Raw genomic sequence first — 54,530 nt, 5'->3', positions numbered from 1 at the left:
CTCAGGGAGGGGCAACCATCTGAACAACCGGTTGGGCTTTAAGACAAGCAGAGACAGGACAAAAACACACTTTGGGAGAAAGAGCCAGCGATGATTAATTATTATTTATGATTAATAATTAAATGCAGTAATGGTGTGGAAAGAGCTGAGTGTCTGTGAAAACCAGGGGTGTCTGTGCTGCTCTTTTATTTTTGTAAGTCATTGATGTTTACATCAGAAAAATCAAACATGACAAAAACAAGAGACCCACAAGAAAATGTAGAATAAAAAAAATTCTCTTTCTAAATATTTAAAATGCTGTTTTATTTATTTGTGTGTGTGTGTGTGTGTGTGTGTGTGTGTGTGTGTGTGTGTACAAAAACACTGAGTGGAGTAAGATAAATGAGTCCACATTGTTTAAAAAAAAAAATAATTGCTTTATGAAAAAAAACAAAATGATTGCTGCAGCTTTTTTCAAGGCGACTTCAGGCTAAAATGAGTTGTTGGCATGTGTGAGTTTTCTTTTGAGTCCATGCTTGAATGCCACTGACTGCATAACCCTCATTTCTTTTCTTAAAAATGGGAGGAGCTTTTTTTCCTTAAAACATTTTTATAAAAGTTCTAAAAGTTTAGCGGGACTTTTAAAAATAAAAATAAGATAAAAGTGTTGGAAATATATATAGAAAACACATTTAAAACTCAAAATGTAAACTTTGAATTCAAATAATTAAACTTTTAATTTTTAGTAGTCCTGGCTGCACCAGTTCTCTTTTGGAGAGATTTGAGCTTCACTTTCACATCCCTTATCTTTTGTATGTAATGAACATGAACTTCTGCATTCTTAACATGTCACAAAAATAATGATTTCAGATAAAAGTTGATTCTAAATGAAAGCCACAAGTCAAATCTTGGAAAACTGAAAACATTTCTTAACTTCAAAGCAAGAACAACTAAGATAAATAAACAGTAGCATAAGAACAATGTTTATGTATCAGAAAAGCTGTGGCATTTTTCGGGTTTTCACTGATCTTAAAGGAACAAGTCAGAACTCCTTACAGAGCTGTAAGGCACTTTGGACACAAACCTCAAACTCACGTTAAAATTCAAGAAAAACAAAACTAACAGGACTCCTGGAACTTCCACGCAAAGCCAGCAATAAAGGAACAGTGCATCTTTCTGTGTCTAATATGGTGGAGGGTTGTACAGCTCCTCGTATTTTGGTGGCGATGTGGAGAGGACAGTGGGAACTGTGAGCAGGATGGGGGGTCTGTTGGGATAACGCATCTGGTGGATCATTGCCGAGGACAGAATTGTGCCGAGCAGCTGCAGGGGACACAGAAAGGAGAGTTAAAAATCAGCTGCTCTGCAGGCTTAAAAATCTTAAATTGATAACATGGAAATTCAACTCAGTTTTCTTTATATAGCACCAAATCACAACAACAGTCTCCTCAGGGTGTTTCATGTTGTCAGCTAAAGGCCCAACAATAATACAAAAAAATCAGATCATTCTGTACGAGCAAGAACTTCGAGACTGTAGAAAGGAAAAGGTCTCGAATTTAAAGAGAAATGAGAACTGAACTCAGAGTCAAGATTTTCAGCTAAAATAGATTCTGGCTCTGAGAAATATCAGATTTAGATTTATGGCGCTGGCACGGCTGGCAGCCTTAACCCAATTTCCCTCGGGATGAATAAAGTATTATCAATCAATCAATCAACACGTGCGCGCGCACACACAATGAAACAATTCTATTTTTATATCAAAATAATCATATTTATCTTTTTCTGGGACTTGGTGAAAGTTCATTCTCCAACTAACACAAACATTTCCTTCTGGTTTCTCGTTGCTTTTATTTGATTGGCTCCCCACCCACTCGTTCTTCAAACAGAAGCTTTGATGAACAACTTGGTTTGGCTTCTCTGCCTGAGATAATGATACAATATTTTATGTTATTATTTTATTGTTTCCTGCAAAGACCTGGATTGGTACACATGATTATAGGCTACTTGTGGCTTAGTCATGGGTCCTACAGTGTTTTATTGTTTCGCGTATCTTTCAGGTGACTCCATAATATGACTCGCATTCCAGAAAGTACAGAGTACTTACTGTGTACTTGCCTCATTGTTTCCTGCAAAACCTGACTTGTTGCCTGCAAATTGCATGCAAGTACAGGGTACTTGAGCCGTATTTGCAGGTTGTGTTATAAAGTGCTACCAAAAACTGAACAACTAGATGTATTATACACGCAATGACCTCATTATTTGAAACTTTTCCATGTTTACTATGAGCGGCCACCTCAGGAACAGGAATTCCAGGTGTATTTGGTTAGAATGAAACCGAACTGAGAACATTTTACTGAACTCACTTAAACTAAAAAATAGTTTTGACTGAAATTTCATCACAGAAATGTTTCTTTTTATTGTCACAGATCAAATGCTGATCTTCTGGAGCATGTGGCATTTTCAAGTATTTGAAACATGATTTTAGGACTTCATGATCATTTTTAAAGAGAAACAGTTTCGGTTATTATTTTGTAAATCAAAAATAACAGTGACTGATGTAAACGTGACACTCCCCATCAAGACAAAAGCTAAATGACTGGCCATTTGTTTTTTCAGTTTTAAAGGATCATTACAGATCACATGGTAAATAATAATGGATTGGATTTATATAGCGCTTTTCAAGGCACCCAAAGCACTTTACAATACCACTATTCATTCACTCTAACATTCACACACTGGTGGAGGCAGCTACAGTTGTAGCCACAGCTGCCCTCAGGCAGACTGACAGAAGCGAGGCTGCCATATTGCGCCATCGGCCCCTCTGGCCAACACCAGTAGGCAAGTAGGGTAAAGTGTCTTGCCCAAGGACACAACGACCAGGACAGAGAGCCCAGGGATCGAACCGGCAACCTTCCGGTTACAGATGCGATTCCCAACCCCCTGAGACACGGTCGCCCTATATAATGCATCATAAGTCTTACCTAAAGATCAAACCACTTTAGACAAACCACATCCTGCAATTTCACCATATTTAAAATCTAAAAAAATCCCCATCCACTACTCTGAATACTTTACTGCTATATTAAACTACTTTCTTAAAAAATGATATTGAATCAGATTTTTTTTTTGAGTGCTGCCATTAGTAACTGAAACAGGACATTTACTCTGTGGAAACCTTGTCTTTAAATAGCTAACAATACTCACTGCCAGAATAGCCAGAGTGAAGAAGACTCCGAGTACGATGTCAAAACCCAGCAGGAAGTAGTGCATTATTATGGGGAAGCAGGTCTAAACACAGACAAAAAATAAAGTTAGGGTTATAGTTTCTGTAAATCAGCTGATGAAATCAAGAAACATTTTTCAAAATAAAGCCGAGTCACTCACTTGGGTGTAGATGGATGTTGATCTCTCCATTAAAGACTGGAAAGATAGAAAAATTAAAAGATATGACTAACCGAGTTACATTTAATAGAAGTGAAGCTGTGTGTGTTGATACTCACTCTGTAGCCAACAGTCTGACACTTGCCCTCTTCCTCCTCCTCCAGGTTGCATTTACAGGATTCAGGAATGTTGTTCCAGTCTTTGTAGCTGAACAGACCACAGCAGTGAAACTAAAATAAACCAGAAGAAACAGGAGGGTTATAGTTGACTGGCACAGATGAGATGGAGAACGATTCTTTTAAAAGTGTGAGAGAGTGTTAAAAGACACTGTCCAGGACATTTCCATCTCCTGCTGTTATGATTAACTGTAATCTATACAACCCATATAATCCAGTCTATGTAATCTGGTCTGTTGGACAGCTCTGGAAAAAGTGAAGGGGGCAGAAATTCTGGACTTTTAATTGTCTCCTCCGTGGTCGTTCATATTTTTCAGCATCTACAGAAATCTCAGTTAAAACAGAAAATATATAAATCTATAACCAGTCGAGATGCGTTCATGAAACCGCACATCTTACAGTGAGACAGAGATGAAATGTGTCATTAAACTTCTTTACACTGACAGAAAGGATAGTTTCTTCAGACCAAAGCTTGCTGTATGTTGACCTCAATGCAAAAATATGTTTGGCACCTCTGATTTACATTGTGCCGCAAGAGAGGAAGTTGAAACTTCTGCTTTTTACCGAGATTCAAAGTAGAGCTATGGTTTTGATTCTAAAGGGAAGTCAGATACACATATCATTGTCACGGTCCTGGGTCTGTGACCCAGTGTTTTCTGTTTTGTATGGTTAATCTTTGATTTCATGATGTACAGTGGGGCAAAAAAGTATTTAGTCAGCCACCAATTTGTGCAAGTTCCCCCACTTAAAATGATGACAGAGGTCAGTAATTTGCACCAGAGGTACACTTCAACTGTGAGAGACAGAATGTGGGAAAAAAAAAAAAAAAAAAAAAAAAAAAAAAAAAAAAATCCATGAATCCACATGGTAGGATTTGTAAAGAATTTATTCGTAAATCAGGGTGGAAAATAAGTATTTGGTCAATAACAAAAATACAACTCAATACTTTGTAACATAACCTTTGTTGGCAATAACAGAGGTCAAACGTTTACTATAGGTCTTTACCAGGTTTGCACACACAGTAGCTGGTATTTTGGCCCATTCCTCCATGCAGATCTTCTCGAGAGCAGTGATGTTTTGGGGCTGTCGCCGAGCAACACGGACTTTCAACTCCCGCCACAGATTTTCTGTGGGGTTGAGGTCTGGAGACTGGCTAGGCCACTCCAGGACTTTCAAATGCTTCTTACGGAGCCACTCCTTTGTTGCCCGGGCGGTGTGTTTTGGATCATTGTCATGTTGGAAGACCCAGCCTCGTTTCATCTTCAAAGTTCTCACTGATGGAAGGAGGTTTTGGCTCAAAATCTCACGATACATGGCCCCATTCATTCTGTCCTTAACACGGATCAGTCGTCCTGTCCCCTTGGCAGAAAAACAGCCCCATAGCATGATGTTCCCACCCCCATGCTTCACAGTAGGTATGGTGTTCTTGGGATGCAACTCAGTATTCTTCTTCCTCCAAACACGACGAGTTGAGTTTATACCAAAAAGTTCTACTTTGGTTTCATCTGACCACATGACATTCTCCCAATCCTCTGCTGTATCATCCATGTGCTCTCTGGCAAACTTCAGACGGACCTGGACATGCACTGGCTTCGCAGCGGAACACGTCTGGCACTGCGGGATTTGATTCCCTGCCGTTGTAGTGTGTTACTGATGGTGACCTTTGTTACTTTGGTCCCAGCTCTCTGCAGGTCATTCACCAGGTCCACCCGTGTGGTTCTGGGATCTTTGCTCACCGTTCTCATGATCATTTTGACCCCACGGGATGAGATCTTGCGTGGAGCCCCAGATCGAGGGAGATTATCAGTGGTCTTGTATGTCTTCCATTTTCTGATGATTGCTCCCACAGTTGATTTTTTCACACCAAGCTGCTTGCCTATTGTAGATTCACTCTTCCCAGTCTGGTGCAGGTCTACAATACTTTTCCTGTTGTCCTTCGAAAGCTCTTTGGTCTTGGCCATGGCGGAGTTTGGAGTCTGACTGTTTGAGGCTGTGGACAGGTGTCTTTTATACAGATGATGAGTTCAAACAGGTGCCATTCATACAGGTAATGGGTGGGGGACAGAAAAGCTTCTTACAGAAGACGTTACAGGTCTGTGAGAGCCAGAGATTTTCCTTGTTTGAGGTGACCAAATACTTATTTTCCACCCTGATTTACGAATAAATTCTTTACAAATCCTACCATGTGAATTCATGGATTTTTTTTTTTTTTCCACATTCTGTCTCTCACAGTTGAAGTGTACCTCTGGTGCAAATTACTGACCTCTGTCATCATTTTAAGTGGGGGAACTTGCACAATCGGTGGCTGACTAAATACTTTTTTGCCCCACTGTATCTTTGTTTATTCCTACGTTTTGGTTCTGTGTTATATTATACCTCTAAGTTCAGTCTATGTATTTCCTGTTTTGTTGTGAAGGTCCGTGTCTCATGTCAGTGTGTTTAGTTTTGTTTCCTCTGTCTAGTCATGTCCGATTACTCCCAGCTGTGTCCTCCTTCTGTGTCTCATTCTCTTGTTATCCTTGTGTCTGCCTCTGTTAGTTGCTGGTTCGTCTGTGTAAAAGCCATCCGTCATTCTGTGTATTTCCCTGCGTTGCTGTTTCTGTTAGTTTTTACCAGTTTAGGTTATTCTTAGGTTTTGTTTCATGCCTGTTACATTCCTGTCTGTTTTACCTACCATGTCAATAAAGCTCGCTCACATCAGAAGCTGCCTGCATCTGGGGTCCTACTTTCAACCTCACCTCACTGCAGACGTGACAATCATAGTCCTACTAGTGTAAAAAGTTTAAAGATTCAGTTACACCATTTCGTGTGTTGCTTGCTTTTTTTTTTTTTTTTTAAATATAAAAACAGGACAGTAAAATAAAGGAACACAGTTTACTGTCTTGGTAAAAGCATTTCCTGGCTCTTCACTTTGCATATCTTGATTTGCACTTCTCTTTGAGAATGCATCTGACAGCCAATAAGCAGCCTAAACTCAACCGGATGCCCTGTGTGGAATTACGGGAATGGAAAAACAGGTCTGACAACAAATGTTTGTGAGCTGGAAAGTCAACGGCTGCAATCTGAATGTAGCGAGCAAGAGGAAGCTCTTTTGTCAAAGCAACCAACCATGACTTTTCATACTTGGCAGTTAGTGCGTGGCTGCACGGTGTCTTCATGAGTAACACTGTCACGTAAAAAGAATTTCAGGCTCCATACTGATACTCAAGAAAATACACAACATGAGGACAAAATGACAGAATGAAAGGACACAGTTCTTATTTTATGTTTTAAATAAATGTTCAAACACTTCTGACTCTTTGACTCCTTATCAAACAGAGCTGGTATGTTAGGCTGTCACAGTTTCTGGTTGCTGGTACTTACTTTACTTCCTTTTGCTTCAATATAGGAAAAAAACTTTATAATTATGCTTTGCTATTAAATTAACACTATTTATCTATCAAAACTGAACAGACCACAGGAGTGAAACTAAAAAACCCCAGAAGAAACAGGGTTATTGTTGACTGGCACAGATGAGATGGAGAACAGGATTGGCAGTCCTGACTGATGACAATGCCCCACAGTCAAACGATAACCTTTTATTATTTGCCATCACTTCTACACACTACCTTAACGATAACCTAATAGATAGCTAATGCGGCTAACTGCTAATAGCTAAAGTAGTTAAAGCTAATGCTAATGTTTAATAGCCGCTACAACGAGTCTTCAACCTCAGTCTGCGACTGGGGAGAGTGCCCGCCCTATGGAAGACATCCTGCATCGTCCCGGTCCCCAAAAGGAACCGGCCCAATGAGCTGAATGACTTCCGACCGGTGGCACTGACGTCACATCTTATGAAGACTCTAGAGCGGCTCTTCCTCAACCTCCTCCGACCACAGGTACAACATGCCCAGGACCCACTACAGTTTGCATACAAGGCGGGTGTCGGAGTGGAGGATGCCATCCTGTACCTCCTACACAGAGCCCACTCACACCTGGATGGGGGAAAAGGCACGGTCAGGATCCTGTTTCTTGACTTTTCCAGTGCCTTTAATACCATCCGGCCCTGTATGCTTCAAGAAAAACTGAACAGGATGGAGGTGGACCCCTGCCTGGTGGCTTGGATCTCCGACTACCTCACCGACAGACCACAGTACGTCAGGCTGAAGGACATCACGTCTGACACAGTGGTCAGCAGCACAGGAGCACCACAGGGAACTGTGCTGTCCCCTCTTCTCTTCACCCTGTACACCTCTGACTTCTGCTACAACTCTGAATTATGCCACATTCAGAAGTTTGCAGACGACACGGCCATCATGGGGTGTATCTGGGATGATCAGGAAGAGGAGTACAGAAGTCTGGTGAGGAACTTTGTCGCATGGAGTCACACAAACCACCTGCAACTCAACACCTCAAAGACTAAGGAACTGGTTGTGGACTTCGGGAGGTCCAGAGAAGGTCCACTGCCGGTTCAGATAGAGGGGGAGGAGGTGGAGGTGGTCAACAAGTACAAGTACCTCGGGCTGTGGGTGGACAATAAACTGGACTGGTCATGCAACACAGAGCACCTGTATAAAAAAGCCCAAAGCCGACTGTACTTCCTCAGGAGGCTGAGGTCTTTTAACATCTGCAGGAAGCTCCTGAGGATGTTTTACCAGTCGGTGGTTGCTGGAGTACTTTTCTATGCTGTGGTGTGCTGGGGGAGCAGCACAGCAAAGAAGGACTCATCCAGGCTGGAGAAACTGATCAGGAGGGCTAGCTCTGTGGTCGGCATGAAGCTGGACACTCTGGTGACAGTGGCAGAGAAAAGGACATTAAAGAAACTGATGGACATTATGGACAATGCTGGGCATCCTCTGCACACGGCCATTAACAACCAGAAGAGTCTGTTCAGTGACAGGTTGCTTCTCCCAAAGACAAGAACTAACAGACTTAAAAACTCCTTTGTCCCACACGCCATCAGACTGTTTAACTCCTCTCTGGAGGGGAGAGGGAGGGGAAACAGGAGGACAAAGGAGGGGGGAACAACTAAGCTGTAGTGCCTCTTCACCTCACTGTGCAATACCTTTGTAAATAGTCAACGGTGCAATAGACTCAATACTTGAAATGTGCAATTCACTTGTATTTTTATTTTTATTCCTATTTATTCTATTTATCCCCTTCGTATATTTTATTTATATTGTCTCTGTATTTATATATATGTGTGTGTGTATAACTCTGTAACTTCTGTCGGTGCTGTGCTTTTTTGGAAATCGAATTTCCCAGAGGAACCCACCCGAGGGATTAATAAAGTTCTATCTAATCTAATCTAATCTAATACTTCAGCTTAAAAATGCTGACCTGACAAAATTCCTCAGAAACACCGGGTTGTCAGCTTCACCAAGTTGGTTGTGTTGCTGTTATTTTTTTAATTTTAGTACCATTTAGTATTCACGATTTGGATTGTTTTCCCTTCTCAACAACCCTACTAGCATTTTCACAATTTTGGCATTGAAGGGTACCATTAAGTTTTAGTTTCATGGAAATCCCAACCCAGCCTTTAATGGCACTCAGCTGGTTTGGATGTAAGAATAAAACATTAAATTGAACAAAAGAGAAATCCACAAAGTACATGAAGTATAAAACACAAGGCAGAGCTGAATATCTCACAATTTTCTGCATGTTGTCAGCCATGTTCTTCATATCCCTTGAGTTTTCATCCAAAGGCAGAAACATCCGAAACTTGTTCTCCATTATACCTTCAATCTGCAAACAAAATCGTCATCCATATTAGATATCACTTTTTGAAAATAACGTTGTTCTACCATTTTTTTTAGCCAGTGATTATTTATCTTGGTGATTATTTTGATACATAAAGTGACTAAAAGGGTTTCCAGCAGAGATATTTGTGCAAAAAGAATTGAAGTAATAACTGAAATATTTTAATATTACAGTTTAGACCTTATTAAATTATTTAAGGAACAGTTTAAATAAGATGAAAACCCTCCAAAGCTTGAGAGGATTAAACTGATGAAACTCAGCTTTACGTCACTTTTAGGCCTCATTTATAGTAATTTCACTAAAAACTATGTTGACATTTGGATTATTAAACGATGTTATTTGTCACTGCTGTTGTAACGCTGTAGTTTGCAAGTACTTTTCCTTGAAAAACAAAGCTAAACACTCTGTAGAGCTGATGTGGCAACCAGACACTCATGCGGTTGCAGGCTGTGAAAATGTGGTTATTTCAACTTTTTCAGAGGAAGCTGAAATTCCACTATGTCTTTAGCCACAGTGAACTCTTACACTTTCAACTGATGAAGTTGTTAGTTAGGTTATCATCTACAGTATTTTACTGAAGTTAAACACTGTCATTAAATATATGTTTATTTTAACAACCTTCCACCTTAGCTACATATACCAGGTACAATAAAACCATGTACAATAAAAATGAAAACCGAATACCTGATTAAACTTCTCTGCTGCTGTCAGCTCATGTAAACCTCTTTACATGTACCAGACACTGGTGAATCTCTTTAGGGCTGGGGGCAAGCTTAGTGTTCAGTTCTATCAACCCCTTTGCATCAAATTTTTATCTATTTGGCACAACATATGGGGAATTTTTGCATGGAAAGCACTCTGAAAATGCTCTACTTTCTGAAACTACGCAACACAACAACTGCCAATAAATGAATTATTGGAAATTTGATGGCTTTTAATTGTGTTTACTGGTGAATTTAGCTTCATCATGTTCACAGCATAAATAAAGGAGTGCCTGTATTTACATTTCCTATCATTAGACTCCAAAGCAGTGACAGGTGGGCCTTTACCTGTGGACGCATGATGGCAACCGGGACTGCATATTTGAACATCACCAGACATCCAAGGACCATACACACCAGGAACTGTGGGGAAGAACATGAAAACACTTAATCTGATGTATTTGGGGATTACTGACATTTCTCAACCCTGACCAGTTTCACTGTGAGGAAGAAGAAAAAAGATCATTTGACTCTCCAGGTTAAATCATAGAATATTTCTAAGATGGTTAATTTTGTAACATGTAAAAAGGAAGTAATTTTTATTCTTTCACAACTGTGCATGTGATCTACTTCAAGCTTTTCAACTGTTCTCATTTTACCTAAAAGCAGTTTTGCACTTTAACAGCAGTGCCTCCAGAACATGCTTTCAGCTCCAGTGTGCTCTGCACAGCAAGTCTATACTCACAGGGGGACACTTTCTGAAACAGTGATCTGTGTGTGTGTTAGTTACTCCTTGGGGTCATATTGGGTACAAACAGCAGTCTTTGGGGCTTAAAAATTAAGGGCTGAAGTATCAAAAGTTACAGTACTTCCGATGCCCACCTAAGGCTCCAGCAGTAAGTCGACATTTGGAGTTTTTATTTTGAAGTTAGAGTATCCCAGAAGATCAGGTAATCTTTGTACTCACCACAATCAGGGCAACTCTGCTCTCTTTGTGGGCTCCATAGGCTCCCAGGATAGCCAGCACCATGATGATGGCGCCCATGATATAGAGGCTGAACAGACCACTGTCCCGACCCTCCAGCTACGGCCAAAAGCAGTAAATAAAAGTCAGATATGGCTTCAGAGTCACACCCATGAGTTAAACCTGTGTTTCAACAGCTTTGTTCTCACATTTCCTCCTTCTTGAATGCTGGTGGAGAACTGAGCCAGCACAGCGAGGCTGATGATGACGCCGCCAACAATCTAAATACAAAATAAAACTGATTGGTTAGAACTTTATGGACCACGACAACCGAAACAGCTGTGAACCAAAACTTTAGACAATAAAACTGCAGTTAGAACAGCAGTTCAGCAGTTTAGCTTTTCAAAAGTCTAAGTACAGCATTAAATTATTGATTATTTGATGAATAAAAAGACACCGATTCATTAATTTTTGATTTATTTATGAATCACTGTTGTGCTGAGGTTCAGGTTCAGCCTCAGGCTTGGGTTCATTCTTTGTGCAGGTATGAACAGGTATGTACAATCTGTTTGGATCAAGTCATCCAGTGCATTCCACAGATGTGTTGTAATACAGCGACATGAACAAAAAGATAAAAACCAAAGAATTCACAAAGCTTAAAAACCGCCCAGAAAAACGGGAAACTAGGTCATAGCTTAGAATTACTCGAATATGAGCAGCTATTTTGAAATACAGGTAACCACAGCCTAGCTAACGATCAGCTGGCCTACTTCCAAACAAATAAAGACTAAAGTAACAGAACTAAACAGAACTGAAACCAGTAAAACAAAGTCCACCAACCACCAACCCCAAGTGAAACAGTGACGCCTTCGAAGCTTATGTTGTGAGATGTGACGGTGTTGTGCCAAAAAGTGATTGTCTGCCAAAAACTGATTTCTGGCATTTGCCAAAAACTGATTGGTTGTATTTAAACTGCTATAAATAACTTGTTGATCTACAATATGTGAAACATATGTCAAATATATCCCTCATGAATTATATCAAGTCATCTTGACCAACAAACAACATTCCTGTAACAAGGTAGAAGCACAATCACTTTTTGGCAGTGACTTTTATGTATCCTTTATTTATGCAGTTTAAAAAAAATCTTGTTTGCTTTAAAAATGTCTCTTTTAAGAGTATTCTGGCCAAGAGGACAGCTGAAATCGCAACAAATACAAAAATAGTTCTGTAAACATATTTTACGTGGACAAAAGGAAGCTGATTGATTATAATTAAGTACAATAACACAGCTACAAAGATAATTGAGAAACAGGTAATTTTTTTAAATTGTGTATTTAACCCCTTTGCAATACCTGTTCACCGAAGTCTATTTAGCAACATACGTAACGATATTACACATAAAAAACACACGGAAACGTTTTTGGCACAACAACCCGGCACTGCGCACTTTAAATTACTGCTGGGACCAAACACGTTTTAGCTGCTGTTTGAAAATGAAGCTCAACTCACCGCGAAGAAGATGTTGAAGATGATGAAGGTGCGTTTAAGGCAGGTGTTGATCTGAGCCATATTTGCAGCTTGAGAGGGAAGAACACTTTTGAAGAAAACAGTTCTGTTTGTGGAGTCCACAGGAGCACCGACTGCTGCGGAGGAAGTGAGAGGAGATGGGCGGGTTGAGTTGCTTTTAAACTACCCCAGACGACAGCGGGCGGGAGTTCCAGTAAACCACGGAGCAGCAAGATGATACTTAACAGGAAGAGTCCGGGGCATTCCGGTGTTTGCCAAGACGGATCGGATTTAAACTGCTGTAAAGATTTGATAAGAATCGAAGAACAAATATATCCCTCATAAATGATAGCAAGTTATATTGGGCCACAGAGCCAGCAGAGCTGTGTTGATCTGGGACTGTAGACATTAAAAAAGTCCCCATAGGAGAGATGGTAGCTCATGAGATGATACTAAAATGCAAAGATTGGTGACAGCGCTTGGAACCGTAAGGCAACAGGTTAAAAAGAACTGCGAGAAATAAACTAGGCTCTGCCTGGGAATCACATTTTGCCTCTCTTCCTTCTTCCATCTCCTCTATCACTCTCCACTTGCTGTTCACCTGAGAGCAAGGCACAATTTGCTATTGCATTAATCTATTATTTAATTATCCACACTTAACAACTCTTGCACCTAATCCTTAATAAAGTAATGATAGAAAATGGGGGACACTAGCATAGGGCTCCAAATCTGGGACTCTCCACCATTTGCTCTTGGAACTGAAGAAGCTTCTCGGATGAGAGTCGAAACGTCTTCAAGAAAACTAACGAAGTCCAGATGCTTTCTAAGCTCATTAGACGATAGAAAATGTTAGAATGAAAAGATTGCATTTCTTAAATAAAAATTTGCCTCAAGAAAAGGGCACTTGGGGCACCCATCAGGAAAGGGGCAGGCGCTCAAGCCCCTTCCGCCCCCCACCAGCACGTGCCTGATGTGGAACACAGGTTATGTACGACCGCAACCATCCCCTCGTGATTATAACTTGCGCACCTACAAGGTTTTTTACGGTTCAATATGCGTTCGCAGTTCGTCATGGTGCCTTTAGGTGAACCTCTTAAATTCTGTAATCCAAACTGCAAGATCGCTTACAAGGCTTTTCTGGGGGGTTTATTTCCCTTTGCTGGGATAAACATATCTATAACCATTTTGGTGTTCCTGTTGATAAAGTTTATTATAATTTAATGCTAAAATCAATAAGGTAGCTTCTAAATATTTCATTTTTACCACCAAATTTCATTTTTTTTATTTAACACATCAACAGGACTGTTTGTAATAACCTTCATTTTTTACAAAAAATAAAATGAAAATGCAAAGTACACACTAATATACAGACATAGTTACACACTTCAAAGGATCTAACAACCAAGCGGTTATCAGCCGCCATTAATTATTAACCTCATATTCTTGTTCAGTTTGTCACAGCAGGCAAGCTGACAGTGATCATTTACGGATTTTTACAACTGCAACATTTTGAAATGATTACATCCTAGAAATCACTGCAGCATGAGCACAAATTCAAAGAAAAAATTTAAAACTTGTTTTCTGCAAACACCACCACACTGTTATTAAAAATGTTTTTGGATACACGTGTGGTTGTTTTCAAGTTATATGGCTGCAGTATTCCTGAATTTACGAGGTGCCCTTAAAGGCACCATGATGAATTGCGCTGGTATATTGAACCGTATAGGTGCGCAAATTATTCTGGTGTGACTGCGTGACCGGTTAATAAGAGAGAGTCATAAAGATATTTAATATTTCTATTTCTTTATGTTATACTCTTATCTTAAATCCTGTTCACTACAAACTATTTATCAATACAAGCAAATATATTAGGCATAACACACACACACACACACACACACACACACACACACACACACACACACACACACACACACACACACACACACACACAAACGCAATGTTTTGGCACCAGGAGCAGCAGTGGAAAATTTCTGCTGCTGAGCCGGAGAGAAAAGCTGTATGGACGTTGTTGGGCTCACGTGCACGCAGTTTAAACATCCAGCTGTGACTCGTTTTGCTTCCAGGAGTTTTACTTTCGTTGGAAGAGAGAGAGAATTTATAAAAGCTTTCCCAGACCTTAAACATCAACAGCCGTATAGGCTGGTTTTTTTTTTTTTTTTGAGTGTGTAAAAACAGTGCAGAAAAAAATCCACTGAGTCTGTGGTCATTGTTACACAATATGCAGCTTTGAGGAAAACAGACCAGTAATGAGAAAAGGAAATGATAAGTATTCTTGTCATTTTTATATTCTTTTGCTCTCCTTTTTCAAAATAACTGTTTTACTAATTGGCTACTTTTTCATGTACAGTAGCCTAAACACTTTTATTAATACACCATACTTGGGAATAACACGAGTTGACACAAAGTGCTTTTGTGGTTGCTGGCAGTTCATCAGACTATGTCTCGCTGTAGCAAATGAACTGTTAATAGTAAGAAAATATGGGAAAGAGAGGGGAAACCTGGAACTAAATACCAGAGCTGTCCTGTGAAATGGAATGTGTGGGAGGACTCAACAGAGAAACTGACAAACACACACACTGAAACTAAGTCATGTGAACCTGACGCTGGGACTGGGGATAAAGAGATAACTAACACAACAAAACAAAAAATCAAGAACTATAAATAACAAACTAAGAAACTAGAACATTAATTATTTTAACCTTTCAAAGAAATAAATACCAAGTCCAGAACAAAACTCAAAATGCTGAGTCAAAGACTCAGAACCATGACAGCTCTCCCTTAACTCCAGCTCGCCCTCAAAGCGGTGAGGGGGCGGGAGATACGAAGCTCAGCACAGAGGAAAGATTACAAACAGATTGAATCTGCTTATCTGATATTTAATCATATATATATATTTTCTGTCACCAAACAACATCTGAAGGTTCCTTTTTTATTTATTTTTTTATTCCACAGATATGATATTACTGATATATGATATATTACCCTTCTATCCCCAGTGTATATGTAGCCTGTGTCCATTCCCTCTGTCTTTATCAGGTCATGTCCCATTAGATTAATTGATTGATTTAGTATAGGTGGTTTAGACTAACACCAGCTCTATAACTGAAAGTTGTGAGGAGGGTTTGAGGCTGAAGGCGTCTTCTCTGGCGTGTCGTCCAGCAGCTCGTAGGCAGGTGGCTGGTCCATCCACTGGCAGTTCAACCTGATGCTCGTGTTATACATCTGATAGATCAGCAGTGATGACAGCACCATGCCGAAGAGCTACACACAAACAACAGTTAATAAAGACTGACACGATGATGTTTGTCACTCATGCACTCTGTGTCACGATCCTGGGTCTTAGGACCCAGTGTTTTGAGTTCTAGTTCATTTTGATGTTTATAGTATGTTTAGCTCATTAGGCCTCCTATGTTCATTTGCTTATTAGTTCCCCCTTGTGTTTCAACCCATGTTAAGTCTCCCCTGCCCTTCATGTCTCTCTGTGCCCCCTCTGTTCTGTTTATTGTGTGTCTTTGCATGTTTGAGTTTCTTGTTTTGTCACCCTGCATTGTGCATTATGTTCTCATGGTTGGTCTTTTGTTACTCCCTCTAGTCTAGTCTCTTGTGTTCAAAGCTGAGTATTTCCCTCTGTGTATTTTGGTTCTTAGACCTCTGCCTTATGGTTTGTCTCTGTTTCTTAGTTGCTGTCTCCACTGTGTCTAGTTCGCGTCTCTGTGTGATACTTCCTGTTTTACTTTGAAGGTCCATGCCTCATGTGAGTGTTTCTAGTTTTGCGTCTCTGTCTCGTCCAGTCCTGATTACTCCCAGCTGTGCTCCCCTTCTGTGTCTCATTCCCTCCTTATCCCTCTGTGTATTTAAGCTCTGTGTTTCTCTTTGTCAGTGTCGTAGTCTCCCTCATAGCTGTGTGATTTTTCCCTGTGGCTCCTCGTGCTTTAGTCTCCCCAGTTTAAGTTTAGTACTGTTTTTTGTGTTTCACTTTATGCCAGCATTAAAGCTGTGTTTTTGAGTTTACGTTTCGTCTCCGTGAGTTTGCGTTTGGGTCCTTCTCCTGCCTGCCACACAGCTGAACCATGACACTCTGTGGTGAAGATGAGTTTACCCAAGCTAAAGGATCATAGCAGGAAAAAGTTTACTATTCCAGTGCTGAAAAGTTGGTGTATTTCCAAAGTTCTGAATCAGCTCTTTCTTTAAAAAAAAACATTCTCTGTAAATATTTCTAAGTATTTGTTAAGAGCACACATCATTCAGCATTACCTGGGCTGTCAGAGATGTGGACATAAATCATTTCAAAATGCTTTTTTACGTTTTTGGAGGAGATTTAAATACAAGGCAAGAAAACATTAAAAAAGCAGAGCTATGGTGACATAACACATTTTACTTTAATGAATAACTCACTGTTAGAACAAAGAGACCAAAGATCACGCCCAGGGTGATGTTGGCATTTCTTACAACCCTGCTGCTGATGATGGGAAAGCAGGGCTGAAGACAGAGAGACAAACACATATAAACTCTGACTGCAGTGACAGGAAAAGGAATTTTTTTCAGGGGATCAGGAAACAGATAACACTTACCTCCATTATTTCATAATCACATATCTGTTAAAACTTCTTTAAAATTGTCAGAGAGAGCATTGGCCTTGATGTGAACGTTGAAGGTATACACTTTTTATATGTTCACACCTGTGTATCAAGTGATAACTTTAATTTTAGCATTTAGCAGCTCTCACCTGTGTGAAGACAGACTTCTTCTGCCAGAAAAGGTTCAACAGGAAGTTCTAAAAACACAGGAAACAAACTCAGGAGTCATTTTGTTTGTCTTTCAGTTGGAACCATTTCAGAAAGCGTCAACACCTCACATGAAACTGAGTTAATACAATAACTCTGCAAGTTATTAGTGTCTCAGCTTCTTTTACTCACTGTGTAGCTGACTGTCTGACATTCCTCTACATCCTGTTTGCACAGGCAGGAATCAGGGATGCTGTTCTCCCAGTCTTTGTAGCCAAACAGACCACAGCAGTGCAACTAAACACGGACGGGAAGAAGAGCTACAAGCTGCAGTGTTATTTACACCACACAGTGCAGAACAAACCACACAGAACTCGGTGCTGGTGACTGCTGCCACATCAAAAATAATACTGAATAATACAGAGCATATCTTGTGGAAGTCAGAAATCTTAAAGCTCTGGCTTTCCTTTTGCTCCTGGACTCAAAGTATTGTGCTATACTGCCTGACAGTGTGATAGGTGCTTACTGATGTCTGTAGTCTTTCAACCTGATCCCTGATGTCACCTGAAGCCTGATCCAGTGGCAAAAGCAAACGAAACCTTTCCTCCATCACATGCCCCAACTGAAAAATCACACAGGAGTGTGTTTATTAGTTCATAATAATCTATAAAACATCAAACAACCTGCATTTGATGACATTTTACTCAAATTAAAATTGTGCATGTCTGCTCAAAACTAGTGGAAACAAAAGCAATCAATACTAGGGTAGACAAAGAAAAGAAATCAATGCTAAAATTACTATTGGTCTGGATACTCATTTGGATCAGTATCAGTGCCGCAGACAGACAGTTCATCCTGACCTCACCACCAGCTGAAGCTGACTTTCATAACAGCGAATAACTCTTTATGATGAATTTTAAGAGGTCAGTAAAGCTCCCATCTCAACAGCACTCAACAGTTATCAGTAACCAATGTTCCCTCTAAGCTGCGCGCATGCGCAATTGCGCACTGCTGGCACGGTCTCTGTGCACAGAAAATCTGCGTTGCGCACAAAAAAAAAACTATCCTGAACTGAAATTAAAATAAATACGTTAACAATTCATTCTGTTCTGCAGTGTTAGTCAGTAAGTGACTGGCTGCTCCAGTATGGGATTAGAATGATGCCACCTTATCCCATAGTCTAGCCAATGCATTCACATACGCAGCTAATCAACGTTGACAGGCTATGACAGCGTCCTTATGTTCCCACACCGGTGTTTTAGCGAGCAAAGCGGCGTGGCTGATGTGGAGTGAAGCCACGTTAATGACAACGTGTACAACCATTTTAGATGTGAGCAGGACAGACGGAACAATTGACGGAAAAAGTGTGGACTTTATACCAGTTTTTAAATTGTGTTGATAGGCCACGTAAAACCATAGTTATGATAAAAATATATGCAATGTTTGTTTTTTTTCTTGAATACTTTCGTTGTTTATATTTACTGCGGGAAGAAACGGTAAAAACAGTGTTTTATAAGGAAAGCGATCGAAAGCCCTCTCCGCCTGTGAGCAAAAACAAAACCACCCCCTTGCGCCCCTCGCTTTTCCTATTGGTAGAAAAATGTACCATGTCGACTAATCAAAAAATGATATGGCAACATGGCATTTAGATGTTTAGGAAGGGGGAAGTTTTAGGAGTGACGGCGGTGTTTTGAGATGTGAGAGATTTGTGATGTTTAGCGCAAATCTTGTGTAGTTAGTGTGTAGTGTAGTCAATAGTTCTGTTGTGTGTGTCAGAACAATGAGGCGACTGCTGAATGTTACAGGTGTTACAGGAGTGATACATGGCCTGCCTGCATTTGGTAAATGGCCTGCATTTGTATAGCGCTTTTCTAGTCCATAGGACCCCAAAGCGCTTTACACTACATTCAGTCATCCACCCATTCACACACACATTCACACACTGGCGATGGCAAGCTACATTGTAGCCACAGCTGCCCTGGGGCGCACTGACAGAGGTGAGGCTGCCGGACACAGGCGCCACCGGGCCCTCTGACCACCACCAGTAGGCAAACATGGGGTTAGTATCTTGCCCAAGGATATTTGGCATGCAGCCAGGATGCAGCCTGGGATCGAACCACCAACCTTCTGATTACATCTCCTGTTGTCAGGCCTGCAGGTATCAGGCTGCAGAGCATCCTGACCAACTGTATAACAGTCTGGTATGGGAACTGCTCTGCCTCGGACCGAAAGGCGTTGCAGAGGGTCGTGAAAACTGCCCAGCGCATCGCCAGAGCACCACTTCCTGCCATAAAAGACATCTACAGGAAGCGGTGTCTGAAAAGGGCTGGGAAAATCATCAAAGACCCCAGTCACCCATCACATGGACTCTTCACCCTCCTGCCCTCTGGGAGGCGCCACAGGAGCCTCTGGACTAAGACCACCAGGTACCGGAACAGCTTCTTCCCCACAGCTGTCAGACTCCTGAACTCTGCCTCCTGACATCTGACCCACGTTAAACTCATGGACTGAACATACACACACCCACAATGGACAACTGTACCCTCAAACACACAATAATAACATGGACTGAACCACCACTCACAACCACCAGCACTTTAGCCTCTGTAGAAACTATCCACATATCTCACTTATCTTAACTGCACTACTGTATAGCTCTGTGTAAATAATCATTCTGTACATTCGATAATCTTTAATCCTACAACTGTTTACAACTTGCACAGTTCCCATTTCTGTATAACTGTATATCCCAGATTCTGTAAAGTTATTTATTTCATATTCTGTATAGTTTTTCATATTTATATCCTGTTCATAGCCTGTACATAGCTTGTACTCACTACAGCCTGTACATACTTATAGTTATAGAATATTCACAACATACTTCATACCGTGTACATTATAACATACCATAATAGACCCATTTCTGTAATATACTCACATATCTATATTATTGCTAATATATGTTGTAATATATCTATATCACTAAAGCACTTCTGGATGGATGCAAACTGCATTTTGTTGCCCTGTACCTGTGCATGTGCAATGACAATAAAGTTGAATTCTATTCTATTCTATTCTATTCTATTCTATTCTATTCTATTCTATTCTATTCTGTTGTTCTCCTTTATCTTATAGTGGAGAGAAATTATGTTTTGGAGTGGCACAAATAATTTGTGTGGCATCAAATTTGATACAGAACACCTGATTGTTCTGTAAATAGTTTGACATTAAATAAATAGCTGCAAAACACTTTGTTTTTTGCAAAACTCACTGTTTTGAAGAAGTAATTATATAATTAATTGCCCAACATTGGTCTTTAAATAATGTATTTTGCAGACAGAGAGTTACAGGACTCTCTCCCAGACCACAGACTCATAATACAAGTCAGAGCTTCATAAAAACAAAACAAAACAAAGTTGTGTTTTTCTGGACTCTTCAGCTATCGTGTGCTTTGCTGCAAACTCTAGCCATCATTGTTTTTAAGATTTTGATGGAGCTTACCTCTCAGCCCCTTTGCATTTTCATTTGCAGAGGAAACGATAAAATCATTCAAATGTTTTGATCAGTAGAACACCAGGCTGTCTGAAGTAGAACAGAATATCTGAAACTCCCCTTTAAAACAAATAGCAGCTTAATGTGACTGTAGAACGTGAAATTATATCCCTGTGCCTCTGAACAGATCATGTTCTAGCTTCAGACTGTCATAAAATTTACATGTTCAGATTGTTTGTATTGATTTATTTACTAGCTCTGTAGAGATGTGAATGTCAATAACTCAAAAATCCCGACTCATTGTGTGTCTTTACTGTTCTCTCTCTCATACCTTTCATCTTCTTAGAAAGAAAACAGAACCATTTCCCCCTTTTAAAATCCAGTTACTCACCAAAAAGAAGACGTTGAAGCCGAAGAAGAAATGTCTGAGAGAAGGGCTGACCTGACTCATGCTGCTGTATGATGAAGCATAAATGCATCAACACGTACTGTGATTCTGCATCCAGCGGTGGTTGGAAAAAGTGATAGTGCAAATGAATCTTGGAAAGCAAGAGAGAAGGGCAGGGCTTCCTGTAGAAGCTTCCTGTAGATTAGAAAGCTAATGAATTATTTGTCATGATGTGCTGTGCAGGCAGACAGGATTGGACCCAAACGCAGGACTAATAGAGGCAAAATGTGAACTCAAAAGTAGCTTTATTGCTGACCATGGCAAACCAAACAGAAACCCAATCTGGGAAGCTAGAACGAAAACACACAAGTAAACACCAGGAGAGACACAGCGGGGGACTAATGTTAACAACATGACAAAGGGAATTGGAGACAGGAGGAAGAAATTAGAGCTGACGAAACAAGGACAAGTAAAACTAGACTCACTGCACATAGGACTGGGACTATCAAAATAAAACAGGAAACAAGAGATAATTTACAAAGACGCAGACTTGATACTATTTTTTTTTTTTTTTGCCTGTCCCGTTTGGCTCTTTTGCCATCAGAATTGTTGTCTAAAGGCAAAGAAAGATGCCCAACGGATTTACTTTACCAGATTGACCATCCCAGCCTTGCCGTAATGGTCCATTTGATTCACCTTTTATTGTTTATTTTATTTTCACTTACTGAATACGGGACAGACTTGACTGGGGGAAAGAAGGGGAGAAAGAAAGAGGGAAAGAGAAACAGCTGAGAAGAGGGACGGGGGAGAAGGGCAAAAAACAAAAACCAACAGAATGAGCAGGGGAAAAAAAAAGAAATAAAAAATGCATATATCAATCACCTGGATCACCTGCTGAGAAAGAAAAAAGAAAACAAGCAGAAGAGAACAAGAGTAATAGAATAAACAGCATCACAATGATATATGGGAATATGACAGTGAATACTAAATATTAAACATTATTGTGCAGCACATAAGATCAACAGAACACAGTGTGCTTTGAGGTAGGAGCCAAAAAGGGTGTAGTTTGTGGGTGTGATCACCCGTGTGTACACCTGTGAGCATGGACGCGCTTGTTTTTTTAAAAGGTTCCTTCATGTAATGATCTGCTAGAGGGTGTGGGGGGGCCACAGCCCCGTCCTCCAGGGCATGAAGCAGGTATGGAGGAGATCAAAACTCCAGACATCCAGAGGCCCCCAGAACACAAGAGACCAAGGAAGACCAACAGAGGGGCAGCCGCGCCACTGTCCCAGAAAGAGCTGAGGAGAGTCCCAGATGAGGGCTCACTCAGCAGCCGCGGAGCAGAAGCCAGGGTGAGTTGCAGTGATGCGCCCGTGAGCTCCGCCCGCAGCCAGCCGTGCCTGAGTGACCGAGCCCCAGGCCGAGAGGCCGGGGGCACCCCACCTCCGAAGTGGCCCGAGCGAGCCCCAGGCTCCAGGCCCCGATAAGCGGCCGCCAAGGAGTGAGCCGGTGTGTACCTGGACGCCCATCCCCGGACACAAAGAACCACCAACGCACCGACACCTGAGGGAGTCCGCCACTGGCAGGGGAAGTGGTGGTAGGGGGAGATAGGCCTCCAAACCTTGGAGGGCCTGAGATGTCCCCAGAGAGGTGGCGCCTGACACCCAACCTGACATATAGACACAGAAATACAGGCACACACATATACAAACATCCATTCCCACCCTCATGCTCTCATATGCACTTACTCCACACTCAACCAACGTGGAGACAGACATAAAGAGACGCTGTACACACGATCACACTCCCCAAGCGTACTCTACAAACCGGGTCTAGGTACCCTTACCCCTGGAGCAGACTTGATACTAAACTAAAAGGGACACATGGACAAAACCTACGAACTAGAAATCACCAAACAAAGAACTAGAGTGCTAGAATGACAGAGAAAGAAACCTAAACACTAATAGTGATAACAATGATAAAAATCAAAACATCAAATCAGAACACAAGTCATTTACAGCAAAGAAACCATAGAACAACAATAATAACAAACAAAACACTGGGTCACCGACCCAGGACCGTGACACTATTAAATATTAATAAAGAGACATCAGCACGGTCGAACAAAAACAAGAACAAAATTCATTGTGTTTTCTTAACATTCGTTTTTTTGAACAGGGTTTTTGTGATTGTGGTTTCTGAAATACTGAGTTTTCTTAAAATTTGGTGCATGAGCATAAATTTGATTTTCGAAAATGTTTTTTTTAAATGTACTTTACTTTTTTTTTTTTTTTTGCCTGTCCCGTTTGGCTCTTTTGCCATCAGAATTGTTGTCTAAAGGCAAAGAGAGATGCCCAACGGATTTACTTTACCAAATTGACCATCCCAGCCTTGCCGTAATGGTCCATTTGATTCACCTTTTATTGTTTATTTTATTTTCACTTACTGAATATGGGACAGACTTGACTGGGGAAAAGAAGGGGAGAAAGAAAGAGGGAAAGAGAAACAGCTGAGAAGAGGGACGGGGGAGAAGGGCAAAAGACAAAAACCAACAGAATGAGCAGAAAAAAAAAAGAAATAAAAAATGCATATATCAATCACCTGGATCACCTGCTGAGAAAGAAAAAAGAAAACAAGCAGAAGAGAACAAGAGTAATAGAATAAACAACATCACAATGATATATGGGAATATGACAGTAAATACTAAATATTAAACATTATTGTGCAGCACATAAGATCAACAGAACACAGTGTGCTTTGAGGTAGGAGCCAAAAAGGGTGTAGTTTGTGGGTGTGATCACCCGTGTGTACACCTGTGAGCATGGACGCGTTTGTTTTTTGTTTTTTAAAAGGTTCCTTCATGTAATGATCTGCTAGAGGGTGTGGGGGGGCCACAGCCCCGTCCTCCAGGGCGTGAAGCAGGTATGGAGGAGATCAAAACTCCAGACATCCAGAGGCCCCCAGAACACAAGAGACCAAGGAAGACCAACAGAGGGGCAGCCGCGCCACTGTCCCAGAAAGAGCTGAGGAGAGTCCCAGATGGGGGCTCACTCAGCAGCCGCGGAGCAGAAGCCAGGGGGAGTTGCAGTGACGCGCCCGTGAGCTCCGTCGGCAGCCAGCCGTGCCTGAGTGACCGAGCCCCAGGCCGAGAGGCCGGGGGCACCCCACCTCCGAAGTGGCCCGAGCAAGCCCCAGGCTCCAGGCCCCGATAAGCGGCCGCCAAGGAGTGAGCCGGTGTGTACCCGGACGCCCATCCCCGGACACAAAGAACCACCAACGCACCGATGTCTGAGGGAGTCCGCCACTGGCAAGGGAAGTGGTGGGAGGGGGAGATAGGCCTCCATACCTTGGAGGGCCTAAGATGTCCCCAGAGAGGTGGCGCCTGACACCCAACCTGACATATAGACACAGAAATACAGGCACACACATATACAAACATCCATTCCCACCCTCATGCTCTCATATACACTTACTCCACACTCAACCAACGTGGAGACAGACATAAAGAGACGCTGTACACACGATCACACTCCCCAAGCGTACTCTAAGCCCCGGGTCTAGGTACCCTTGCCCCTGGAGTGGCCTCCTCTGCACCCTGGTGACATACCCCTACTCCAAGGTCCTGCATGTGTGGGTGGTTGTGGTGGAGCGGGAAGAGGGAGGCAGCTGGAGATGGGGAGGGAAGGAAGGGAGGGGCAAGTGACCCCTCCCTGGGGCCAGCTCCCCCGCTGACCCCAGTAGGCACCCCCATACTCCGCGACCCACCAGGGAAAGGGGGCCCAGGCCCATCCAGACCGGGGCCCAGAAAGGCAGCGCCTCCCGGCCCCACAGAGCCCAGGACAGTCCACCCAACCCCACCACAGAGAAAACTGCACCCACCCCACCATCCACTCTTCTTCCAGACTACATAAGACAATAAACACCCAGGCTGAGATCTTCCTCCACCTCTCTTGTATCTCCCCCTCCTGTAGAGAGAGCCCCTGAGGAGAGGAAAGCTCCTGCAAGATGTGACAATCTTCCCCACCAGTTGAAGAGCCCCCCAGGTGGCTCGATGCACCGGCGGCACCCCGCTCCAGGGCTGGGCCCCCATGCACCCACCCGCCCACAACCCCGGCAACACACCAACCAGGACCCAAGCCCCCGAGGCCCGGCCTGGGCCCCAGCCCAGAGACGGAGCGCCCCCAGAACCTCACGCCCATCCCGGACCCACCCAGGGGCAGCCAGGCTACCAGGTCAGTAACCCACGTCCGTCAGCACAGACCATCCCCTAGTCCCGCTGCACGCAGCCGCGAGGAAACAGTCACCTGAGAGCCAACAGAGCCCCTAACCGGACATGACCGCTACCCCGGGTTGAGACCCCCAAGGAAAATGCCTCCGGGGAACCCCCCGACGCCCTAAGCCTGTCCCTACCCCCACACCAATCACAACAGTGAAGGCGGGACCAAACTATGACCCCCCACCCCCACTAGGTGATGGAGCTGATCAAAGGAGCCCAGAGCAATTGATCTGATGTGGTGGCAGAGACTGTATCAAGACTAATGTAATCTAATAGATAATTTCTATATTGGTTAGAATTAAGATTATTTTTATTTTTCCAGTTCATGAGGACTGTTTTCTTGGCTATGCATAGGGCAGTGAAAACCATATGGGCGATATTCTTTTCTGAAGTGACATTATCTAAGCTGCCCAACAAACACACTAAGGGGGAAGTTGGAATGTTACATTTCAGACACTTTGATAAGTCTTCACATATCTCGCGCCAAAACTTCTGAACTGGTGGACAGAACCAAAGAGCGTGGATATAATTGTCCGGTGAATTGGTTTGGCAGTGTGAGCAGTTGTTGGTAGACGTAAAGCCCATCTTGAACATCCGATGACCTGTATAGTGCACTCTATGTAATATTTTGTATTGAATTAATTGAAAACTGGGATTTCTAATTAGATGAAAGGTTTTTAAGCAAATCTGAGACCAGAAGTTTAGGGCTAAGTTAACTGATAAATCCGCTTCCCATTTTGCAATAGGAAGTGATATTGATTCATCTCTTTTATTGATTCATCTGTTTACTTTTTTTTATTGTTTTATGTCCAGAAATGTGGTTTTCTAATAATACATGTAAAATTAGAATTCCTGCTTCGTCTGCTGTCAGTTATCGTTTTGTAAATGATGACCACAGAAAGTAAAAAAATCTAGTTTTATCTTGCCTGTGCTGATGATGGAGTGGACAAAAGGATCTGCACAAATACATAGAAAATCAACATGAGGACTTTGGAATCATTTGTCTTTCACTCTGGCTGCTTTAGTTCTCTGTAGAGAAGTTTACAGCATCCAGATGGCTGTTATGGCTGTCTGACTGATCCATGACTTCACCTGAGTTTTTCAGCCTTGACCCTTTTCTACACCTTGATTATTGCATGTCAGTTTGTCCAGGAGAGAGCACCCCAGCAAACAGGTTTCCTATTTTCTTCCTGGGTTACTGAAAATAATGGACCATCTGCACAAAAGAGCATCAAGTCAGTTCAAAGCAAAAAAGCAGCACATGAGTGCTAAACTCCTCCACCACAGGAGGTACAATGATCTGGCAGCAACTAAGGCCAACCTTCAGCCTAAATAGTCCATCCATCCATCCATCCATCCATCCATCCATCCATCCATCTTCATCCGCTTTATCCGAGGCCGGGTCACGGGGGCAGCAGCCTAAGCAAAGAGGCCCAGACCTCCTTCTCCCCAGCCACCTCCTCCAGCTTATCCGGGGGAACACCAAGGCATTCCCAGGCCAGCCGAGAGATATAATCTCTCCAGCGTGTCCTGGGTCTGCCCCGGGGCCTCCTCCCGGTGGGACATGCCTGGAACACCTCACCCAGGAGGCGCCCAGGGGGCATCCTTCTCAGATGCCCGAACCACCTCAACTGGCTCCTTTCGATGTGGAGCAGCAGCTGCTCTACTCTGAGCCCCTCCCGGATGGCCGAACTTCTCACCCTATCTCTAAGGGAGAGGCCAGCCACCTTTCGGAGGAAGCTCATTTCTGCCGCTTGTATCCGCGATCTCGTTCTTTCGGTCACTACCCACAGCTCGTGGCCATAGGTGAGGGTAGGGACGTAGATCAACCGGTAAATTGAGAGCTTCGCTTTTACACTCAGCTCCCTCTTCACCACGATGGACCGGTGCAGCGTCTGCATTACTGCAGCTGCAGCCCCAATCCGTCTGTCGATCTCCGGCTCCCTTCTCCCATCACTCGCGAACAAGACCCCGAGATACTTGAACTCCTCCACTTGGGGCAGGAACTCATCCCCGACCCGGAGTGGGCACTCCACCCTTTTCCGGCTGAGAACCATGGCCTCAGATTTGGAGGTGCTGATCCTCATTCCCACTACTTCACACTCGGCTGCGAACCGTTCCAGTGCGAGCTGGAGGCCCTCACCCGATGAAGCCAACAGAACCACATCATCCGCAAAAATCAGAGATGAGATTCTGAGGCCACCAAAGCGAAAGCCCTCCGCCACTTGGCTGCGCATAGAAATCTTGTCCATAAAAATTATGAACAGAACCGGAGACAAAGGGCAGCCCTGGCGGAGCCCATCACCCACCGGGAACGAGCCCGACTTACTTGCAATGGTTGTATAGGGATCGAATGGCCCGTAGCAATGGGCCAGACACCCCATACTCCCGCAACACCTCCCACAGGACACCCCGAGGGACACGGTCGAATGCCTTCTCCAAGTCCACAAAACACATGTAGACTGGTTGGGCAAACTCCCATGCACCCTCAAGTATAAAGAGCTGGTCCAGTGTTCCATGACCAGGACGAAAACCGCATCGTTCCTCCTGTATCCGAGGTTCGACTAGCGGACGAACTCTCCTTTCCAGCACCCTGGCATAGACTTTCCCAGGGAGGCTGAGGAGTGTGATCCCCCTGTAGTTGGAACACACCCTCCGGTCCCCCTTCTTAAAGATGGGGACCACCACCCCGGTCTGCCAGTCCACAGGTACTGCCCCTGATCTCCACGCAACATTGCAGAGGCGTGTCAACCAATTTTCTCAGTCGACGTCAGCAGCGCTCCGCCAGCACTATACACAGTGCAGGTAGAGCACCGCTTTCCCCTCCTGAGACGCCTGACGGTTTGCCAGAATCTCTTCGAGGCAGTCCAAAAGTCTTTTTCCATGGCCTCTCCGAACTCCTCCCACACCTGAGTTTTTGCTTCAGCCACTGCCTAAATAGTAGCTAAGGTAATTATCACATTGCATACAGGTGAATGATTCTCCATCTGCTTCCAGGTATAAAGGAAAGAAATGTAGATGAGCCACGAGAAGGTTGCTAGAGACATGTCGACCCCACAGACAGAGGAGAGAAAGAGAGTAACAAATGTTAAACTTGGAAAAAACGAACTCAACTGAAATCTCTTTACTTTAATCTGAATTTGATCAAATTTTCCAACACAGCCAGACTTTGACGAGGAGGCTTTGATGCAGGGTTTCCACTCACCTGACAAACACTCTGTCCCACAGCAAGGCAGCTCAACTCACTAGGCAATATTTACTTTTAAGGGAATAGTATTATATTTGAAATTCATTTTGTTTTCTGTGTTCTTTTTAAATGTACTATAAGAAGTTTGTAGTGCAGTAAAAACATCATGGTCCTGGGTTTTGGGTTTTGGACTGAGGATGCCTTCTGATTTCTTATTTATTATTTGATGTTCTATTTTGTTCTTGCTTTGTTTCTTAGTTCATTGTTTCATATATCCCTATTTCAGTTAATATCCTGCTTAGGATTATTTGGCTTATTATGTTTGTTATTTAAACAAAGAGAGGCAGGCACTCCTATCTCTTTAAGAAGCTGATCCATTGCTTGCAGACAGGAAAGCTGCCATGTGATATCTGGGAAATTGCTCGGGGGAGTGTTACTGTGCGTTTATGTGGTGTGTCGACTGACCACTGTGTAACTGGCGCCATAACTCTGTGTGTAATCTAGGCAATCCAGCTGACTATCTAAGAAGAGGGACTGGTACTAAAAAAGTCCTCCAGTCTTCAGCAGTGAGGTGGACCCTCACACACAAAGTAAGTTCCTGTTTCTGCTGTAAAGTGAGATGAAACTGAGTCATGCACTAGGATGAAAAATACCATCTGTTAGATATGCTTCTCTGAACCATTTCATTTGCAGTAACACATCTAAAAAACTGCAGTCCTCACCTGCCTTAGTTAACGTCAAAACTCACGAATCAACAATAATGTCAAATAGAAAACCTTATTGTCCAAAAAGAACACATGGTTTCAAAGAAAGACAACCATTCGGCATCACAATGGGTCCAAGGGTTTCATCACCTAATGGTAGTGTTGGTGCCAGTGCCTAGCCTGGAGGGGTCTGCTTGTCCCTGAGTGGATATGCCTCTCCAGACTGACCCAAGACCAAACTGGTCATGAACGATGTAACAGGCAGCATAACATTCTCCAAAGCTTCTCCAGACCAGTCAGTTACATGTGCTCATGGTGAACATTCTCTCACCTCTGAAAAGCACAGGGCGCAAGTGGTAGACCTGGTGCTCTATTCTGGTCTTCTGTCAAAAATGCCAATCGATCTCCATGGTGCTGGGCAGTGAGCACAGGGGCCACTAGAGGACATCAGGCCCTCAGGTCACCCTCCTGACATCCTTTCCTGATTTTCTGGTGAGAGACAGTGACATAAGCGGCCTGTTGGAGGTGATTTTGCAGGGCCCTGTTACTACAATGCTAATCCTGTTATACCAATCATGCTGATGGGTTAAGGACCTTCTACGGCCCGTCCAGCTCTTCCAGTGTAACTTCCTATCTTCTGGACTCTCTTCCATGCTCTTGAGGCTGTGCCAGGAGACACAGTAAACCTTAAACAGTGCCATGTATTGATGTGGTATCTTGGCAGAGGTGGACTACCTGTGCAACTTCTGTATGGTCCAGATATAACCTCATGTTACCAGTAATGGGCCAACTGGGTCTTTACCTCACAATATAAAGCAGCTTGAGGCCAGTGTTGTTGTGATTTGGTGCTATATAAATAACACAGCCCAAATGTCAAACTATTGGAAAAACAGTCAGAAAAGATGAGGAGGGAAAAATGTCATGTTGCCTCCACCTGTTTTGGGGATTGACTCATTGTTGCTCCTCTAATGCACTTGTTAATTTCATAAACACCAAAGTAGCTGAAACTGATTAACAAGCTCCTCTGCTATCTAACTGACCACATCAATATCCCAGAAGTTTAACTTACTTGAAGCTGTACTTGGAGTAAAAAATATTCCTGTATTTCTTTTTCAGTAATTATATATCTGACCTGATATTTCAGGAGACAGATCACTCAAGGGAAGGAGGAGCTGTGTCTACTGTTGTGTCAGCACTTGACTCCGCCCATTTGTCTTGAAGCTCATACACAACCGTGAACATGATTTAGAATTCAAATATCAAATGTGATGATGTTCAGGGCCTCAGCCTCATAAACATGACACTGACAGAGCATCATCTCAGTGCCAAACAACAGGAATATACACAAGAACAATGGGGATTTATTCTGTGTTTGTGTTTCCAGACATCAGCAGCACAACCACAGAGCAGAGTCTCCAGGATGTCTATGTAGAGTTAAAATCCAGGTTTTAATATTGAACCTGAACCCTCAAACCCAATGTGAAAGACTGTTTGTCCTTAATCAATCTGATGCTCAGCTAGCAATAGGAAAAATATGTTTTCATAAAAAACAAACTTATTAGTGCACCAATATTTCACGGCAGGAAAGAATTTAGGAATCATTTAGAACCTGTCAGGTTAAATTGTGAATTATAGTCCCAACAGAGAAAACAGTGGTTGGAATTTTGATCTTGTTATCTTTATATGTAGGATATGTCTGCAATGACTTCTTATAATTATTGATTTCATCAATAATTATGTTTCATCCTGCATTGTGATTCTGACACTTACTAGCCCATGACCTCCGATTAGCATATAGTCTTAGGGTGCACAACGTGGAGTGAAACCAGGAGCTTGTGTTTTTCTTCTGTGGTGTTTGTGGGCTCCACTTATATATTGAGGGAGCTTTCCTTAATGAGCTGATGCAGGTTATTAGTCGGGGGCTGGATGGGACCAGTCCCTTCGGATTCTTGATGCTTGGAGATCAAGACTATCTGGCCTTCATTTAGCAGTTCTGGGTTCATCTCACCCATTAGTGAGCTCATTTATCTGTGCTGCCAGACGCTCATGGAGTGTCATCATGTCCCAGCATCTTCACTGATTTATCCATTAACTTTTTACAGTGTAACACCATCACCATTTTTAATTTTGTGATGAATTTTCAGTCAATGTACATCAATCAAATTGCATGGCACAATTCGGAGTGCATTGTTTTGTTATTTATTTTTTTTGGATGTCAATTTGTCATGTTTTAACAATGTGATCTTTTATGGTAACATGTTTTCATGTCATATTCAGCATCAACATTTTTCTTTGTTGTCTGTCTGGAGTATAATGTGTAATATTGTCAGTGCCCCTGGGATGTTCATGGCCAGTCGCCTAGCTTGAGACCTCAGAATTAGGGAGATATTCAAAAGGGCTGTTGGGGGGTGGGGGGTATACATATACATATATATACAAAAAACTTTTGTTTACAATGTTTATTTATTTGAAAAAAATGAGTTAAATGTCACCATTATTATTGTCTAGCCAGAACCAGCAGGGGTGTACAAATTCAGAGGCTTCGTCCACCTGAGGACCTTGCCTTCGCGGTCTAATTGGGACGGATTTTCGGGATTGGGACTGAAATTCGGGATTCTCCCCGAAAAATCGGGAGGGTTGGCATGTATGCTTGGGGGTCACTCTACCAAGTGCTCCGATTACCACTGGGACCACTGTTAACTTCACCCTTCATACATAGGGAGAGGAAACAAACAAGCAAAAGATGGCACAACAGATAGAAACGCAGGTTTGTCCTCTAACTCATCTGGATTGCCGAATATCAACATGCATTTGACTGTGCCAAGTCTCTCCTCTCTCCTCTCCAGCACCCCTGTACTGGCTGCTCCTGACTTCAGCAGGGCCTTCAGGCTGGAAGTGGATGCAAGCACTACTGGCACTGGGGCAGTACTGCTACAGGATGGAGTTGATGGCATCAGTCACCTAGTTTCCTACTTCTCAGCTGAGTTCAAACCTCACCAACTTAACTACTCCACCATTGAGAATTAAACACTAGCCATGTTGCTTACTTTGCAGCATTTTGACTTTTACATAGGGTCAACCACAACTCCTGTTATGGTATACCCATATGGAAAAGATATATATAAATTTTATAAAGTTTGTATCTGTCTTGTGTGAAACTTGTATAAAAAGCATATAAGTGTGAAAACAGATATAAGATCCCTTAAAAAATTATATAAAGAAACTTGTATGTTTTGGATACTTACTAAAACAATGTATGAAAGTAATGCGAAAGTGGCCACTTTCATGAGTAAATCATGTAAGCCTTATATGGTTTACTCATGAAAGTGGCCACTTTCATGAGTAATCACATATAAGTTTTTACTATTTCTTTTCTGTATGGGTATACCGAGCATAACCCTTTGATATTCCTGAAGCACATGTACAACCACAGCCAGAGATTGATGAGGTGGGCTTTGCTTGCTCAAGAATACAATCTAGACTTCAGACATAAGAGAGGTGTGGACAATGTAATAGTTGATGCACTTTCAGGGTGTAGCGTTAACCTCCCTGATGAACATGGTGGTATGTGTTAAAAGAATGTCTGTTTTACTTTATGTAAAATTTTATGTGGGGGTGTTGTGGTCACTGACCTCTGGTGGCTCTCCCTATGTGAGAGAGCTTTTTCTCATTTCTCCCTCTGCTGTATTCCAGCTCTGCCTCATGAGCCGCAGCTGACATGTGTTGCAGCTCATCAGCCATGGCATAAAGACTGCGTCTCTAACCGCCACACCCCTTCTTCTCCCTCCCCTTTTTGCCTGAGCTGTTAGCTGCAGTGGTTTAGGCAGCGGGCTGTAGCTGCGTGTGGGAATTTATGAAACTTGGCGTAACTTTGGTTTTTCTTTCAGTGAGTAATGGTATGCCTTTACTGAGATAATTGTGAACCACAGCAGATAGGGGTTCTTTGCCATTTTTGTTTTGACTGTTTCTCCTGTTTTGTGGCTAGACAAGGAGCACAGCCATTGTATTTTGTTTTCTGATAGAGAGATCTTGGTTTGTCTTTTAGTTAGAAAGGAGGTGTTTTGTTTGTTGTTTTGGCCTTGAAGACCCTGACGCGTAGAGCTTCCCTGTGTTTATTTTTGGGCCTAATTAGTTCTGTGAAATAAACCATGTTTTAATCACATCGACTTTGTGGTCGTAAATAGTTTTCATTACACTTTGTGTTGCCCCCAACCCAGTACTACTTCATTTCTAAGTGGGGTGTAACAATGAGAAGCAAGCTGAGTTTACCAAGTTAATAATAAAACCTTTACTACTTGTGTTCATATGTGTGCTATTTAAAAAAAAAAAAAAAAAAAAAAAAAGAGGTGATCATATCGCTTTAAGAAGCTCAATTATGACTTGCACACAACAATGTAGTCATGTGATGTGAGGGAGGAAAGAAGAGCTGCTCAATAGGAAACTGCTCAGTAAGTTCTGACTACATGCCATAGTCAACAGAACAGGAAGATTGTCTAAGAAGAATGACTGTTACAAAAACCATCCACTCTTCAGCAGTGTAAGGTCCTGCTTGCAATGAAAAGTTACATGAAGGTGAGTCATGTACAAGGAAGAAAGCACGCTGCTGTTTTTGTTAGATCAGCGTCACTAAAACTGTTAACAGTTATTAAAAGATTCACACATGGTTGTGGTAGTCTGACGGTCTGGGGAGGCTTTGCTGCTTCAGGAACTGCACAACTTGCTGTAACTGGGAGCAAAATTTATCATTCTACCATTTTTTTAAAATTCTGAAGTGCAGTGTTCAGCCATCAGTTCATGCCACCTCTAAAGGGCTACAAATTTAATGTCACCGAGTGAGATGCTTTGGCATGATCTTAAAGGGGCCATTCATCCTTAAAACTTTCCAATGATGCTGAAATAAAGAAAATCATAATTTAAAACCTGCAATTTATGTTTATTCTGGTTACATTTATATAATTATAAAATTTGTTGTAGCTGAAATAATTAAGTGTCACAAATATACCCCTCCCCACCCAGGAAGGGGCAAATAATTTTTCATGACACTGTTTCTATTCAAATGACTTTATGCTTAAATTCTTCAATAGGCATGATAACATCAGAATTGGTGTGATAGAGATTTTAGTATTGTCTAAGCACTTTACAGGTTCAGAGTTTAAATGTAGTATTTGCACAGTGAAGAATATCACTTGTTGAATAGTAAAATAAAACAGCTGTTTTTTCAAACACAGCAGCGTGTGTGTGTGCAGAAAGATCGGACAAGAGAACTGTGCCTTCTGCTCTGCCAGCACTTCATTTTGACTGCCCATCTTCAAAACACAAGTTCCTGCATAGCCATAATCAGGACTTAGGATTTAAATGCCACACTTGATCATGTTCAGAGCCTCAGCCTCATGAACCCAACCATGATAGAGTCATCTCAATGTCCAAGCAACAGGAACATATACAAGAACAATGTGGGATTTATTCAATGTTCCTGTTTCCAGAGGTGAGCAACAGAGACAGAGAGCAGAGTCTCCAGGATGTCTATGGAGAGTGAGCAGCCCAAAGATCCTAATCCACATTTGAGTACTGAACTTGAACCTTCAAACACAAGGTTAGAGACTTTTTGTTCTTAATGGATCTGATGGTCAGCTCACAATGGAGAGAACAATGTTTTCATTAAGGACAGCAATTGTGCACAGATCAGTTTAAATTATGAATTAGAGAAGTCAGAACTGGTACAACAGTGGTCGCAATGGGATCTTCTCACTTTTGTTTATAGGATATATTAATACTCTCCATCCAAGTTTGGGGTTTACTGCCCTGAGTGTTCCAGTTATGAGGACCTCTGGTGCCTTCACTTTTCACATCTTCTTTAGCTCATGTCTCAGCCTTTGCTGTTTCTCAAGCTTCTCATTCTCCTTCGTCTTGATGTTGCTATCACTCGGTATAGCTACATCTATCACTACAGGCTTCTTTCTCTGCTTGTCCATCTATGTGCGGTTGATTGCCGTCACCAGATTGCTTTTCTGTATCTGAAAGTCTCACAGGATCTTATTCATTCTCACCCACCATCTTAACCTTGGGACAAGCACATACTCTGCACAGATGTTCCTGTATACTCTGTATGTATGCACTACCTGCTAGCATCTTGCACTCAGCTGTTATGTGCTGGATTATCTCAAGGGCATCTCTATACAGCCTGCATTTGGGTTTTTTGCTGGTGTGGTAGACCACAGCCTCTATTGATCTCAGACCCAGAGCTCGTTCCTGTGCTGCCACAATTACTGCTTCTGTGCCATCTATGATAGTTTCTCTCCTTGCTCCTTTTATTTTACAGGTTCATGCTACCTGAGGTATTCACAAAATATGCGATAATTTGTGGCCATCTTTCTGATGTACTCATGGCTCTTTCTCGTTTCATCCTGGATAGTAGTTCTGACACTCACTAGTCGCTGGCCTCCTTCTTTCCACTTGGTGTATAGTCTCAGGGTGCTGGATTTTGCACGTAACCCTTCAGGGGCTTTCTAGTCTTATTGTCAGTGGTGTCTATTTTCTTCTATGGCCAGCTTATTGTCCAAGCAGGGCATCTGATAACCAGCAGGGTGTAGCTGTCCATTATTCTTCCCATTAAGCTAACGTCTCAGGACTTGCCTTACGCTTCAAAGGTATAGCCTGTGGGATTCCACGGTACTTATAACTATCCTCATTTTCTGCAATGTAATGCTTCTGGTAGTACAATCCTCTCAGTTCTGACTAACTTACTTCTCCTTATTACTACTTTAATGGTTTCTGATATTGTTGCTCCTAGTGGTGGGGATCAACAAATCAATGTCTCATTCACTCCTGGCAAACAGCTTGATGTCATCCATGTAGAGATGGTGGCTGATCCATGACCAGTCTTGTTAATGATCTGGCTGAGGGCTATCAGGACTATCCAGAACAGCAGTGGGGATAGAGCATATCTTTGTAAATGGTGATAACTAGTGATGGCCCGCTTGAAGCTGGCGCTCCGGAGCGTGTGTCGAAAAAAACAACACACTGGTTCAGAAGCACTGTGTCGAGACTTGCTTCGTTTGGCAAAAGTCACGTGACCAGTGACGTCCGAAGCTTCATTACGCACGTAACTGCTTCGGTACCTGATTCAAACGGATATAAGGAAGTGAATCATCCACGGGATTCGTGGAGTGTGTTGATGGTGACAGAGAGCAAAGAGGTGACCATTCCACTGACAGATATGGAACCAGCAAGGAAGAGAGGACGTTCTGGCGTGTGGGAATATTTTGAGTTGATTTCGGTCAATCGGGTAGGTTTGACAGCTTTGTGTTCTTGTTTGCCTCTGTTTTGCATTTGTTTATTTTGACTGAAAAGTTCACAAACCTTGTCTTTACACACATATACACACACACACACACACACACACACACACACACACACACACACACACATATATATATATATATATATATATATATATAGAGAGAGAGAGAGAGAGAGAGAGAGTGTTCTGAGTGTCCTCATTTTGTGAGTGTGTTATCATAAAATTGTCCTAAGATGTCACGAAAACAAGTACACACACACACACACACACACATATATATATATATATATATATATATATATATATATATATATATATATATATATAGAGAGAGAGAGAGAGAGAGATCTATCTGTGTGTGTGTGTGTGTGTGTGTGTGTGTGTGTGTGGGGGGGGGGGGGGGGGGGGGGGGTAGTGTGCATAAATAACACTAGGATCACTCCATGTACTACTTAGGTTCGGTGCTTGGTCTGTGACCAGCAGCTGGCCTACAACAACAACACCTCATCGATGCTGAGGCATCTCCGTGCTAAGCACAATGCGGTCTCATCTACGAGTACAATGACAGTGAATCCAAGCATTCATGGTATGGACATCAACCATTATTCAGTCATTCATTCATTCATGTCTCACATCACTAGCACAAAATGTCACTAATTGCGTTTGACTTCACTTTCTGGGTGAGAGGATGCACTGGTTGGTGGTTCTTCCGCTTCCTATGTAATGTCCGCAGGCTATTGGTAAGATGGGAGGCCCATTTACTTTATCCCACAACACATAATAACCATTGAACTACCTGTGAATACTGGCATTAAAGACTAATCAACTTATACAACACAGTTAAGCCTATTTCCATCCTCACATTCAAATGTTTTTGTGTATTGAAGGGATCATGCACACAAATCCCACTCAGACCAGACAGCAGGTGGTCGATGCTGCTTTGGTGAACATGATCGTGAAGGACTCGCAGCCCTTTTCCATTGTTGACGATGCTGGTTTCAGACAGTTTGTTGGTGTCTTGGACTCAACCTACACAATCCCCACCAGAAAGGCTCTAAAGGAAATGGTGGCGGAAAAGTTCAAGGAGGAAAAGGAGAGAGCAAAGAGAGAAGTGGAGAAGGCTACAGCTGTCAGTCTCACCAGTGACATGTGGACATCCATTCATATGGATGCCTACTTGGCTGTGACATGTCATTTTGTCAATGAACAAGATACACTATCCACAGTGTTGCTAGGAGTGGGACATTTCCCAAAGGCACATACAGCAGAAAATATTGCTGAGGTGAAAAAGGTTTTGATGGAGGAGTGGGGCATCCAAAATAAAGTCAGATGCCTCGTCACTGATGCAGCACCAAACATGATTGCCTCATCTAAAATATTGAAAGTGCGCCACACAAAGTGCATTGCACATACTCTGAACCTCATTGTGAGAAAATCAATTGACAACACGCCTGGGCTTGAGGAGATCAGAGGTAAGGCACGTAAATTGGTAAGCTATTTCCGATCTAGCACAACAGCAAAGGAGAAGCTCTGCCAAATGCAGCAGCAGATGGGCAGATCACATCTAAAGCTCCTTCAGGAGGTTGATACCAGGTGGAACAGCACATACACCATGCTGCAGCGTCTGTATGAGGAGAGAGAGCCAGTTAGTGCTGCCCTTGTCTCAATGAGAACAGATCTCACACCTGTCACTGCTGAGGAGTACCACTCAGTTAAAGAGTGCCTGGAGGTGCTTTCTCCTTTTTACACAGCCACTACTGAACTTTCTGGAGAGCAGAGAGTATCTGGGTCCAAAGTCATTCCACTTGTCTGCATGCTGCGGTATGCAATTGCTAAAAAACAACCTCAAGTTCTGGATGACAAAGCCCGCCAGCTGTGCATGAACCTCACAAGAATGCTGGGTGAATGTTCGTCTCACTTGGAAACAATGAGTGTCATGACCATTGCTACCCTGCTTGATCCAAGATTCAAGGCTGTGGGGTTTTGCAGTCAGACCAATGCTCAAGCTGCAGTGAGACGTCTGACTGCAGAATGTGCCACCATCATTGAAAATGAAAAAGACCAGATCATGCCCGTCCCTCCTATCCCATCTACCTCGTCACAGCCAGAGCCAGCAACCAGTTCTGCAACTCAGTCAGGTATGGCTTTTGTTGACCTGAAGTCCATAACACAATGACAGGGTTCCAGCATATTCTAAAAATGTCTCAATAGTAAGAATATGCTTTAATATCCCAAAGTTTCAATTCCGTTATTGGAAATATGTGACTATTAGACGTTTCTTAACAAAACGACAATCTGCTTGTCGAAATATAAATTTCATTAGATATCTTTAGTAACACTTACAGTTGAATATTCACATGTGATGTCATTTTAAAATACATCTGGAAATGTCAGTCTACAGAATGTGCAGCTATTTAATTCCATTAGTCTTTCAGGTGGTGGGCTGTGGGATTTGCTGGACAGCCATATGGTGGAGAGGCAGGTGAGGAATGCCACAGCAGATGCCACAGTGGAAGTACAGAGGTACATGGCAGATCCTTTGATTCCCCGGACAGAGGATCCGCTCCACTTCTGGGCAACCAGGAAGAATGTATACCCCCATCTTCATAAACTTGCTTTGCAGTTTATGTGCACCCCAGCATCATCCGTTCCATGTGAGAGGATCTTCTCTAAGGCAGGGGAAATCATATCCAAGAAAAGGAACAGACTCAGTCCTCGCACAGTGGAACAAATTCTTTTCTTGAATAGAAGCCACACAGGATAACCTTAAATGCATCATGTTATATGATTATTTGTATGTGACAAATAAAATTTGAATTTGAATTTGAATCTGAATTTTTGTATTTCACATGTTCGCAAGGATTCCCCCCACCCAGTTCACAATCAGTTCTTTCCCCAGTTTCAAAATATATCAGAGATGTAGCAAATATCATATGATCTATAAACAGATTTGTCCAGGTGTCCAGTGGTTAATTGCTAAGTACCTGGAGGCAGGACCTCACAGCAGAGGCATGCGCCATACTGTGTTGTATGTTATTATATGTATTTTGCATGTATTTTATTTACCAACATAAAGAAGTGACAGGCAAAGAAATACCACACCATGATGCATGTTTACATAAGAACGGTTTATTGATTACATCTACCCATTAGACTAATGATGGCCCGCTTGTGTACCCAAAAAACAACACACTGCAGAAGCACTGTGTCGTTTGGCCAGAGTCACGTGATCGGTGACGTCCGAAGCTTCATTCCCAACACAAGTGTTTCAGTGGTTTACAGGCAGGTGAATCATTCGCGGGATTTTGAGTTGATTTTGCTCAATTCATTTTATCTGCCGAAGTGAAAAACCTGACATGTCCAAAATCATGTTTTCATAATGGAAATGCCATTACAGCATATGACTTTAGGAACACTTCTATGTGAATTAAAGCTGATGAAGACTACAACAATGTATTTGACACTATACGTACATTACATTGCTACAGTTTAGACAATCATTTTGTTTATTGTTTTTAGGTGATAGTCTGCAGGACCCAGGAATACCTGCATATCTACCAACTTGCAGTGTGGTTCCTGCACTCCACAGCCTCTTCTGTTCCATGCAAGTGGATTTTCTCCAGGGCAGGAGAAACTATTTCTAAGAAAAGGAACAGACTCAGCCAGCGCACAGTAACACTAATCCTCTTTTTAAATGTAACTAACAAAAGGGCTACCTGACATAGATCATGTTTTTACTTTGCAAGTTCTTGATTAGGGGTGGGTTTTGATTATCGCCTTTCTGATTACAATCCATGCTAAATTGAATAAAGTGATATTGATTCATTACAATCCTGTGTCGATTTGTGAATTAACGTTATTATGCCTGAAACGCCAGCATCTCAGCTTAAACCTCCCAACATGTCGTCAAACACCATACAGCTAAAACAGTAACTGGGAGCAGGTTTACGGATTCTGCATACAAACGTGAACACAGAGCGCGGACCCGACGCGTCAGAATCAGATTTTGGTGTGTCGTCGGGTCCGCGCTGTGTTTGCCTCTTTTTTTTCCGCTGGCTTCTGCAGCTGCAGGTTTCATAACTCTCTGTTTACATCTCTAATTAAGTCTCACATGTGTCAGCTTTCTTTTAATAGATACAAAATTATGGATATATACTGTTAAATGATCAGAATTGTAATATTTCTGACTGGGGCAAAACTTTCCATATTCCAATCATATTGAATCGGATCCTGTATCGAATCAAAATGATTCTACAAATCAGTAACAATGCAGCCGTACTCAGCCCCCTAAGCATTTTCCCTTTCCAGTTCACAATCAATCCTACCCCTAGGTCAAAAATATGTATAGGACAATTGGCCTCATCTAATATTTTGTATGAACCTGTCCAGCTGTCCAGTGATTGAATGACAAGTAGATGGTGGAAGGACTTCACAGCAGGGGCATACTCCATAATGTGCTGTGCGTTATCATATGTATATTATATATATTGCTCACTTATTGTATTTACCAACATCAAGGAGTTATGAGCAAAGAAAGGCCACACCATAGTGCATGTTTAAATAGGGAAAGTTTATTGATCAACATGTATTACGCAAATACGCATTACATTTTTTCAGCCCCCCAATCGAGACAACAAAACCAATTACATGTTCAAAGCAACGGAACGGTGGCCCAATATCGGAGAGAACCCCACTCTTGAGTGAGCAGTGATGATTGAGCAGTCCGTTTTATTTTGCAGATTCAAGCTGCTCTTCAAAATATTCGCCACCAGATGTCACCGGAGAGGACTGTGTTGAAAAGCTTCGAGTAATGAACCATTTTTCGATACAAGCTTCAGTGCTTCGGAAAGCTTCATTTGGCCATCACTAGTGATAACTTCTGCAATTGGCTTGAAGTTGGTGTTTAGGGTTTGTTGGGAAGTGTTCATGTAACAAAGTGTTTTGCTGGTTACCTCTGTGGTGGCCATCTTGTTTTCCCAGTAAAGAAGAGGCCTGCCTCAATTGCAGCTCTTTTATAGGCCAGTCTGTATTAAGAAGGCGTGGTCTTTAGAGTATTTAAAGGGAGGAGGAAATGGATTGGGAGCCATTTTGAGAAGTTGCTGTCTGCGTGTGCATGATGTTGGCAAGAGACAATAAAACAATTACTTCAATTAAGATAGAGTGAAGTCTGATGTTTCCCTCACCGCTCCTCGCGGCGTAACAGGGTTGTTTGCCATATCTACATCTAATTCCCGATGAAGGCTCTGACTTTATTGTCTTTTGTACTGGTCATAATCAGAATAACCTTTATTTGACTAGTGAGTCAATTTCCTTGTTTGTGTGCACTATAATTTTTCTTCATTTCCACAGCCACAGACAGCAAGTTGGAGCAGCTGTATACAAAGTAAGACTGAATATCTGTCTGCTGAAGGGCTTATTTATGAAAACTATTTTTTGGTGTTTTGTTCAGATATTAAATCAATATTAAATTCTTTCTTTGTTCTTGATTGTTTTTCTTATCTTTCAGAAGATGCTGGCCTTCAGGAGCTTTTAGATGAACATAAGATCGATCTCAGGAAGAAATATAAATGTGTGACTGAAAGAGCTGATGAAACGGGCAGTGGAACTGTCTATCAGGGAATCTATGCAAAGTTCAATATCACAGAGAGACAAATTAAAACTGTTTATACCCAGCACGAGGTGAGGCAGCTAGAAATGGCTTCCAAGGAGAAACCCATGCATGACACTCAAATCAGGTGCCAAGACATTTTTGAAGCCTTACCTGAACAACAGAAACCCATCAGAGTGGTTCTGACGACTGGTGTTGCTGGAGTTGGAAAAACATTCTCAGTACAGAAGTTCGCTCTGGACTGGGCAGAAGGTTTGGAAAACCAAGACATTGATGTGGTGGTCTTGCTTTCATTCCGGGAGCTGAACGTGATCATAGATGACCGGTACAGTCTTCTGGAACTGCTTGATGTTTTTCATCCAATATTACGAAAGGTCACAGCAGAGCAACTCGCTGTTTGCAAACTTTTGTTTATCTTTGACGGCCTGGATGAAAGCAGACTTTCACTGAATTTCACTAAAGTGAAGCTCGTGTCTGATGTCACACAGAAGTCATCAGTTAGCGAGCTGCTGACAAATCTCATCAAGGGGAATCTGCTTCCCTCGGCTCTCATCTGGATAACTTCTCGACCCGCAGCAGCCAGTCAGATCCCTCCTACATGTGTTGACAGGGTTACAGAAGTACGAGGCTTCACTGACGCCCAGAAGGAGCAGTACTTCAGGAGGAGATTCAATGATGAAGAGCTGTCCAGCAGAATCATCTCCCACATGAAGACATTCAGCAGTCTCCACATCATGTCTAGAATCCCAGTCTTCTGCTGGATCACTGCTACAGTTCTGGAGCACATGTTGACTACAGGGAGTGCAGAATTATTAGGCAAGTTGTATTTTTGAGGAATAATTTTATTATTGAACAACAACAATGTTCTCAATGAACCCAAAAAACTCATTAATATCAAAGCTGAATGTTTTTGGAAGTAGTTTTTAGTTTGTTTTTAGTTTTAGCTATTTTAGGGGGATATCTGTGTGTGCAGGTGACTTTTACTGTGCATAATTATTAGGCAACTTAACAAAAAACAAATATATACAGTGGGGCAAAAAAGTATTTAGTCAGCCACCGATTGTGCAAGTTCCCCCACCTAAAATGATGACAGAGGTCAGTAATTTGCACCAGAGGTACACTTCAACTGTGAGAGACAGAATGTGAAAAAAAAAATCCATGAATCCACATGGTAGGATTTGTAAAGAATTTATTCGTAAATCAGGGTGGAAAATAAGTATTTGGTCAATAACAAAAATACAACTCAATACTTTGTAACATAACCTTTGTTGGCAATAACAGAGGTCAAACGTTTACTATAGGTCTTTACCAGGTTTGCACACACAGTAGCTGGTATTTTGGCCCATTCCTCCATGCAGATCTTCTCGAGAGAAGTGATGTTTTGGGGCTGTCGCCGAGCAACACGGACTTCCAACTCCCGCCACAGATTTTCTATGGGGTTGAGGTCTGGAGACTGGCTAGGCCACTCCAGGACTTTCAAATGCTTCTTACGGAGCCACTCCTTTGTTGCCCGGGCGGTGTGTTTTGGATCATTGTCATGTTGGAAGACCCAGCCTCGTTTCATTTTCAAAGTTCTCACTGATGGAAGGAGGTTTTGGCTCAAAAGCTCACGATACATGGCCCCATTCATTCTGTCCTTAACACGGATCAGTCGTCCTGTCCCCTTGGCAGAAAAACAGCCCCATAGCATGATGTTTCCACCCCCATGCTTCACAGTAGGTATGGTGTTCTTGGGATGCAACTCAGTATTCTTCTTCCTCCAAACACGACGAGTTGAGTTTATACCAAAAAGTTCTACTTTGGTTTCATCTGACCACATGACATTCTCCCAATCCTCTGCTGTATCATCCATGTGCTCTCTGGCAAACTTCAGACGGGCCCGGACATGCACTGGCTTCAGCAGCGGAACACGTCTGGCACTGCGGGATTTGATTCCCTGTCGTTGTAGTGTGTTACTGATGGTGACCTTTGTTACTTTGGTCCCAGCTCTCTGCAGGTCATTCACCAGGTCCCCCCGTGTGGTTCTGGGATCTTTGCTCACCGTTCTCATGATCATTTTGACCCCACGGGATGAGATCTTGCGTGGAGCCCCAGATCGAGGGAGATTATCAGTGGTCTTGTATGTCTTCCATTTTCTGATGATTGCTCCCACAGTTGATTTTTTTCACACCAAGCTGCTTGCCTATTGTAGATTCACTCTTCCCAGTCTGGTGCAGGTCTACAATACTTTTCCTGGTGTCCTTCGAAAGCTCTTTGGTCTTGGCCATGGCGGAGTTTGGAGTCTGACTGTTTGAGGCTGTCTTTTATACAGATAATGAGTTCAAACAGGTGCCATTCATACAGGTAACGAGTGGGGGACAGAAAAGCTTCTTACAGAAGACGTTACAGGTCTGTGAGAGCCAGAGCTTTTCCTTGTTTGAGGTGACCAAATACTTATTTTCCACCCTAATTTACGAATAAATTCTTTACAAATCCTACCATGTGAATTCATGGATTTTTTTTTCACATTCTGTCTCTCACAGTTGAAGTGTACCTCTGGTGCAAATTACTGACCTCTGTCATCATTTTAAGTGGGGGAACTTGCACAATCGGTGGCTGACTAAATACTTTTTTGCCCCACTGTACCCATTTCAATTATTTATTTTTACCAGTGAAACCAATATAACATCTCCACATTCACAAATATACATTTCTGACATTCAAAAACAAAACAAAAACAAATCAGCGACCAATATAGCCACCTTTCTTAGCAAGGACACTCAAAAGCCTGCCATCCATGGATCCTGTCAGTGTTTTGATCTGTTCACCATCAACATTGCGTGCAGCAGCAACCACAGCCTCCCAGACACTGTTCAGAGAGGTGTACTGTTTTCCCTCCTTGTAAATCTCACATTTGATGATGGACCACAGGTTCTCAATGGGGTTCAGATCAGGTGAACAAGGTGGCCATGTCATTAGTTTTTCTTCTTTTATACCCTTTCTTGCCAGCCACGCTGTGGAGTACTTGGACGTGTGTGATGGAGCATTGTCCTGCATGAAAATCATGTTTTTCTTGAAGGATGCAGACTTCTTCCTGTACCACTGCTTGAAGGTGTCTTCCAGAAACTGGCAGTAGGACTGGGAGTTGAGCTTGACTCCATCCTCAACCTGAAAAGGCCCCACAAGCTCATCTTTGATGATACCAGCCCAAACCAGTACTCCACCTCCACCTTGCTGGCGTCTGAGTTGGACTGGAGCTCTCTGCCCTTTACCAATCCAGCCACGGGCCCATCCATCTGGCCCATCAAGACTCATTTCTCATTTCATCAGTCCATAAAACCTTAGAAAAAGCAGTCTTGAGATATTTCTTGGCCCAGTCTTGACGTTTCAGCTTGTGTGTCTTGTTCAGTGGTGGTCGTCTTTCAGCCTTTCTTACCTTGGCCATGTCTCTGAGTATTGCACACCTTGTGCTTTTGGGTACTCCAGTGATGTTGCAGCTCTGAAATATGGCCAAACTGGTGGCAAGTGGCATCTTGGCAGCTGCACGCTTGACTTTTCTCAGTTCATGGGCAGTTATTTTGCGCCTTGGTTTTTCCACACGCTTCTTGCGACCCTGTTGACTATTTTGAATGAAACGCTTGATTGTTCGATGATCACGCTTCAGAAGCTTTGCAATTTTGAGACTGCTGCATCCCTCTGCAAGATATATCACTATTTTTGACTTTTCTGAGCCTGTCAAGTCCTTCTTTTGACCCATTTTGCCAAAGGAAAGGACGTTGCCTAATAATTATGCACACCTGATATAGGGTGTTGATGTCATTAGACCACACCCCTTCTCATTACAGAGATGCACATCACCTAATATGCTTAATTGGTAGTAGGCTTTCGAGCCTATACAGCTTGGAGTAAGACAACATGCATGAAGAGGATGATGTGGACAAAATACTCATTTGCCTAATAATTCTGCACTGCCTGTAGAGAGGAGAGCTGCCCAAGACCATGACTAACATGTACTTACATTTTCTACTAATTCAACCAAAAAAAATATGAGTACTATGAGGGACATAAAACACGTCCACAAAAACTGATGGAGACTGATGAGCAAGATATTCTGAAGCTGGGAAGCCTGGCATTTGAACATCTAGAGAAAGGAAACATTGTGTTTTACCGAGAAGACATGGAGCAACATGATATCAATGGTGTAGGGGTCTCTTTGTACTCAAGAGTCTGTACAAATGTCTTCAAAAGAGAATGTGGTATCTTTCAGAAACCAGTCTACTACTTTGTTCATCTGAGCTTTCAGGAGTTTCTGGCTGCAGTCTACATGTTTCACTGTTACACCAACCAGAAGACAGAAATGCTTCAGAAGTTCCTTAGAAATGGTCTTTGTATTTATCCTTAATCTTTAGTATCTTATTCATCATCATCCACAGATATATTCTTTTTGGATAAATTTTTGTGGAGAGTCATGCAGAAATCCCTCGAAAGTAAAAATGGCCACCTGGACCTGTTTGTTCGCTTCCTTCATGGTCTCTTTCTGGAGTCCAACCACAGACTCTTAGGAGATCTGCTTGGTCAGACAGAGACAAATACGCAAATAAATGACAGACTCATAGACCTTTTCAATTCAAAGAATTCAATTCAAACAATGACACTAAACAGCTATAGAAAATTCAGAGGCCTGTGGGGTCAAACAGAGGAAAGACCCAGAGCATTATCAATCACCCAGCGAGTCATCAACAATGTGACGAGAATGAACATTTACAACATGTCTCCGGACAGAAGCATCAACATCATCTACTGTCTGTTGGAGATGAATGACTGCACATTGCATCAGGAAATCCAAGAGTTCCTGAGGTCAAAGACCAAATTAGGGAGAGCCCTCTCGGAGTCACAGTGCACTTTTCTGGTCTTAATGCTGCAAACATTTGAAGAGGTTCTGGATGAGTTGGATCTGTGGAAGTTTAACACAACATTGGTGGGAAAATGGAAATTGATTCCAGCTGTGAGGAACTGCAGAAAGGCTTGGTGAGACAAGGTGTGATTAACATCTTAAATCAGTGTTAATTAAGCTGTTCTGTTTTTATTGTTTTGTTTTTTTTTGTGGTTGATTATTTTTCTGTGTGTGTGTGTTTTATCTTTTTTATTTATCTTTTGTAGTGATAAAAGAATGAGGGTATTGCATAATGTACAATGATATAAGGCTAAAGGTTGTCCTTGTTACAGAAATTATTGCTATTATTTACATTTATTTTGCCTAATCCATTATTTGAGAAAGAATACTGTTAGACCTGGCCGCTCCCTTAGATAGTGTGAGGTTTTCGGCCATTCTGGGTGGGCTCAGCATAAGTGGATGGATGCAGTAATAAAAAAATGTGACTGTGGTTGTCATTGTTGTGGTTGTTTGTTTTGTCTTTGCCTTGTTGTTGCCTTGAGTGTTATTGACTAAGTTTTTAGGTGCAATGTCATTTTGGGTGACTTAGCACCAGAAGGCCACCATTGCATCACTTTTTCATACCTAATTCAAATCTACATGATTATCATGTCTGCATTTGTACACCTTTGGGCCTTTAGGGCAAAGGACAAGGGAGTGAACTGATGAGGACATCTAGTGGGCAAATAATATAAGATAACCACAGATTTGTGCGTGAGCACCCCATTTCCACATGAAATGTATGAAAAACGTGCTATCTTTATAACAAATTTTTAAAAATGTATCTGTCATTGTAGACTTTCTGGATGTCAACTGTCACTGACTCACTATGAAACCATAGCCTCAGCTCTAAAGGCCAAGAACTCCCATGTGACAGAGCTGGACCTGAGCTTGAATGTGATGCAGGATTCAGGAGTGGATCTGCTGTCTGCTGCATTGAAGAGCCCAAATTGTAGACTGGAAACTCTGAGGTCAGTTTACTGAATGTGCCTTAGTTTGAAGTGTTAAGCAAGTCCCTTATAAACTGACACCTATGCTGTGTGATGAATGTAATGTTCCCTGTCTCTGCCCCCCTCCCCCGTGGTGATGCATTGGATATATTTGTGGCCTAGTGTGATATTTTATGTGTTAGTAATCTCTGTTTTCAGTACTTTCAGTACTGGTTTTCCTTTTAGATATGGCTACTGAAGATTACTTTTAGTTAGAATGCTCTGCCTCCAGTGTCTTTCACATTGGGTCCTTTACAATCCATACACCAAACCAGTAGTCGAGGATAAAATCAACAATTCTGTTTTCTAGGTTAAAAAAAGAAAAGAAAAAGGTTACCTCACAGTAATCTGAGATAGGAAAACCTGAGGGCCATATAGCTTTTGTTCTTCAGCATGTAGTCTGTGTTTGTGGCAATTGAAGTCTTCTTTCTGGTTAGAGGACTGTGTCAGATGTCTGAGAGTGATTTGATTTTGTTCTTTTTGATGAGCTTCTAATTTTTGTTGTCATCATTTTGTTTTTAATAACTTGATATTGGAAGTAGCTTTGCTTTCTCTTTAAGTTTAGTTTTTAATTGTAAACAGAACCTGCTTTTTCATGTGGACTTTTTAAACATTATTATTATTGTTACTTCCCCACATTACCGGGTCCCACGCTAACAAAAGACTCTTTTTTTTTCTTCCATATACAACTTAGTTGAGGTAAGTGTGTTTGTTTGTTTGTTTTTAATTCAGGTGTCCTATGGCTTCTTATTTTTATGGACAATTTTGCTGTGTTCAAAATTTGTCGTAGTTTAGGGTGAAGAATGTAGGTGTCTGTCACAAAACGGCTGTGTGTAGGCAGGAGAGGACCCAAATGCAAAACTCACCGAGATGGAACGTGAACTCAAAAGCACAGCTTTATTGCTGAAAACAAGGCCAAACGATACAAAACTAAACTTGGAAAACTAATAATAAATCGTACGGGGGGGGGGGGGGGGGAGGGGAGGCTAATCATACACAGCTATGAGGGAGGACGCAACACTAACAAAGAGAAACACAGGGCTTAAATACACTGAGGGATAACGATGGAAATGAGACACAGAAGGAGAGCACAGCTGGGAGTAATTGGACTGGATAAGACAAGGGAAGCAAAACTAGAAACAATGACATGAGACACATACCTTCAAAGTAGAACAGTAAACACACAAACTAAACTCTAGACATGTAAACTTGACTAGACTGGGGAGACAGAACATAGGGACCTGGAACATGGGAGAGAAAGGCACAGTAGACATAAGACAGAACACAGGGGAGCCATCACACAAAACCTAAGAACTAAACCCGTGACAGCCGTAATTGAAACCTAGGGAAATGACAATAATCAAAATGGTACAACCAAGGACTCAGAAAATTATATATATATATATATACACTGTAAAAACTGTGATTTTGGTTAATTAGTATCTAATAGGAAAGTAATAGTAACTATTACTCAGTAAAAACATGTATGTGGTGTTTTAATTAAATCTAAACAAAATTAAACATTTTTGAGATGTTCAGTTATTTAAATTTTCACAATTTTGTTTGGGGTCAATTAAGCAATAGTTTTGTTGAGCAGATTTAACAAAAATGTATGAGTACCGTGAAAAATGAAGAAATCTAATAGATTTAACTAATGAAAGCATTTTCATTTCAATCATTCTACACTTCCGCCCGTAGTCTGTTGTGCCATGTGCAGGACACACACGGTTCAGCAGTGGATGATCTCCATTTTGTCTGAGGTAAGATTATCTTAATTTGTATGAATATACAACACGTTTTAAACAATAACGTATAGCAGTTTTAAGTTAAAGTTCTAAACAGTATGATACGTCAAAATTAGATTAATAATGACCACTGTAATGACAGTATCGTATTTTTACGCAAAATAGCACGAAGTGGACTGTTAGCATAAGATCACTTTCCAAGCTTTTGTGGCTGTGTTACTTCAGAGCTTTGACTAACCACATGTTTTATCATATTAAAACATATATTAATGATGTATTTCGATGGGCTGTAACCTCCCTCATTTACATCACTCAGTGATGTAGTTAAAAAAAATTGTGCGGGATTTTGTCAGTCACAGTTTTTTGAAGCTTTTGTCTCCACGCAGTGTTTTTCAGTTGTGGTAATTAAGCTAAAGTGGCTCACTCCAGCAACATAACTGGTTTACATTTTCATGCTGTCGGAGCCCTGTGACTTTAGTGCAGGCACAGCTCACATAGAGGGATGATGCGAGTTTCCAGTTAAACTTGGTTGGTGTATCAGGCTACGTCCACACGTACCCGAGTATTTTTGAAAACTGAGATTTTTCTATGCGTTTGGACCTTTCGTTTTATATGTGAACCTCACCTTTAAAAATTTTAGTATTAATTCAAATTTGTCTTTAACAATTTGTGTGTGTAAAATTTTTACTTCAGAGAGTGTGATTGTTATTAATGTTGTCTGCTTTTCAGTTGCTGGAAGATCCCTCAACTTAAATTCAGCTGATCAGTATGTAGACTATGAATTTTAAATAGGTTGTGATGGATGATTGTATTGAATTAAACTACTAGTTTTGAAATTGAAGCAGAAGAAATTGACTAAGTTGACCCTATTTAATATAAGTTAACTCTGCCCATTTACATTTTATTCTAGGTTGAACGAGATAGAGCTCCATGTAATCACTGATGACCAAATCGAGAAGTTGGTTCTTCCATCAGGGATCCCACCAACAGAAAAGGAGCTGCAAAGTGTTGTGAAGGATACCTTTGGGATTTCAAACGACTTCAGTATTTTAAACCAAAATTTCAGGACTACTTCACTATTCGCAGAAGTGACCAGATAAAAGACAAAGACACTGATCAACTGTCAGCTGACTATGACTCATCATCCAATCCAGTTGTATCCAATGCAGACTCTGCTGCAACCACTTCTCGGGACACCATTATTCTCAAAAGGCAGAACTTTGTGAGACCTGGCCAAAGCTGTTCCCTATTCCACAGTCAGCATGCAAAACTGAAATGTAACTGGAAAGAGCCACTGAGGAGTATAAAAAGAATGGAAATCTTCTACTTTTCCAAAGTAAAGACGGACCTTCTTGAGGAGTTGGCTGAAACTGTATTTCTAAGTATGACCTATTCTTCCTATTATTATTATTATTATTATTATTATTATTATTATTATTATTATTATTCCAAGCACTAGTGAAGAATTTCAGTGCATGCAATCTAAATTAATCAGAAAAATGTTATATTATAAATTTTGTATACATTTTATATTCCACAATAAAAACAATTACTGTTTGAATGTTCTCTTTGTGAAATTGATTCATTTTACTCAGAAAAGTTAAATTAATTTGATTTTCTCTTACTATTCAGTCATTATTTATAAAGTTTAATTGGAAAATTATTGAATCCAATTTGAGTTTTACTTAAACACAAAAGGTTTTCATTTCTTTGTAATGGATATTTTAGTCATTTTTTTACTAAACCTTTGCCAGATTGTTAGTAAATTCAAAGTAATTTTTCCTCAGATATTAATTTAAAATGAATTAATTTTTTGTTACAATTATGCAATTTTAACCTTCAATTTGAGATTTTGTCCCTAAAGCCAACACATATTTACAAGTGAATGTATATATTGTAATATATCTATATCATGGTTAAAGCACTTCTGGATGGATGCAAACTGCATTTCATTGCCCTGTACCTGTGACATGTGCAATGACAATAAAGTTGAATTCTATTCTATTCTAAACTGAAGGATTCAGATGTGGAGCTGCTCTCTGATCTAGCCAAAAATCCACACTGCAGACTAGAGTGTATGAGGTCAGTAGAGGGTGTACTCCATCTTTGCTTCAGAAGTATTGTGCTAAAGAAAGTTAGTATGAAAGCAAAACTCCTGTGTTTTCTGTAAAACTTTTCAGTGCCTGCTTGATTCATTGAAGATGTAAGAGGAGACAGACGACATTCGACCAGTCAGATGAGCCAAAAATCTTTTTGTGATCAGGTGTTTAAGTTCTGTGAAGATAATTAGTGTTGTGTTCATGTCTACAAGAAATAAAGCTGGATTCTAACTGACAGCCATACAATTTGAATCAAACTCTCCAATCTGATCTCACATATTTTTGTATTCATTTTAACACCAGATTAGCTTCATCTTCGTGACAGGTCTGAGATCAATTTGACTGAAGCAGAGAAATTAACTGGGTGCTATTTAAGAGTACATTTATTAGCATGCAGAACGGAAGCTCTGCTACTATTTTATATATATTTTATATATTAAAAAAATTATATATATTTTATATATATTTGTCCTTCTCTTAGGGGTTTCATCCAGATAACTTCAGGGACAGTCTCTGTTTATTAAAAAGTGATGCAGAAATAGATGAGATGTTCATGAAAACACAGAGAGCCATCACTAAAGTGTTGGTACAGTAATAAAGTAAGTATAAAGTATAAGTATAAAGTGTTTCTAGTTCTGCATATTAAGTCCAAAACTGAGAGGAAGGCACGCAGCTGCTCCACCACAACCAAGTCCCTGCTGCTCTTTTTGCTGGATTTCCTGCAACACTGACTGACAGCTGCTGAAGAGAGCCTCTGTAAACACTCATTTATCATCTCTGTTCTTTTATCCTTTGTTCTACAGCTGGAAGTGAAGTTACCAGGGCTAAGAAAGGACAGCAGCAGCTTGTGTTTGGGGAGATGTTCCAACTGGTCATTGTTACTGGGAAGTGGAGTGAAAAGCAGAGTTTAATCCAGCAGTGACTGACAGAGGAATGAGAAGCAGTTCAGATGACTGTTAGTGCTGCAGAGTGAACTGCTATGGGAACAGCTCTGCTGTCAGACACAGCAGAGTCCACCATCATTCCTGTGTCTCCCTCAGCAGTATGTCTGGACTGCTCTGCTGCTGCTCTGTCCTTCTACACACTCTCTGCAGACACACACTGACTCCACCCCCTCTGCTCCATATTCACCTGCATTTTATTTCATCTATTTTATTCATTTAAGTATTCTTTAAAAAAGTCTCTGCAGAATATTTCTGTTTATGACACAACACTGAGAATCAGTGTGCTTTGAACTAGTGTAGGCTGTGGTTGTGGTTGTAGTGTTTTGAGCTGCAGCTTCACCCTGTGGAATGATGGGGAACTGTGGGGAATATTCAGTTTATACTTCAGAGCTTGTACAGTGGTGTGAAAAAGTGTTTGCCATTGCTTTTTCACATGGGGCCGTGTAGATTTGAAAATTTTCCCCCCTTAATAATAAACACCTTCATTTAGAAACTCATTTTGTGTTTACTTGTGTTATCTCCATCCATCCATTCGCTTCCACTTATCCTTTTCAGGGTTGCGGGGGCGCTGGAGCCTATCCAAGCTGCCTTAGGGCGAGAGGCAGGGTACACCCTGGACAGGTTGCCAGTCTTTTGCAGGGCTAACACATGAACAGAGACAACCATTTGCACTCACATTCACCCCCACATTCACAATTTAGTGTTTCTAATTAACCCAACCCCACTGTTATGTTTGTCTAATATTTAAATTTGTTTAACAATCTGAAACATTTAAATGGACAAATATCCAAAAAGATTAGAAAATCAAATATGCAAACATTTGTTCATACTACTGAATTTGCAGATTGTCATTCCTGTCAGTGCAGGATTATTTCGATTTTCATTTTATTTTTCCAATTAGTTTTTATCTATAGTCTCTATAAATATGACGACAGCTCTACCAGCAAGTTGAGCAGTGAAACAGTAAGATTCACAGCAGAAGAAAAGGACAGTATGAAAGCTGGCTTTTTTCATATTTAAAAATTTATACGATGTCAACTGTTTTATAACAGGAAATAAATAGTTATAATATTGTCATGGTTACCTGTTGCCTCTTTACTCACAGTTTACTAACACATAATCAGATGTGCCCATTATATTTGTTCATCTTAATGTTTAATTTTTGTACCATCATCAGTTTTACTTGTAAATTCTGATGCTGTGATAATATGTATTAACAATATAATGCTAAGAAAAATGATTTAATTTTGAATAGTAATGATTATTTAATGATTTTCTTTTGGGAAACGTTATCAAAAATGACTCAACAGTCACTACTGCAAACCCTGAATCTGAATTTGAAAAAAAAAAGTGACATTATAAATATTTGTGACTTTGTTAAACACATCAATGTGAAAAAAGCCTGAGAGCCATAAATGTTTGTCAGAAGAAAATTGTATATAGTGTGATCAGCTTCATGAAATGTGTTCTTTTATTGATCACTAAGCAAATGTCTATGTGACTTTTGACATGAACTCTTGTGTGATAAACAACTAACAGCTTCCTCTTTTCTAAGAACATACAGTCTTAGAAAAGGGGAACCTCAGCTCTGAGTTCTTAGAATAACTCCTCTGTCAGGAATAATTGGTAGAGATGAATATTTACAGCTCCTGTGCCAAGTGCATAAATACACGTAGCTCTTTCACTTTG

General features: G+C 41.5%; 4 protein-coding genes across 4 annotated transcripts; 2 read left to right on the top strand and 2 right to left on the bottom strand.

The window, feature by feature from the left end:
- Positions 1 to 300: 300 nt before the first annotated feature.
- LOC146649622 (tetraspanin-8-like) lies at positions 301 to 12,612 on the bottom strand. The gene is made up of 9 exons (XM_085387762.1): positions 12,453 to 12,612; positions 11,150 to 11,221; positions 10,944 to 11,060; positions 10,325 to 10,399; positions 9,165 to 9,260; positions 3,480 to 3,590; positions 3,364 to 3,399; positions 3,184 to 3,267; positions 301 to 1,302 (listed from the first exon to the last, which is right to left on the bottom strand). The coding sequence occupies exons 1-9, from the start codon at positions 12,510 to 12,512 to the stop codon at positions 1,162 to 1,164; spliced, it is 792 nt and encodes a 263-aa protein (XP_085243888.1). The 5' UTR covers positions 12,513 to 12,612; the 3' UTR covers positions 301 to 1,161.
- Positions 12,613 to 15,340: 2,728 nt separating this feature from the next.
- On the bottom strand, positions 15,341 to 21,189 carry LOC146649621 (tetraspanin-14-like). The gene is made up of 6 exons (XM_085387769.1): positions 21,081 to 21,189; positions 17,724 to 17,819; positions 17,390 to 17,494; positions 17,200 to 17,247; positions 16,869 to 16,952; positions 15,341 to 15,734 (listed from the first exon to the last, which is right to left on the bottom strand). The coding sequence occupies exons 1-6, from the start codon at positions 21,138 to 21,140 to the stop codon at positions 15,570 to 15,572; spliced, it is 558 nt and encodes a 185-aa protein (XP_085243895.1). The 5' UTR covers positions 21,141 to 21,189; the 3' UTR covers positions 15,341 to 15,569.
- Positions 21,190 to 37,090: 15,901 nt separating this feature from the next.
- Positions 37,091 to 38,720, top strand: LOC146649620 (E3 SUMO-protein ligase ZBED1-like). Its single transcript, XM_085386105.1, has 2 exons — positions 37,091 to 37,111; positions 37,458 to 38,720. The coding sequence occupies exons 1-2, from the start codon at positions 37,106 to 37,108 to the stop codon at positions 38,718 to 38,720; spliced, it is 1,269 nt and encodes a 422-aa protein (XP_085242231.1). The 5' UTR covers positions 37,091 to 37,105.
- Positions 38,721 to 39,011: 291 nt separating this feature from the next.
- LOC146649619 (protein NLRC3-like) lies at positions 39,012 to 46,181 on the top strand. Its single transcript, XM_085386104.1, has 4 exons — positions 39,012 to 39,134; positions 41,894 to 41,927; positions 42,051 to 42,955; positions 46,110 to 46,181. The coding sequence occupies exons 1-4, from the start codon at positions 39,012 to 39,014 to the stop codon at positions 46,179 to 46,181; spliced, it is 1,134 nt and encodes a 377-aa protein (XP_085242230.1).
- Positions 46,182 to 54,530: the final 8,349 nt, after the last annotated feature.

The sequence above is a fragment of the Rhamphochromis longiceps genome, linkage group LG17 (assembly GCF_057381845.1).
Source record: "Rhamphochromis longiceps isolate RC_006_pf linkage group LG17, R_longiceps_female_GT1.1, whole genome shotgun sequence".
Taxonomy (NCBI): Eukaryota; Metazoa; Chordata; class Actinopteri; order Cichliformes; family Cichlidae; genus Rhamphochromis; species Rhamphochromis longiceps.
This window is presented reverse-complemented; position numbering and strand designations above follow the sequence as displayed.

What these genes read in the sequence shown, in the direction of transcription:
- LOC146649619 (XM_085386104.1), top strand. Translation starts at nt 39,012, where the DNA reads ATGGTGGAGAGGCAGGTGAGGAATGCCACAGCAGATGCCACAGTGGAA. An exon ending in TCTGGGCAACCAGGAAGAAT is followed by an intron (nt 39,135 to 41,893) that starts GTATACCCCCAT and finishes TCATTTCCACAG; the next exon opens with CCACAGACAGCAAGTTGGAG. An exon ending in ACATGTTGACTACAGGGAGT is followed by an intron (nt 42,956 to 46,109) that starts GCAGAATTATTA and finishes CACTGCCTGTAG; the next exon opens with AGAGGAGAGCTGCCCAAGAC.
- LOC146649621 (XM_085387769.1), bottom strand. Translation starts at nt 21,140, where the DNA reads ATGAGTCAGGTCAGCCCTTCTCTCAGACATTTCTTCTTCGGCTTCAAC. An exon ending in GTCAGACAGTCAGCTACACA is followed by an intron (nt 17,248 to 17,389) that starts GTGAGTAAAAGA and finishes CTGTGTTTTTAG; the next exon opens with AACTTCCTGTTGAACCTTTT. An exon ending in TTGGTCTCTTTGTTCTAACA is followed by an intron (nt 15,735 to 16,868) that starts GTGAGTTATTCA and finishes GTTTGTGTGTAG; the next exon opens with CTCTTCGGCATGGTGCTGTC.
- LOC146649622 (XM_085387762.1), bottom strand. Translation starts at nt 12,512, where the DNA reads ATGGCTCAGATCAACACCTGCCTTAAACGCACCTTCATCATCTTCAAC. An exon ending in GCAGAGTTGCCCTGATTGTG is followed by an intron (nt 10,400 to 10,943) that starts GTGAGTACAAAG and finishes TCTTCCCCACAG; the next exon opens with TTCCTGGTGTGTATGGTCCT. An exon ending in CAACATCCATCTACACCCAA is followed by an intron (nt 3,268 to 3,363) that starts GTGAGTGACTCG and finishes GTCTGTGTTTAG; the next exon opens with ACCTGCTTCCCCATAATAAT.